The sequence below is a fragment of the Oncorhynchus tshawytscha genome, linkage group LG30 (genome assembly GCF_018296145.1).
Source record: "Oncorhynchus tshawytscha isolate Ot180627B linkage group LG30, Otsh_v2.0, whole genome shotgun sequence".
NCBI classification, from domain to species: domain Eukaryota; kingdom Metazoa; phylum Chordata; class Actinopteri; order Salmoniformes; family Salmonidae; genus Oncorhynchus; species Oncorhynchus tshawytscha.
The window spans coordinates 6,416,134-6,488,222 of record NC_056458.1 but is presented as its reverse complement, the minus strand read 5'-3'; the positions used below and the strand labels follow the sequence as shown (position 1 = coordinate 6,488,222).

The 72,089-nt window shown below is 41.0% G+C and overlaps 3 protein-coding genes across 6 annotated transcripts; 1 reads left to right on the top strand and 2 right to left on the bottom strand.

Moving 5' to 3' along the window:
• The first annotated feature begins 1,527 nt into the window (after positions 1–1,527).
• Positions 1,528–6,262, top strand: LOC112228919 (transgelin-3-like). The gene is made up of 5 exons (XM_024394691.2): positions 1,528–1,703; positions 2,438–2,651; positions 2,900–3,074; positions 5,029–5,131; positions 5,391–6,262. Exons 2-5 carry the CDS (start codon positions 2,472–2,474, stop codon positions 5,530–5,532), a joined length of 600 nt encoding a protein of 199 aa, XP_024250459.1. The 5' UTR covers positions 1,528–1,703; positions 2,438–2,471; the 3' UTR covers positions 5,533–6,262.
• A 7,014-nt stretch (positions 6,263–13,276) lies between these two features.
• Positions 13,277–22,533, bottom strand: LOC112228920 (matrin-3). Of its 4 annotated transcripts, none has more exons than XM_024394693.2 (21): positions 22,379–22,533; positions 21,127–21,674; positions 20,764–20,825; positions 20,595–20,633; positions 20,390–20,490; positions 20,237–20,280; positions 19,803–19,919; positions 19,206–19,331; positions 18,940–19,104; positions 18,593–18,717; positions 17,998–18,496; positions 16,064–16,157; positions 15,897–15,916; positions 15,652–15,780; positions 15,301–15,423; positions 15,027–15,155; positions 14,827–14,954; positions 14,449–14,563; positions 14,039–14,186; positions 13,785–13,906; positions 13,277–13,527 (listed from the first exon to the last, which is right to left on the bottom strand). In XM_024394693.2, the coding sequence occupies exons 2-21, from the start codon at positions 21,640–21,642 to the stop codon at positions 13,501–13,503; spliced, it is 2,829 nt and encodes a 942-aa protein (XP_024250461.2). In that variant the 5' UTR covers positions 21,643–21,674; positions 22,379–22,533; the 3' UTR covers positions 13,277–13,500. The 4 variants fall into 4 exon arrangements, with proteins under 4 accessions (XP_024250461.2, XP_024250462.2, XP_024250463.2 ...); XM_024394694.2 differs by having other exon boundaries at positions 18,593–18,711; XM_024394695.2 differs by having other exon boundaries at positions 21,127–21,554; positions 22,379–22,518.
• Positions 22,534–33,726: 11,193 nt separating this feature from the next.
• On the bottom strand, positions 33,727–47,888 carry LOC112228921 (matrin-3). Its single transcript, XM_024394697.2, has 21 exons — positions 47,747–47,888; positions 46,100–46,668; positions 45,917–45,978; positions 45,754–45,792; positions 45,549–45,649; positions 45,396–45,439; positions 45,153–45,269; positions 44,568–44,693; positions 44,320–44,484; positions 43,988–44,112; positions 43,355–43,877; positions 37,829–37,922; positions 37,678–37,697; positions 37,458–37,586; positions 37,143–37,265; positions 35,507–35,635; positions 35,283–35,410; positions 34,907–35,021; positions 34,505–34,649; positions 34,256–34,377; positions 33,727–33,986 (listed from the first exon to the last, which is right to left on the bottom strand). The coding sequence occupies exons 2-21, from the start codon at positions 46,634–46,636 to the stop codon at positions 33,954–33,956; spliced, it is 2,877 nt and encodes a 958-aa protein (XP_024250465.1). The 5' UTR covers positions 46,637–46,668; positions 47,747–47,888; the 3' UTR covers positions 33,727–33,953.
• Between the last annotated feature and the right edge of the window lie 24,201 nt (positions 47,889–72,089).

The window sequence follows — 72,089 nt, the reverse complement described above, 5'->3', positions numbered from 1 at the left end:
CTGGTCTGCAGCAATCTCAAGGATACTGTATTTAATAAATTATTGAACAGGAAAGTGCAAAACTAACATTTTGAACAGGAGTTTTCGCTGCTCCATTCATGAAGGAAGAGGAAGCAAAGCGATTCATCAGACTGAAGAGACAATCGGGATACAACCACTCTAAGAACCAGTGGGGTTACACTATTGAAAAAAGGTGCCACATCTACCAGTGTATTTTATATATGGATTTAGAATTTTGTATTGCTTTTGACAGGTCCAGCCTTTCTACCTGTGTAAATGTATGCGTTTGTTTGCATGCACATGATATTATTACTCTCTCTACCCAAGGCCAATGAGTACTGGACAGCTCTCCGAACAGATGCTCAGTATTACATGGATATGGGACACCTGATGTTCGACCACTCTGTAGCTATGTGAGTCTATTAAGACAACTGTTACCATAGATAGCGGCAATGACACTAAAAGCATTTAACAAAGAGCACAGCTTACATACCGGTAATGTGTAAACTCAGCTATTGACGTGTTTTTAAATAGTCTGATTGCATGCATTTCCAGTGAAAACAACAGGCTCTATATGGAGATAATGCGGAATGCCCGTTCTCACCTTGACAGGCAGACGGTGACAGATGGTCAGTAGAGGAACTGTGGAGATGCTCAACAGCCACAGTATCATGGATAAAAATCATCAACATCTCAGTGGGGGTGGATGACTACAATCACTTAGCTAAATGTGCTTTCTCTACAGTGCTGTCCTTGATGTAAGAGTGTGATTGCATGATGTATTATCCTTATTCTGTCCAAATAAACATTTAAAAAAGGAAAATGCATATTACATTTTTGCACATGCATGATTCGTTTTTTGCATGGACATGTTTCATATAACATGGGCTACTGTAACTTTGTGAAATGCATGTAAGAATATAAACTATTGTATACAAATAATTAACAGAGTTGAGGTGTAAGTCTACTTGCTAGTGCCTTCAGGAAGTCTTCACACCCCTGGACCTTTTCCACGGTTTGTGGTACAAGGTGGGATTAACATTTCTGTAATTGTAAAAAAAAACTGTTTGTCAATGATCGACACAAAATACTGTGTCAAATTGGAAGAAAATTTTTAACATTTGTAAAAACCGTGGACAAATTTAAAATTCAGGCTGTAAACACAAAATCATGTGGAAAAAGTCTAGGGGTGTGAATACTTTCTGAAGGCACTGTATGCCTTTATTCAAATGCCTTGTGAATAAAACAACTGATCAATATTGATGAATATAGAGAAAGCACACATCACAAATATCAACCATAGGCCCTTCTTTACTCATTCATTTGACTATCTATAAATCATGTAATGCTACATTATATTAATGAAATAATTGGAATGAACTCCCAGTAAACTATTTGAAGGGTAAAGTCCTATAGTAACCATTCCTGGACATTACCACTGGATATTGACGTTTCTCCCCTTTGGCCATGAATTCATCCGGATAGTAGGCTCCATCCCCTATTGGAGGCGCAAAGGCGCAGCGGCATCAACTGACTCTCGTGGCACTGAAAAGCTGTTGGGAGTCAGAGAACGGATGCTGAGTACGGATGTTGAGGTTGGTACTGCACTCCTCAAGATGTCCAGTTTTAACAGCATGTGACTCCAGAGTGGGACTAACGACCAGGAACGGAACGAAGCCTGACCATACATAAATTGAAAATTCGTAAGTAAATTACTGAAATGGGAAAATAATGTGCAGAGACGGAACCTGACATAACGAATGGGCCTAGATGTAATTGCGAACGCTATAATAAATGCTGTCATATTGCATGCACTTGCACTAGCAGGATTTTCCCTGGAGGGAGTTAATCCAGGCCGTTTAGCCTACGTTATTTCCCTAACTCGATAGAATGAGAGGGACTTATTTTTGGCTGATCCATTTGTATTTTTTCTTTCGCCTATGCAAGCAAGTATATTATGGCGTTTCATAAATCAATCTCTGGATGCCATCCAGTGGAGAGTGACAACGCGCGCATCACAGGAGGACTACATAGACTATCTGAAATGTCGATCATATTTCCCTGGATTTTTTTTCGAGTGAAGTATCATCCACACGGTTAAAACAAATTAAATTATGAAGATTGCAATGTGAAACTAGAGGTGTCCGAATATATGAAAAAAATTGCTGAACTTTATGACTGCGTATCCTTGAAGTCAGAGGCCCGTACCTAAATATACATATGACATCAGAAATGAAAGCACAGGGCAGACGAATACAAATAATTAACAGACAGCAGTGAAATAGTGCATGTCTCCAGCGACACACATCCTCAAACTACTATAGACTGCAGTTCAAAAGTTATGGATTAATTTACCCACAATAAGACATTTTGCTTCTAATTTTACAGAAGGGTTGAAGAGATGTTATATTTGTTCAATTGCACCCTTTCCTTGCAGTCACTCTCTTGGAAGAGCTCGAACTCTGGAAGCCATGGCAAACAGAGGACCCAGTTACGGGCTGAGTAGGGAGGTTCAGGAGAAGATAGACCAGAAGTATACTCTGGACCTGGAGGCCAGACTGGTGGACTGGATCATCTTGCAGGTTGAGGGGGACATAGAACGACCAGAGTCTGGGAGACTAAACTTCCAGAGCTGGCTCAAGGATGGAACAGTGAGTCTCTGACACAAACTCTGGTTGATGTAACCTTATGCATGTTTTCATTATTCTAAACCTAACTCTTAAAACACATATACAGATCATCTCAGACTCTAATTCACCATTATCATAATAGACGATATTTGATAGCCTTTGTAATTATGGGGTTTCTTCTCCTGGTCCTCAAAGCCACCAACCTCTAATGCTAGGTGGGTGTAGGCCAGTTCTAATCTGTCACTCCATTATTTAATCTCTCGTTGCAGATTCTTTGCAGGCTCATTAACAGCCTCTATCCCCCTGGTCAAGAACCCATAAAGAAGATCCAAGAGACAAAGATGGTCTTCAAGCAGATGGAGAAGATCTCTCAGTTCCTGCAGTCAGCTGAAGCTTATGGGGTGAATTCCGGGGACCTTTTCCAGACCGTGGACCTATGGGAAGGTACAGCTCTTCCACCTTACACTCACATGCAGCAATTGGTTAGTCCTGATGATAGATAACTTCAGGTATGTGCCATGTATGTGAATATAGCCTTTCAATATAATATACCTTCCTGGAAAGGATTCATTTGTCAAATCATACATTTATTTTCTACAATTTTTAAATTTTTTATAACCAATGAGGGAACAACATGGACTACTTGAGACTGCAGAGAGAGCACACCCCCATCCACATTGACAGAGACACAGTGGAGGGGGTCAAAAACGTACATTTCCTCTGCGTGCACATCACTGATGACCTAAAATGGTCCCTTCACATAGACAGCGTGGTGAAGAAAGCTCAACAGCACCTCTTCAACCTCAGGAGAATCAATACATTTGTCTTGGCTCCTAAGACCCTCACAAACTTCTACAGATGTATCATTGAGCGCATCCTGTCGGGCTGTATCACCGCCTGGTACGGCAATTGCACTGTCCGCAAACACAGGGCTCTCCAGACGGTGATGCAGTCAGCCCAACGCATCACCGGGGGCACACTGTCTGCCCTCCAGAACATCACCCGATGTCACAGGTCGGCTATGAAGATCATTAAAGACCTCAGCCACCCTCCCCACTGCCTTTTCACCCCTCTACCATCTATCTAGAAGGCGGAGACAGCACAGGTGTATCAAAGCTGTGATGAAAGACTGAGAAAACAGCTTCTATCTCCAGGCCATCAGACTGTTAAACAGTCACCACTAGTCGGCCTCCATCCAGTACCCTGCCCTGAACCTTAGTCACTCTTAATAGCCGGCTAACACCCGGTACTCTACCCTGCACCTTAGAAACTACTGCCCTATGTCCATAGTCATTGAACACTGGTCACTTTAATAATGTTTACACTACCGTTCAAAAGTTGTGTCCTTGTTTTTGAAAGAAAAGCACATTTTTTGTCCATTAAAATAACATCATATTGATCAGAAATACAGTGTAGACATTGTTAATGTTGTAAATGACTATTGTAGCTGGAAACGGCTGATTTTTAATGGAATATCTACATAGGCGTACAGACTCCCATTATCAGCAACCATCACTCCTGTGTTCCAATGGCATGTTGTGTTAGCTAATTTAAGTTTATCATTTTAAAAGGCTAATTGATCATTATGAAACCCTTTGCAATTATGTTAGCACAGCTGAAAACTTGTCCTGATTAAAGAAGCAATAAAACTGGCCTTCTTTTAGACTAGTTGAGTATCTGGAGCATCAGCATTTGTGGATTCAATTACAGGCTCTTAACGGCCAGAAACAAATAACTTTCTTCTGATACTCGTCAGTCTATTCTTGTTCTGAGAAATGAAGGCTATTCCATGCGAGCAATAGCCAAGAAACTGAAGATCTGGTACAACGCTGTGTACTACTCCCTTCACAGAACAGCACAAACTGTCCCTAATAGCCAAGAAACTGAAGATCTGGTACAACGCTGTGTACTACTCCCTTCACAGAACAGCACAAACTGTCCCTAACCAGAATAGAAAGAGGAGTGGGAGGCCCCAGTACATAACTGAGCAAGAGGACAAGTACATTAGAGTGTCTAGTTTGAGAAACAGATGCCTCACAAGTCCTCAACTGGAAGCTTCATTAAATAGTACCCGCAAAACACCAATCTCAATGTTAAGAGGCGACTCCTGGATGCTGGCCTTCTAGGCAGAGTTGCAAAGAAAAATCCATCTCTCAGACTGGCCAATAAAAATAAAAGATCAAGATGGGCAAAAGAACACAGACTCTAGACAGAGGAACTCTGCATTGTTTTTTTATTGCTAGGTATTACTGTACTGTTACAGCTACAAATACAAGCATTTCGCTGGTACCTGTAATAACATCTGCAAATCTGTGTATGCGACCAATAAACTTTGCTTTGACCTACTAAAGGCCAAATATAGTATTGAAATGTCTGTCTGGTATTTTGTGTACTACAGGGAAGGATATGGCTGCCGTGCAAGGGACCTTGTCAGCACTTGGCAGTATGGCGCTCACAAAGGATGATGGTCAATATCGTGGTGAACCTGATTGGTTTCATAGGTGAGGAACCAATCATGATAGCTGTTTGTAATGAGTTATACAAAACAGCAATGATGTCCATTTCTTTATTACATACCACTCCAAAATGAACTATTTATAATGAGTCGCCTTAACTTGACCCCTCCTCCCTATCACCTGTTTGCTTCCGTATCATTACTGTAGGTGTAGACCTTCCTATCTGACTTGTATCAGTTTTAATCTCTCCTGTACAAACATCCATCACAGCAGGTAATTCACATTTTGTCTCCTGTGCTTTTAGGAAAGCTCAGGAAAACCGGCGGGAGTTTTCTGAGGAGCAGTTGCGTCAAGGCCGAAGTCTGATTGGCATGCAGATGGGCGGAAACACTGGGGCATCTCAGTCTGGCATGAGGGGGTACGGCATGCCACGCCAGATCATGTAAAAATGTAATTTGGCTCCTCTAAATTAATCCAAAGTTGCTCTCTCATTAGCTCAGTGGCAGCGTGAAGTTTCCCTGATGATCTCGCTATAGGGGCCCGAGATGTAACCTTATACTGAAAGTCTCAGAACACTATTACAGGGCATTATAGATGATGTCCTTCAATAAGCCTTTGTATGAGCTCACAGTGGCTCTTCTTCACTCAGTTACACGGTCTGGTGTGTCATTTCTGTCGGAGTGGATGTTTTTGCATCAGACAGGTGTTCAAGGTTTCTGTCAACACAATTGTGAAATGACAGCAACTGTGCCATTGTCTGAGAAATGGTATTTTGAAAAGTAATTGTAATGATAGTCACGATAGTATTAAGGTGCAATATTCTTTATTCAGGTAATTTACAGCACCAGTAGTCTTATTCTTTACTACACTGCGGAATGTGAATGCAATGCATTACGGCCATTTTTCTTTTTATATAACTACCTTCGTTGCATGATTTCTTTATGCACAAAGTTCATGTTCAGTATTGAATGTTAAGTTAAATATTTGTTGAAGTACTTCAATTATATGTCTTTTTTTCTTGTTTAATTTATGTTACTTAATGTATCCAGATGTATGAGTACTGTGTGAAATGTCTTATAAAAAGCATGAGTTAGCGCAAAAAGTTGGTAGAAGTGCTGCCTAATGACGAGTTCACTCTAGGCTATAAATATAAATAAAGTTGCACACTATATACAAGCTCCCAGTAAATTATTGGGTGAAGCACCAATATTTTGTCATCATTGTGCCTTCTTCAGGGTAATGTCATGAATACTTGAACTAGGTTATGTAGACAAAAAGTGCAATTAGTGCAAACAATGACAATAGTGAGGGGTGTGTCATCATTATTAGGGTGAGATTTTTTTTTAATGAATTGCTAAAAGCACTTAGAATATTAGGCTAATGCAGTGGAGGCTGCTGAGGGGAGGACGGCTCATAATAATGGCTGGAACGGCGCTAATGGAATGGCATCAAACACATAGAAACCATGTTTGATACCATTCCACCTATTCCGCTCCAGCCATTACCACCAGTCCATCCTCCCCAATTAAGGTATCTGTGCGCTATTGTTATATTGCAACGTAATTAGATAGTGTACATAGTATTAGCATCAACATATATTATTATTTCACTAAATTTCATATACATATTTCATTGTTTACATTGAATTAAATCTTTGTTACAAATAATCTTTTGGTTCAACCGCAATGCACAAAAAGCATCATCAACAAAGTGGCTCTCTAACCCAGGCAGCGCCATCTGTCCTTCAGAAGTCCGATGGTGCCCGCCACAACAGCGCGTACCTGGCAATGGCGCACATTGTAGTTCCTCTCTGCGGGTTGGCGAAAGGGGTGAGCAGCCACCGCTTGAGAGGATATCCACTGTCGCCTGTAAGGTTAGTGAATGGGTTAGGCACTGCAGCAGAGAAATTGCAATTGATTTTGAATTTCTACATTACTCATCCGTACCTAGAAGCCAGCCATCACGCACAGCTCCAGCCTCAAGTCTGCGCCCAACACTGCTGTTTCTCCATATGAATGAGTCATGGGTTGACCCAGGCCACCACCATGTCCGCATCATATATGATTTGGACATTCATGGAATGATAAAGCTTTCGATTAATGAAAGCTAATTCACTCTCACTCGTTGCCCTTATAGCAACATGAGTGCAGTCAATTACACCGATTATTTAGGAAACCGGACATTGCTGCAAATTGCACTTTGATATTTGCCTGGTCACCCACGGTGTAAAGAAACTGTGTAGAGGTGCGTCAATCCAGTTATACCTCCTAACACGTCTGGCATAACGCGGCTAAAGCTTGGCTGAGAGATCCTTGACCTGTCAACCAATTCCCTTTGAAAAGTGCCGGTTGCCAGAAATCCGAGAGTTGTCAGCACGGCTTGGTTTCTGCGGGTGCTTCTCTGTAAAGCTGGGCCTACTACAGCACAGAGATCCAAGAGAACAGCTCTTGGTAATCGGAACCGGTTTATATGCCACTCATCATCATTGGCCAGTAAATCTTGCTGGTCTTTGAAAATTCGCTCTCTCTGAATTCTTCCATTCGCCAAATCTTCCAACAGTGCCAAAGCAGCCATTGTGCGTCATTACGCATTGTAATTGCATGCCTTTTAATACCCACCCATTAGATTGTCAAAGCCACCCAATTGCTTAACACCTTCATGTGTGGTAATTACGCTGGTTGTAACTGACAATGACAGAGGGCCATTATCACATTGACAGTTCTACGCAACGAACATGTGATAACAATATATGAAACTGTGCACTCGTATCTGCCCTACTGAGGCATCGAAAACGGCATCAGTTTAAACGTAATTTGACCTACTGTTCACCTTATTATTCATTAGAATACATTTCATAACATGCAGGTATTGTTTAATAATTACAGTTCCAATTAAATATGACTCTGATTAAACAGTACAATATATTTTAGTTTTTTTGTTGCAAAACAGATATCTCCGTTTGTATTTATCCTAAATCATGTTTTTTTTGTGTGCAGTCAAAGGAACTCTTCATATATAATAGGTGAGAGGTAATATTTTGAATTATTTTACAAAAAAGGTATCAATTTCAAAGCGTTTCTCGAGTTCATCCTTCTGCCATCGGAGTCGCAGTTTCTCATTTCTCCGGTGTCCGTGGAGGACCGCACATTCTCCCATCAAGTTTGTTTTTTATAAGTCCAACGTTTGCTTATAAAGTTGCATACGCCTTATTTTGTGCCTACACAACGTTTATAAATGAGGCCTCTGATCACGACTCCATTTTGCTTCTCCCTTCCTATAGGCAGAAACTCAAACAGGAAGTGCCCGTGCTAAGGACCGGGTAGCCTCAATATACAGAATACTGATAAGTGACCGAGTTTCTCAGGAAGTCTATAGGAGATGTTGTACCCACTGTGACTATTAACATCTACCCTAACCAAAAACTGTGGATAGATGGCATTATTCGTGCAAAACTGAAAGCGTGAACCATCGCATTTAACCATGGCAAGGTGACTCTGAACATGGCAGAATACAAACAGTGTAGTTATTCCCTCCGTAATTCAATCAAACAGGCAAAATGTCAGTATAGAGACAAAGTGCAGTCGCAATTCAACGGCTCAGACATGAGACGTGTGTGGTAGAGTCTACAGACAATCATGGACAAGAAAGGGAAAACCAGCCCATCGAGGACACCGACGTGTTGCTTCCAGACAAGCTAAACACCTTTTTTGCCCACTTTGAGGATAACACAGTGCCACCGACATTGCCCGCTACCAAGGACTGTGGGCTCTCCTTCTCAATGGCCGACGTGAGTAAGACATTAAAGCATGTTAACCCTCGCAAGGCTGCCGGCCCAGACTGCATCCCTAGCTGTGTCCTGCATGCGCAGACCAGCTGGCTGGAGTGTTTATGGACATATTCAATCTCTCCCTATCCCAGTCTGCTGTCCCCACATGCTTCAAGATGTACACCATTGTTCCTGTACCCAAGAAGGCAAAGGTAACTGAACTAAATGACTATCGCCCCATAGCACTCACTTCTGTCATCATGGAGTGCTTTGAGAGACTAGTCAAGGATCATATCGCCTCGACCTTACCTGACACCCTAGACCCACTTCAATTTGCCTACCGCCCCAATAGATCCACAGACGATGCAATCGCTATCACACTGCCCTATCCCATCTGGACAAGAGGTATACCGATATAAGAATGCTGTTCATTGACTATAGCTCATCATTCAACACCATGGTACACTCCAAGCTCATCATTAAGCTCGAGGCCCTGGGTCTGAACCCCGCACTATGCAATTGGGTCTTGAACTTAAAGACAGGCCAACCCCAGGTGGTGAAGGTAGGAAACAACACCTCCACTTCGCTGATCCTCAACACTGGGGCCTCTCAAGGATGCATTCTCAGCCCCCTCCTGTACTCTCTGTTCACCCATGACTGTGTGGCCACGTAAGCCTCCAACTCAATCATCAAGTATGCAGACATCACAACAATAGTAGGCCAGATTACCAACAATGACGAGACAGCCTACAGGGAGGAGGTGGTGCCAGGGAAATAACCTCTCACCCAATGTCAACAAAACAAAGGAGCTGATCCCACCCCCCATCTACATCGACGGGACCGCAGTGGAGAAGCTTCAAGTTCCTCAGCGTACACATCACTGATAAACTGAAATGGTCCACCCACACAGACAGTGTGATAAAGAAGGCACAACAACATCTCTTCAACCTTAGGAGGCTGAAGAAATTTGGCTTGGTACCTAAAACCCTCAAACTTTTACAGATGCACAATTGAGAGCATTCTATTGCGCTGTATCATCACCTGGGATGGCAACTGCACCACCCCAACCGCAGGGCTCTCCAGAGGGTGGTGCGGTCTGCCTAACGCATCACTGGGGGAAAACTACCTGTCTTCCAGGACACCTACAGCACCCAATGTCACAGGAAGGCTAATAAGATCATCAAGGACAACAACAACCCGAGCCACTGCCTGTTCACCCTGTTATCATCCAGATGGCGAGGTCAGTACAGGTGCATCAAAACTGGGACAGAGAGACTGAAAAACAGCCTCTATGTCAAGGCCATCAGACTGTTAAATAACCATCACTAGCACATTAGAAGCTGCAACTGCCTGATCGTGGGGGAAGGGCAGAGCACACAAACTCACACGTTAGCTCAATCTTAGCTTATAGTGTGGGTCAACTGTAACTCCTGCCACGTTATAGTTTATTCTACTATACGTGGGAGTGTTGGCAGGATATAAGGAGTGTGCTTAGTCCTGCAGTGGTCTGCTAGCTACTGCATAGCTTATTCACTGTGGAACACATGAGTCTAGGCAAGATGGCTGCACCCTGTGAGAGATAAGCGTGGTGTGGCTTGTGACACTTGACTCACTCTCTGGGGAAAACTGCAAGTCTGCTGGAGTGAAACATACACAGACTCCTGAGCTTGCAGTGTTAGGCACAGTCCCTGAGACCGAATGCTAACCGGGACGGTTCTGGTGAAGAGACAAGACACAACAACTAGGACAAACCCTCAGCCCCGCAATACTGGTTAACCAATCTGAGTATTGCCCAGGTTGGTACACTGTCACAAGTAATTAAAACATGGACAAAACCCAAACAAGATGGCTGATAAGGAAATGTGTTTTAATAAATTATTAGAATGTTACAGTCCTGAAACCATAGGTCTGATACCATGTGTATGAAATTAATTTGAATCATTAGATTATTATAATACATGTGTGTAAGTGTTAGACTCATTCGATGATTAGATTATAATACTGTGTGTGGTTTTAGTCAGAATCAACGTTTGGTAACAATGTGTCTAGTGTTTTGAGAACAGACTATCTGTCTGAGCCAGATCCGGGGAGACCTTGGCTAGGACACTTCCCAGTCCCAGGTCTCTCCCTATCTTAGGGGAGGGTAGGAAGACACTATTCTCACGTACTCCCCTAGGCTCTATTGGCGGGCGGATTTGATGGTTGGTGTGGAAGTATGTGTGTCGCTATAAATTGATGGTCCTGTACTGTACACGTCAGAACATTCCCATGACTAAACATTTAACTTTGGTAGACTGGGCCTCTGTCTGTTTTCGTTTCTATCAGTATCTTACAAATCCTGATATAACAGACTGAGGGTAACATAATTTAATTGGTAAATGAACAGGAGTATAGAATTATCCTGACAATGGCACAAGCCAAACCGAGTGGGGAGACAGCAGAGCTCCCAAGTGAAGAGGCTAGCTACTTCAAGCTATTGAATAGCTGTTGGTATACTTCTGAGCTTTTACACTCTAACATAGAGCTCTAAACAAGAGAATCCTCTCTGGAATGAGCTGAGAATAGGAAGAGGTAGAGGTGGGAGTAGCAGCACTACCCAGTACACAGGACTAAATGTATCCTGCCCAGCGGAAATATACGATATTGGAGTGATCCAATATGGTTCTACATAAAGTCAGAAGCATTAGACTACTATTGTTGGCCCTAGTTTGTCTGTAACATTAAAGAAAACGGGAAATGGTTGCTGTGAAAAAGGGGTAATACTTTCTGTGTTGGTAGTAAAAACAAATGTGCTCATGTTTGGGTTCCCTGTGTTGCCAACCAGAAATGTGGGAGAATGTGAGATATGGTAGACTAATCTTTTGTCATTTGTAATCATGTATTATCAAGGGGTGTGCTTGTTTCTGCCCGCAGAGGGAGCCTTTCTCTAGTGGTTGCTTGACGTGCACAGTGGCTATCACGCTAGCCTGCCTGCTTAGTGAAGTTGAATGAGAGCCTACTGAAAACTGAAGCACCAGATAAACGAATTATGTTTAATCTTATCTTCACGGTAAGGCAGTTATAAAGCATATGACATAGAACACCAAGTTAAACTGAGTTTAATGATATTCGTTTTTCTGACGTTTTCATAGTTTAATTAATTTATAAAACTCCGTTAGCCTGTCGTAGTCATGGCGACAGAGGACTCAACGAACGTTCACAGTGTAAATAAAGGGAAACATTGTAACTTGCTGTTGTTAGGGATATGTTGAGAATGACATGATAAATGTTTGTGTGAGATGGGAGAACATACCTTTTACAAATAGTTTTTTAGTAACAATTTTGGCTATTTAGAATTGCATAAGAGTAGCCTAGTCAGGCACATGTAGCGCTTCATCTTGACTGTTGTGATTAATTAATAGAATTTCGTCACATTTTATTGTAGCCTGATGCACTACCATTGTCTTTCATTTATTTATCGTTTTCTCCCAAATGCAATATGTTGCGCAGTTGAAATTTACCAGTTTTAATTTACTTTTGTAGAACTTCCATTGCTCCTCAAAGAAGTGCAGGAGCTTAGTGGGAAAAGGAAAAACAATTTGGGTAAGCATCAGTCATCTATCTTACTCAACTTAATTTCCTCATCCTTTTTTTTGCATACAGTATTGTGAATGGCATATATAGTTCTTACATTCACAATGCACGAGACACAGTTGATTTTAGTACATCTGAGCAGATTGAAATGGATGTATTCCTGATCCTTTCCCCCCTAATTTCCATTATTTTGTATTAAACTAGCTAACTGTGAATAACAAACATGTTATAAAACATTAACAAGGCTACATATCTCCTCATTATTGGAGGTGACCACATGCCTGATCTAATGATGTATGATAGGCTTGTGTTTTCTATAGGTTGAACTGAAAACTTAGTGGCAAGGCTCAGACAAGAATCCCCCCCAAAAAAAAAAAAAGGTGTTGGACTTGATGGGGACACTCTTTAGCCAAGAGACCATGGCAAATTCTTTACTTACAGACAAATGTAACAGTATAACTTTAGACCTTCCCCTCGCCCATACCCGGGCGCGAACCAGGGACCCACTGCACACAACAATTGACACCCACAAAGCATCGTTACCCATCGCTCCACAAAAGCCGAGGGGAACTACTACTTCAAGGTCTCAGAGCAAGTGACTTCCCTCAAGCGATGTGCTGCTCCTTGCCACAGACTGGGTGAATCTTCTTAACCAGCTCTGCTGTCACAGTCAAGAACCAAATGGTTCTCTGGGTTATGGCAAATTCTAGGATGTAGTTCCAGCCAATCCTGTCCACATGTCCTTGATAAATGACAGTTGACCATTAAAACAACCATAGGCCTCCGTCAAATATGTTAAAGGTCAGTAGGTTCAGAGTAAAAGGTGAAAAAGGTGCTTTCCAGAAGTAAAATAATAAGTCAAACGTTTGTTTATTCAATAAGAGGAAACTAAATCCTATTCATAACCACAGAAGGAGACTACATTTCGTAAATAGGCTGCATTAATTAATTTCAAATGGGTAACTGTTGTCAACAGTAACAGAAGAGACTGGAATGTTAAACAAACTGGACAGAAACGTTAATACCAAAATGGCCTTCCTCTGGGAAGACCACAGGTGGACGACAATCCTCTCAATCAGCCGAGATCTATGTCCATCTTTCTCTGAAAGAAAATAAAATCAGTGTACATTTTCAATGCATTATCTAAATTAACCCATAACCAAGAACTCCAGTTAAAACCGATCCCCTAAAAAGTCCCATATCTTTCCATTTGGTTGAGATTCAACAAGCATAGGTGATACTAGCTTGAGTAAACAAGGTTTGAGAAATGTTGAATGTATTCTGGCCTCCAAGGTCAAAAACATTCTTACATATACAAATTATGATTCATAAGACTGACTTGTCATAGTTGAGAATTACCTTAAGGTTCAGATAATGTTCCTCACTGCTACAGTGGACTGATTTGGCTGTTTCCTCATTGGTGTAGAAGACGTTACACAGCTTGCAGAAGAATCCAGTCCTTGGCACCAGATAATCTAACCCTGCAAGTAAAAGGAGAGTGAAAGGGTTGTCATCACAATATGGCACTAAAAGCTCTTAAGCAGATCCCTGTCACACCTGATAATAAAAATAGGCAGCCACACAAACATAAGTCAGTTTCTCTAGCATCTTACCAACAGGGTTGTCAGGTTGATAAGGGCCCAGAGGTTCCTCCTGCTTCTTCTCCTCCTCCTCCTCTGGGATAGCTTCCACACCACTGGCTTCCTCACCCTCAGGGTCCCCACAGACCCGCTCACTGTCAGACACTGGGCTCTGGACATCCTGGCCATACAAAAACAATCATGTCTTTCACTCATTCGTTCTACTTAGCCTGAGAGACCAACACCAATAAATATCTTCACTCTTCTCGGTGTGAAGTGGATTGACTGATTACGTCTTGACTGACCGGTAACTGTAAAAGGATTGTTCACGGGCACGCAAAAATGTAATAAACGATTGCCTTGATAGCTGAATATTTACATATTAACTATCTTTCACCTTGTTCAAATGAAGGAAACAAAAACAGCAAATAACCATCTTTCACCTCTGGATAGGGGCTTTTGGTTGACTGGCCATTAGTCTTTTCATCTCCTTGATGATCTCTTGATCTTTTGTTGTTCTGACCAGCCAACCACAGCTCATATTTGACTGGTGGCTTCCTGTATCAGAAGAGCAGAATACAATGTCACGCAGTACTAGATCATGAAAGTGTACTTAGATGCATCACTCATACATTCCAGTTTAACAACATTCTTTCTCAGATTATTTAATTGGCTGTATATTCTTCCAATAGATTCCAATCAATTGAACTGGTAGTGAACATGGACTGCATACTAGCATTCTTCAAATTCCATTTAGTCTAACTAAAATTTCCATCATCTACTCTATTACATATTGTTAGGGGTCATTGAAAATTATTTACCAGTATATTAGTGAGTCTCCCTTTTTGCACAAACTGACTCTTAACAGGGTCCCGTAGAACTTGTGTGGACGTTGGAAGTACTTCACCATTTTCTGAGCGGCTTCCACGCTCTCCAACTGGATATAACACTGAAAAAAAAAACATCCAAGTGAAAGTCCTTTATTATTAGAACCCCCCTAAAAAAGGACCGGTGAAACTACCTTTCCATGATGCCAGTTCAAATTATAGCCAGTGATTTTCCCGAAAGGCTGGGCAAGTCGTAAAAGAGAGACGTCAGAGTACTTCTGGAGTGGAAGCATACAAATGTAGATGGATCTCCCACTAGGCCTCTACATTGACAGAAACAAAGTCACATTACACATAATACACATCTTTGTGTTACAAATATTGACTCTATACTAGGTGTAGTTTAGTTAATAACTAAATTCTCTCATCAGATGCATAATGTGTACAGCATAGATACACCAAACCCACCTCCAACTTTTTCTGTGAAAAGCACATGCTAACACTGACTGGTTTCCTCAACAACTGTCCTTTTCCTTTGTAGAATTTCACCATTTCACATACTTCCTCAGTAGTTTCAAGCTCTAACCATGCCTGAAAATATAGGAAATTCTCAATGTCATACAAACTAGGACATTAAATGCTTGCACAAATCAGGGGTTGAGTAAATAAATTCCTCTCTGTATGCCAAAATGCATGAATATCAAATTGTTATTCACCACTGTTGCTATGACATCTAGTTTTCTTCATGGGATGGAAATAATGTTAAGTACCATACAAAATAAATACACTGATCTGCAAGTAACATAATTATGAACATACCTCCTTTCTGAGGAAGGATATGGCATGGTCGACAACTTTCACGTTCGCTCGCTCTGCCAGTTTCAATAGGGCCACCGCCATGTTTCCATAGCCCTTTCTAATTGGGCTAATATGGACAACTTTTCCATCCTGTAGAAACAATTTTACTGCGCAACCTACTATCAATAATGTTGGATAAAACAACTTTTCTACACTTGACACATTCCAACTACACGTTTCTAAATTATGATTTGAGGAATACCAACCCATGAAGCACCCTTTGACTCTGCAAATAAAAACAAAAAGTAATTATAACTATAAATTATGAGCTGCAGATTATTTTCTTAAATGTGTTATCCACACTGGCTAAACAGGCATAATAATTATGTCTATTGCTGCCAAGTAATAACATTTTTCATCATTCATTGCTTACCCAGCGGCGTGTCCCCTCCAGTACTGTCGTCAAGTTCATCCAATGTAACAAAGTCATCCATATTCTCAGGAAAATCCATGTCATCCATATTGTCCTGTTGGAAATAAGTCCACAACATCAATAAGTTAAAGAATTTGAGTTTCAAGTTCCACAGTGCTGCACTAGAACCATATATTATCTCATGCTCAAACAATGAACATAAAAGTATGTAAAATTGTATTCAATCATCTTGAACTATGATATAGATCCATGTCTCAAAGCTAAGAAGTAAACTCTGTGGCTGCACTATTACAAATCAAATTGACATCTTAAATATGCTCAAACCTCTTGGTCGGTCCAGGTTTTTACCATGTTAGGGCTGAACAATCTACAATGCTTGGCTGACTTGAGCGATTAAGTGCCTGTTCTGGATTACTACTGTCAGTCTAGGTTTTCTGGAAACAATTGAAGCTTGTACAGAGATGGCTCTATAACCTTTGATATTAAACCATGGAACGTAAGGAGATCCTTCAAAGCTGATCTCCATCTGATTTGTAGGGCACTCATAAAACTGATGGAATGAATAGCCCCTGAGCAAATCACGTACATACAGTGCCTTCAGAAAGTATTCACACCCCTAGACTTTATCAATTGTTGTGTTAGCCTGAATTTAAAACGGATTACATTTAGAGTGTGTCACTGGCCTACACACAATACCCCATGTCAAAGTGGAATTATACTTTTAAAAGTTTTGACATTAATTAAAAATGAGAAGTTTAAGTGTCTTGAGTCCAATAAGCCTAAATAAGTTCAGGAGTAGAAATGTGCTTAACAAGTCAAAAGTTGCATGGATGCAATAGGTGATTAACATGATTTTTGAATGACTACCCATTCTCTGTACTACACACAGATAATAGTAAGGTCCCTCAGTCGAGCAGGGAATTTCAAACAAAGACCATGGAGGTCTTCCAATGCCTCGCAAATAAGGGCTCCAATTGGTAGATGGGAAGAGCCCCCCAAAAAAAAAAAATACATTGAATATGCCTTTGAGCATGGTGGTTATTAATGACACTTTGGATGGCATATCAATACAACCAGTCACTACAACGCTATAGACATCCTTCCAAACTCAGTTGCTGAAGAGGAAGGAAACCACTCAGGGATTTCACCATGAGGCCAATGGTTACTAAAACAGTTCGTGTTTAATTGCTGTGACAGGAGAAAACTGAGGACGGATCAACAACATTGTAGTTACTCCACAATACAAAACTAAATGACAGAGTAAAAAGAAAGAAGCCTGGACATAATACAAATATTCCAAAACATACATCCTGTTTGCAATAAGGCAAAGAAATTAACGTTGGGTGTGAATACTAATGCAAATTCACTATCTGTACATTTGCAAACATTTATAAAACATGTTTTCACTTTGTCATAATGCGTATTGTGTGTAGATGTGTGAGACTAAGTAATACATTTTAAATTCAGGCTGTAACAACAAAATGTGGAATAGTTCAAGGTGCATGAATACTTTCTGAAGGCACTGTAAATAGCGTGCTATGGTATCAAGCAAACTCAATATTCCAACAAGCCATGAGTCAAACCGGGCATTGCTGACATGAGTCACAGAAAACATCTTGACTGTTTGTCTAGATTGACGAGGTTCAATCTGAAGTGTCAGATACATTTTATTTGCCACTGAAACAAACTTCTGCCAGATTTCAGTGGTTCTAGGCAATAGATGGCCACATCTGTTTCAACTTATCAGTGGAGGATCTCACGCAACAAAACTACATTCTCAGGAATGCTCCCAGAAATTCAACCAAGTTGAAGAGTTTAAGAAGCCATTGCTAGGAACCCACATCTTGGTTACTTGACAAACTTATTTTCAATTCTGGGAACAATGAGCCTTTTGTTGGTTCCGATCACAAATATAAATGAAAATAATTTCTTACATCTTCATGAAAGCTCTCCTGTTCCATCATGTTCTCCATTGAAACGTCAGCATCACACAGAGCTGGATCATCGGCAGCCTTGATGTCAGAATCCTCCAAGGTATCGTCTACCAAAAGTTCTGAGATTTCGGGTTCCCCCTTATCTTTAGAATCAGCCACCAGAGAAGCACTTTTGGAAGAAGCAGGGTTTTTAGTTGCAACACCAGCACCAACCTCATCATCTGACAAGCATTGTTCAGGTTCCACCTGGATGCCCTTTCCATCTAGATCTTTGTTTTCCAAATCAAAGTCCTCCTCCTTGATGTCCTGCTTGACCTCTTCTGAGGTGCTTTGTTGACCTTCTCCTTGTTCCATCACTTTCTCAGCAGGTTGTTTGCCTGTACTGGGTTTCTCTTCGTTCGTGGAGTTTGAGGTCTTGCAAGTCTCCTCGCTCTTGTGTCTGCTGCTGCGGCCTTTACTAGAATCTGCTCTTCTGGATGTGGTGGAGTCAGGACTTTCTCTACAAGGCAAAAACCATTGAGGTAATCTTCCCTGAGACATACTTCCTGATGAGTCCCACAGAAAAATTGGTTGACATTGCCCCAGTCTTACTTACCTCAGGCGCTTCAGTGACAAGTATACTTTGACACTCTTTCCATTGATCTTGAGGGGGTTGGAGTGGTAGTACTTCACCATAATGTCAGCATCCTTCCAATCTACCATCTCAATCAGGACCTGCAGCTGAATAAGGGAGGATTCATTAGACAAAGCTAGAAAAGGTACTGCATAATGGGAGGTTTGTGATGAATTGATCTATTCTAGTCATACAATCCCATGCTATTCTGAATTTAAAATAGATACACTGCATTGTTACTGTTAAGAACTCTTGTCTATTTGAAATCACCAGAGCGATTTGCAGAATTTGATTGATCACACTTTAATTCCATATTGCTCAAACCTTACCTGATCACTTGAAAATGTTGAATGCCGCACATTCCCAAACATCTTGGCGAGATCAAGAATCTCAGATTCTCTTTCCTTCCCAGGAGGTAGGCGGGAAAAACAAACCACTGTATTGGTAACTTGTTTGGTCTGCCATTTTTCTGGTGGTTCATCCAACCTTGGCGGCTAAAGGAAAAAAACATGCTCATACTGGGATCTCTGTGATTAATACTTCTGTATTAATTCTTAACATTATCTCAAACTTTTTAACAGACAGATGCACTTACATGAATACTGCACACCATCGGTGACAGGTACAGAGTCAACTTATTTCCCTTCACGAATGCTTGCTTTTCACTGAAGTGATTCACCATATTGACTGCCTCTTTGTGAGAATCAAACTCCAGGAATCCCTGTAACAAAAATACAACACCGAATCATCCAATAGACATTCAACTACAGATGTAACTGTTTTAGAGAGAGAATGTTAAAGCTGCAACATGTAACCTTTTGGGCGACCCAACCAAATTCATATAGAAATTAGTTATAGCTATCATTCTCATTGAAAGCAAGTCTAAGAAGCAGTAGATATGTTCTATGTGCCCCATTTCTATGCTTCCCATGCTTAAGTTATCTTTCAGTTTTGTACACAAGTGTCAAACAGCTGAAAATACAATATTTAGTTATTGAAAAGATATTTCACTGCAGTTTAGATGGTACAACTATTCTCTACAGTAGAGTTGCTTGTTTTGTCAAAAACTGAAATTAGGCAAACTATTTGAATTTTTGCAACCATGAAATGGTGCAGCGATTTCTGAATAGTGGATCTTTAAGAGTTGAGTACTTATTCCTCTTTTTTATTTTTTTATCAATGTGTAATTTACCTTGCAGGGGAACACCAGATGTTTTACAACCGTGCCGAATGGCTTAGCCAAAGTCATCAAGTCTTCTACACCAACAGAGCCAAGGGGAAATTTTGTAACCACCACCTTTGTGCCAACCTAAAGCAAAATATAAAATCACACATTCAAGCATGGTGTTAATTTGCTTAAAGCTACATCATAAGAAGTTAATGATATATTTTAAAACATATTTACTAGGCAAGTCAGAACAAATTCTTATTTACAATGACAGCCTACTGGGAAACAGTGGGTTAACTGCCTTGTTCAGGGGCAGAATGACAGATTTTCACCATGCCCGCTCGGGGATTCGATCCAGCAACCTTCCAGTTACTGGCACAACGCTCTAACCACTAGGCTACCAGCCACACCAAATAATCTATTTATAAGAAAACATCACCACAAAAGGGCATCATTACCTTGGGCTTCAAATAGTGTCTTTCTGGTGCAGACCAGACTTCACCTAAAGATGAAAACATGAAAGGAGATAATATTTATTTTCAAGTGGTTTGCAATTGGGCCTTATTTGGTCTGGATCAAACTTGACTTTGGAACGGGACTGGTGTTATCACCTCCTACGTGGTCTGAGCTATGTTGTCTCTTGTACGGCATAGCAGGACGTGGCGTTCTCCTGGACGGTGAAATAGCATTTCTACTTGGGATGGAGTTGGACCTGGAAGATAACGTAAACAGTGCTAAGTAAGAAGAGGAACAGCTAATGATTTTACATCATGACATGCCTGTTTTCAACATGAAGCTTAATTTCATTCCCCTCACATTTCCTTCCGGGTATCAGGTCTTTTCCAATCTGGATATCTGTAAAAATAATAATAATAAAAAATAAACAACTAATTGGAATAAAACCAGGTAATAGGAAATATATCAATTGATTGTGACCTGTATCAGTCCATTCTCTAAATGTTTTACGTTGCATGTTAACACTTACAGACGCAGGAGTTCTCGACAGCCCTCCACGTGGCTTAATCCATTGACATGATCCTTCCATTCCTGTGAAAAAAGCAAACTCATTAAGCTAAATGAATGCCAGCACAGCCAGAAGAGGACTGGCCACCCCTCAGAGGCTGGTTCCTCTGTAGATTTATTCCAAGGTTCCAGCCTTTCTAGGGAGTTTTTTCTAGCCACCGTGCTTCTACATCTGCATTGCTTTCTGTTTGGGGTTTTAGACTGGGCTTCTGTATAGCACTTTGACATCTGATGTAAAAAGGGCTTTATAAGTATAAGAGTGTTGATTTAAATTACATAGATACACAGTACAAAAGCAAGAGTATTGGAATATAACAAAGCTTACCTTAGTAGAATTCAACATGCATAAGCATAGAGAGCATGTGTGTGGGTAAACCTTGGGCACAACTCCATGAAAATCATCCACTTGATAGGAGAAAGGTAACCTTTGCTGGGTCTCGGATGGTTTTTCCCTTGAGGACCAATTGTGACGGGAATCTCTCATCTCAGTCCGCCGCTCTGGTCGACTGTGAATCTCCACTCTCCTATAGTCAGTGTCACAATGGCTGTTTGACTGGCGAGGTACTGCAGGGGGACGGTCCCGTTTGCTAAGGACTCCATCATCTGTATCCTCCTGCCGGCTGTCTCTCTCTGGGGAGGCCTCTCCCTGCTCCTCTTGCTTGGCTCGATTGGCCTTCAGTTGCATTATTAGATAAGGCAACGTCTCCACACTGATCTCGTTCTCTGGAATCTGGGCCAGAGCATCCACGTCTTCTGGAGAGAGCCCCAGAGTGGCATATAAATTCACAGCTCCATCACCCGATCCTTGGTGTGCAGAGCTGTTTCCCTCACTGCCCTCCATCCTCAAACATCCAGGGCACAGAGAAGTTTATTCTGAAATTGAGGGGGGTTCTAAAGGAGTTTCCCAAACTTGGTCCTCAGGACCCAAGGGGTGTACATTTTGGTTTTTGCCCTAACACTAGACAGCAGATTCAAATGATCAAAACGTTATGCTTAGTTGATTAATTGAATCATCTGTGTAGGAATACAGCAACAAACAAAAAAGCGTGCACCGAGTTTGGGAAACCCTGAACATGTCTAGCTACATCAATGTGGTTGGGTAAAACGTGTAGGCCCTACAGATGAGCCTTAGGAAGAAAGTATTCTTAGCACGACTGTGAAGCTGAAAAGGTATCATCTTCAATGGCTCTCTAGTTGGTCTTCATTTGCTGTGGGTGGCTAGTCATTTGCTACAGTAGCTAGTTAAATTGGAGGGGGCTTCAGCACAACAGCCAGTTGTTGTTAACTAGCTAGCTACACATATTTAGCTCTGCTAAATTAAGCCAAATATCATCTCAACCCGATGAAAAAAATATTAGCAAGCAAGTACCATGTAGCTCTAACGTTACTGCATTATTGTTGGCTAGCCGCACGCACCGTTGGAGAATGAGGCCTTGCTGACCACAGCCAGGAAGCTAGCTAGCAAGAAGCTAACCATAGCTTTCTAGTAAACACAGACAGATAGTTTCGGGTTGAATGTTTACGCATACAGTTCCACTACTACATGGAATGCACATTGTGAATGCTGTAAAACATACCTTTCAAGAAGCCTCCTTTCTGGGTATTTCGTTAAATTTAGTGGCTACAGTCTGACCAACGATATTTATAATTTATCCATCTACCAGCGACATAAAAACAATAGCTTATTCCCTTAACGGAATTTCAGAATAAAAGTCCCCCACGTAATTACATTACTTCTTCTTTTGTGAGGTTTAACGGCGGTTGGCATCCAATTTGTTGCATTACCGCCACCCACTAGACTGGAGTACAACTCCCTTATACTTTGCTTGAAAAATAAAAATGTACTAAATAAATACCCTACCATCTAACACTACACTCACTAATTTCTAAATTATATACAATAAAATTAACACCACCCTACTAATTAAATGTATTTATTCCTACCTCATGCCTGGAAGGATGGGACACCACTTAACACACCCTGTAACTCTTCTGCTGTCAAGTCTCGCCCACCCAATATCTCTCTGCAGCTGCCACCACAACCTCAATTTTCTGTGAATTCCGTTCCATCCCTGCAGTACAGTTGATAACCATTGCTATAAATCCAATCTTTCTGAAACATATAACTTTTTGGCCTATCCCTCTGTACGGGTATATCTCTACTATTCTCACCACTCCTCCACCTTAACCCATCTTCCTCTACTTTCTTCACTGCCTCAGCATATGACAACTTCTACTCTACTCTAACCCTGGAAACCTCAACCTGCGTCTCTCGCACGGGACATTTCTGATCCTCAGCTCCATGGGCACCCCTACAATTAACACATTCCAATACTTTCCCCAATACTACACATTCCTTTGTCTCATGCCCTTCTGCACATTTCTCACACCTTGAACCCTCCCTCCTGCCACATGCCCATAAGCTTGACACCTGTAACATTGTAATGTATTCGGCTCATACAGGATAACTTATATATCCTAACTTCACTTTGTCGGGCAAAGACTCAACTTCAAAACTCAAAAGAACAGACAATGACTCTTCTGTTTCCTCACTCTCGCCACCCTGTCTGCGAGCATCACATACACCGGGAATCTTTCCCCTCAGCTGGTCAACTTTTATATTTACTGCTACCCCAGTTATCATTCTTTTCATTGGTGCCCTTTTCTTGAGAGCGAAACAATATACTTTTCTTGCCGCCATTCGTTTTACTCCGAGCGCATTCTCCCTCTGACCAACAGAAACAATTATCACTAGACCACTTCTGGTTACCCTTACCCTTACCTCCCTTTCTCTAGGGACTCCATTTCCACCGAGGCGTCCGTCCAAACACAAATCCACGTAAATAATACATTAACATGCATTTATTCATGATACATGAAAAATATTTGTCTAAACATGAACTATGATTCATATTTAAGTGACATTTGTATTAAATGTGGATTGTATTGTTTTTTTTCCAAAGTTAAATAAATGCCCCCAATGCAATACACTGTATATGAAATACATATTGCCTTATAGAGAAAAATGTATACTATGTGTCAATGTAAAAGTGGGGTTGGGAATACTCGGTGGCATCAGTAGAATCTGCCTATGGTGTTATTTCAATTGGGATTCTGGTCTAAATACACAGCAACACTTCCTACTCCACCCATTCCATAGCTACCAATGCAATACACCGTAGGCTATAAATTACATATGGGCTTATAGAGAAAAATGTAATCTATGTGCCGATGTAAAAGTGGGATTGGAAATACTCAGTAGTGTTTGTAGACTCTATATGGAAGGGACAATCAACAAGGGGCTATGCGTTCTATGGAAAATAATGAATGATGTGGAAGGTGTGTTCCATGACGCCTAGCAGAGGGGAATTTAGCTTCCACGTAGTTGCATTATTTTCCAGAGAACACAGTCCCGAGGTGACTATCCCTTTTTTAATTTAACACATTTACAGAAAAAAAAGTTAATTTACAGGTAGAAATGTGTTCAACATCCACTAAAGTAGGTAGCAAGTTTACTACTCGATAGCTACAGTAGTTGACTTGATAACTAAACAAACAGATTTGCTAGTATAAGAATATTTTGACGATAAATGCAACGCAGAGGACGAGATAACTAGTTAACGATCAATAAGAGGTGGTTTTCAGTTTAACATCTGTTTAGAATCTGTGAAATGTCACTCCTGAACTCAGAGCTGTGTGTGCCATGTTTTCATTGGTCTGTACATTGAGTCGGGAGCAGGATACTTGTCATTTGGCCATTGGCCAAGTTGTACTGCAAGGACTTCTAATTGGTCAACCCCAGGCTAGGGTGGGGGGTTATAAATGGCATCCTGTTCCTTTGTTCAGGGGAGAAAACCTGAGGACTGGGGAGACTGAACATCTCCCAGCATAACATCTTGATTTGTCCTCTCTGAATAAACCTATTTTTCTCCCCCTGATTTGCTTAGGAGTTTGTGCTATTGAATAATAACATCAATTGCTGACACTAGTTTAGCTAACCAAACCATCAGTCCTGGCTTGCTATTATGAAAATGGAATTCAACAATGCAAGCATGTTTTCAATTCGATTTTGCTTTCAAAAGCAACTCACACATAGAACATGTAAGAATGAACTATAGCCAGTGAATTTGACCGTGCTGATATACTGTGCTTTATACGGAAATCATGCACGCTCTAGAATGCTCTTTATGCCAGTCAGAAACGAGTATTCAACGATGCCATGGTATCCACCTAATTTTCTAACGCTTTTAAAACATGTAAGCTAAACACCACTCTTGGTGGCAGTAAGAAAGCCATTGCCATCTGCACACATTCAACAGCCTAGATTGATGTTTTCTAAACAAAATCACTTCTCATACGCTTACAATGATGTTTTGATTCTTGCTTGAACAATCGCTGAGATTATTTTGTGATCTTTGCAAAATAACTATTTTGGAAACAGCAGTTGTTAGCTAGAATGCTACCTCTTATATATAGGCTTTAGCAAAAGCTTGCCAAAGAGCCATTTTACTGGTTGAAGTTGAAGTGTTTTTTTAAGTATCCAAATACTTGCCCAATCAGGAAACTTTGCACTTATTTCAAATTGAATATGAATTTAAAACACCAGGCTTTTGAGCGGTTCTTCAAATGGCATAGGCTATTCACTGCAGTGTACAGCCTAGACTACAGTTTTGTATTCACTTTAAAATAAAGTTAGCCTAGGTAGGGTACATTTCTTGTCCCTAAAAAACTGAAACAATATGGGAGCTTTTCTGCATACCGGGGACTGGGAGGGAGCTCACATAGGCTACCTATGATTTAGTTTTCGGATCAACTTTTTTCTTATTTTGCTGTGTAAATTGACTGGATATATCAACTGTAGTATTAAGCCTAACATTGAGTTTATGGACTAATATGTTAAGCTTACACTTACGCCTCAATCACACCGATAGCCTTTTGGTACACCAGAAGTACATTCACTTCCATTGGAATGCTGCGTTTGCCTTACATTGCAGAGGCAGTTGCAGTGCATACATTGGCAACATATGCATCAAACTGTACGCGGACACGACTTGACAGAAACGGTGGCAGAAGTTGAATGTTGAACTTTTGTTGCACACAATACCAGATGATGCTGTGTACCATTTTGGCAAGGATGCCATCAGTGTGATTGAGGAAATACATCTCAAGCCTACAATATTTTTATTTATTTAATTAGGGAAGTCAGTTAAGAACAAATTTTTATTTACAATGTCGGCCTACCCCGGCCAAACCCGGACAAAGCTGGGCAAATTGTGCGCTGCCCTATGGGACTCCCAATCACATCTGCATGTGATACAGCATAGATTCGAACCAGGGACTGCAGTGATGCCTCTTGCACGGAGATGCAGACCGCTGCGCCACTCGGGAGCCTATTGGAGGAGAGATGCACGCTTGCTCTTGCTTGCTGAATGTAAAATAGGCTCAGGGGCGCCGCCAGGGATTTTGGTCCCCATGAAAAGATATCACATTGGGCCCCACGACCTCCGGCCACACCAACCCTGCACAATTGCTGTAACCACACACCTCCAGAACCCAATCGACCCATTCAAAGCTTTAAATAACTACAGTCTAAATGTAATTTTAATTGGAAAATGGAAAATGATCTTAACATTAATGAATAACTTAAAATAAATATAACTTACATATACAGTAACCTCTTCAATTAAAATAAAGTAACATCTATAGAACGATATAAACTAAATCAGCAGCAGATTTTTTAAAACTAAGTACACATACCAACTAGCAAATAAGCAGCTGTAAAAGTGGAAAATGGAACACAAAATGGAAATACAAAGGCCTGATGGTGGCGCTAGAGGAAAGGTCAAGTGGATCACTTCACTTGAAGAGGGTCCTGGCTCTGTATAGTCTACATGACGCATATGATAATATATCCTAGAATATAATACCATTTGTAATATCATAACCAAAATGTCAGTTACTATCATTTTGTTGACTTAACTAATTAAATTAATACCACGGAAAAACTTAATCCTGCATAATATTGGACCAAATTACCTGCAGTTGCGTATCACCACAACTAGATGTCAGTAAACAACCATATTTCAGTCTGCATCACAGCCATGGAGACATCCCTTGGCCACAATGATTAACACATGGGACGAGACCCGTAATCATCTGCGCAATCCACAATGGCACAAAAGCCAAAACACACAGCACAGGTACTCCCACTTACCAACGGACATTGGAACAATAATCGACCGCCCAATGGAAACCAAAGGGCACACTTATACAAGTACTAATCAGTGGGAATAGGGGACAGGTGTGCATAATGAAAGTTCCGAAGGGATCCGTAACACTTAAAGGATTTCCTATAGGCTCTCCTATAGGATGTTTCCTGTTATAATACTCAATACTTGTATAGTATTATCATTAATCAAAATCTCTATAGTATTCCTATAATGAGTTTTGATAGTATTCTATAGTTTTTAGTAGTTCTTCCAACTGCTTAAGCTGTCGTGCTTACCTGTCATTAATGTACTTTTTTCAGTGAAAAACAGATGCTCTGTATGTTTTTTAAATATTTCCCTAATTAAATCAATTTAAAAAAATAACCAATATCTCAAAACTGTGTCTGTCTAATGTCTCAACTCCAATTGAATGGATTGAAGAGGTACTCCACACTTTTTATATGACTTATGTCGAATTTAAGTTACACAAATGAAATATTTACTCAGATAAGGAGCATGGCTAATGGTAGGGAGCTAATGGTGTAGACAGATTCAATGTAGATTACACCAATAGAAGCCTTTGAGTAACTATTCAAGTAGGCTACATCACAGTCAACATGTCAGAGGATAGTCATGAATAGAAATGTACACAAACATGTACTTGGAGGTATATTTTATGAATAGCACCAGATAGCACCAATCATTCTTATTTTCAACATGTATTACATCTATTTACAAATCTCAGATAGATAGGCGCTATGCAATTTGCACAACTCAAATATTACCATGGTATTGCATCATTTATTCCATGGTATTGATCTGAATCATGGAAATGTACCATGGTTTACGCTTTGAAGTATGATGGTACTGCCATGCACCTAAATAGTACCCTGGTATTCCATAATTTATACCATGGTAAGGATGTGGATCGTGGAAATAACATGGTTTTAGTCTGCACTATACATTCTACCATGGTAACGCACAATTACGACAAATGGTACCCCAAAATAAAATATGGTACAATTTTTATTAATTGTGCATTAACATGGTACACTGGCAGTATAATGCATTAAATAAATAGATCCACCAAGGTCAAAATAGGTTGGTTGGTATTATGTTGATGCATTTATTGAGTACCACAGTATGAGTCATAATACCCATAAAACCTAGCGGTAAAACCCGGAAATTGTTCCAATCGTTTTTCCACCATTCATTCTTCCATAGGGAATTTTAGAACTACTACATTAGGTCTGTGTTTTGTGTTGGCGTGATGTTTTGATAACCACACAAATCTCTCTCGGACAAGGTAACTTTTATCAATATATTCACCTTGTAAATGCTAATTAGACGCTAATGTGGGTATCATACAGAACTACACATCCTTTCGCAAGCTTTGACGTAATCACTCAAGTCCCAGGGTGGGACAAAACAAAATATTTCTCCATGCAAACTGTCATCGACAAGTAGTAAGTAACCTAGCGAGTAGATATTATAGCCTTTTTAGTTCCTCGTGTAAATTATTGATATTGTGTATTTCTCGTGTGTATTCTTGTTTAGCATTTTCTAATTACCTAGCTAGCTACCTTTAGCATTTTTTTGATTTACTATAATGTTTTGAATTACCCTGGCTAGGTAATTCAAACCTACGTCTGCCATGCCCTAATTTGGACTTTAGGGCTGTTTTTAGAGCATGATCTCGTTCTTTCATCAGTTTCCAAATTTCTCCATTTAGCCAAGGAAGAGTACTATTTTGGCCAAGTTTGGATTTCATTTTTTTTTAGGAATCCATTAATTATAGTCTGGATTGTGGATAGAAAAACCTGACTATCAGCTTCCACATCAGTATAGGACAATAGATAATTCCAGTTAATTCCCTTAATTGTGTTTTCGAAATAATTTAATTCACTCGTAGGTATTCTGAGCTGATCAGGCTTTCTAACAGTTAAACCTGTTCTTGGAAAGCTTTCTGGCTATAAGTGTCAGATTATGATCAGATAGCCCAGTAACCATATTGAATTATTTAGTCACTCTCTCTGGTTTATTACTGAACACCACATTAATCTGTGTTTTAGAACAAGAAGTCACCCTGGTTGGCCCTTTAACTAGCTGTGTATGGTCAAAGGTATTAGAGATCCGTTTGAGGGTTTTCCTACAAGAGTTGTCTTCATAATTAATGTTTAAATCTCCCATTAAGATGACCTCTTTCCCAAAATCACATTCCCTAAGCATTTTATTAAACTGATCAAAAAACACACTTTTGGTGGAAGGTGGTTTATACATTCCAATAAGGGTCAAATACATTTTGGGAGACAGTGTAACGTTTAGGCCAATACATTCTAATTCATTATCACATGACCACTCAATTTGTTTACATAAGATATGTTCTTTAATGTAAATCATCAGACCCCCTCTTCTTCCTTCAATCCTTTCTCTCCTGAAAACATTGTAGCCAGGCACAATCAAAGTGGCAGATGGAGAGTTTTTACATAGCCATGTCTCTGAAAGGCAGAGGAAGTCAAGGTTGGAGTCTGTGAGAAGATGTTGAATTTGATCACTTTTTTTGGAATGACACTGGAAATGTTGAAGTAGTCCCCTGGGTTTAGCCCGTGGGTCCCAGATGACTGGAGAGTGATTGACACATTGAAAAGTGACATTTTCTGTGTTTTCTGACAGCTCGGTTTAGGCCGTTTTGATTAGGGGGAGTTCGGTAGTGCAATGAACTATCCCTTCAGCTTGCACTGGATGCGGGGGGAACTAATTAAAACAGCTTGCGTGGCAGAGTCGGGGATCGTGTATAACGACTTGGATATGTTTGGAGAGTCAAATTTCATCTTGGAACCGGGTGACTCGAGAGAAATCATGGGACCATAGCACTCACCCACTTCCATGGCGGCGATGATTATCGGACGGGACCATCCATTGCTTTCCACTCCGGTGAGTAGCGCTGGCTCAGTAATGTTTATAACTTTACATCCAATTGGCGAGAGAATTCCAAGCAAATTGTCATGTTTCCACCTGTCACCAGAGCGCGGCAGAGACCGTCCTAGAGACATTGATGACACTCTGGTGTGTCCTAGTACTAATTATGATTTCCCTGTTAAGAGAGGTGTGTTTTCTGTTTGCCTTTGCAGAAAGCTTGATTTGGTTGCCGTGTGTGTTTGTCTCCCGTGTGTGTTTGTCTCCCGTGTGAGTTTTTGAGACTTTGTGTTTGTTGTTTTCCCAGTGTTACTGTGATCCTTCTGTTACTGTTTCTCAGTAAAGTATTTACGTTTATCCTTAACAACTGATTCCTCGTCTGGTATCTTCTCTGCACCTGGGTCCAACCTCACCCCATCACAGCAAGCTTCTGCCTCCAACATGGACCCAGCAGAGATCACCCAGATCAAGAATGTTATAACCCACCAAGGAGCACCGCTGGCGTGGCAGCAAGAACAACTCTCCCAAATATCAGAGACCCTCCAGGCACTTACCGATTCCCTCCAACCACAGTCCAACCCCAACCCACGAGGAGTCAATGCCCAGTCTCATCGCCCAGTACTACAGGCGTTGCCGTAGTTCCTCCAGGGAACCTGCACCGGGAACCCAAGATTCCAGCCCCCGAGCGGTATGACGAGCTACAGTCCTCCTCGTTCCACACCGATCAGGCCATGATGGCCTACATCATCTCTCTACTCTCAGGCAAGGCCCTGGCGTGGGCAACAGAAGTTCAGGAACAGCAGCCACCATTCTGCAGCTCCATATTAGCCTTCACTGCCTTCACTGCGACGAGTCTTTGACCAGTAACAGACTTTATGTTCCGCGATCAGCCCGTTATTGAGTACTACAATGGCGACACTCATCTAAATGAACTGGGCATCCAGGGGTTAATCGGACACTGGAGTTCCTGAGGCGAAAATTCTAGTGGCCCAAAATGATTAAGGATGTGTGCCCAAAGCAATTCCTCAAGACAGCGACCTGCTGGGTTGCTCCAACCTCTGCCCATCCCCAACCGGCCCTGGTCCCACGTGTCTGTAGACTTTATCACACGGTTACCTCCATCCCAAGGGCATCCCACTATCCTGCTGGTTGTTGATCGGTTCTCCAATACAGCCTATTTCATCGCCTTACCCAAGTAGCACTCTTCAAAGGAGACCACTGATCTCATGATCACCAATGTCTTTCGACTACATGGACTTCCCCAGGACATTGTCTTGGACCGTGGGCCCTAGTTCATCACTCGGTATTGGAAAGCCTTCTGCTCCCTGTTGGGGGCGTCGTTGAGTCTCTACTCACTGTTCCACCCACAGCCTAATGGGCAAACTGAGTGGGCCAACCAGGAACTGGAGAAGTTCCTCTGCAGTTTTGTCTCAGGCCATCAACTGGAGCAAGTTCCTCGTCTGGGCTGAATATGCTCATAAAACACTGCCGAACTCGTCCACTGGATTGTCGCCGTTTGAGTGTCAATCCGGGTTCATAGTACTTTTGTGGTTAAATTTCCATGTACCAAATAAAAAAATATAAGTAAATGGGTTGGAATCACATTTTTAACTCTAGGCTACTGATTGTTTTGTCACCAAAATAAATAGCATTTTAATAGCGAATGTGCCCACTCTGGTCTTTGAACGTGTGCTCTAGCCAACAACTCCGATATCAGGCTTTAATGGCAGGCTGTCTGACAAAATGTGTACGTTTTAATAATTAATAAAACACAATTTCCACCACCATTTCCGTTTTTTCTGACAATTTAGAATGTTTCACATCCTTGACTTAACTCCCTTGTCCAAAAATGGGGTTGGGTTAATGGTGTTATATTAAGAATTTTTTCCCCCGTTTTTTTTTTCTGACTGCCCACCATTAAAGGAGGGAAATTATGCCTTTGCAGACCGAATGGAAGATGCTTTACGTACGAGCCGGTCCACATCCCATGTATGTAACTTTAGTCTTTCACTTTTCAATGATTACTGGCTGGACATAACAATCCCAGATTTCTATAGTAATTACTAGAGTATTACTATAATATTCTTTAAATAAATGTGTGTTAGTCTTATAGGACTGAACCAAAATATTACATGTGACAAAGATTAAATAATTTATGTTGATGTTAATACTATGTACAATATCTAGTTGTTGCAATACGATAGCCTAATGTATTCAACATGCTGTAAACTGTCTTAATTAAAATTAAAATAAAAAAATTCCCTAATAAAGATGACACACCCCTCACTATTGTCATTGTTTACACTAATTCCACTGTCTACATAACCTGGTTCAAGCATTCATGACATTACCCTGAATAAGGCACAGTGGTGCGGAAATGTTGGTTTACCCAATGTGGCGCAATAATCAGAATTAGCTCGGTAACATAGATAATTAAATTGTCTTATCTGCTTGAAACTGTTGAACTCTTATTAGAATGTATCCCGTCGGACCCTGGTGATGGCAGATGCACTTCCTCCCTCATATGGGCCTCAGTCACCTGTGGTTCAGAGAGGGGAGAAGTCAGGCTTGTCTATCACCTGTAGAATATGAGAATGAGAAGACAAGAGGGAACGTTGTCTTCATATGTGGATATGTGTCTTTTCCTATTACAAACAGTGTGAAGGAATGGTGTGATTAATGAGGAACCAATTACTTGTCTCCACAATTTCTGTGCCCAGCCACTCCCTCCTTCGGCCTTGGGAGAGGTCGGAGACTGGATGTGTGGGGTAGTGTCTGGAACCATTGTACGTCATATCTGATGTTGCACCTATCCTGGGATAGTGCATGACCCAGAGGCTTACTTCTCTCAGTGAGCTCGTCTAGGCGTGTGGTCAAGGACATGGATTTTTTCTTCAGATAGGGATATCTGTAGTTCACAATTTATGCCATAGAATGAGCTGGTGTTTCCGTATTAGGAAGCACCAGGCATGAGTTCAGAGCCTCATTTTAGGGGCCAAACTCTGTACAATAAGAACAAGTCTTCATAGCAAATGCTATCTGGTGGGTAGATACTCCTTTCTCATTTATCAAGTCTCACCTTGTGACCCATTCCACACATGTTGTTTGTCATGTAGACTAAGTGGGTGTATCTTTGCATCCTTTGTGTTGGGGCCTCAACAAATCATCTAAGGGGGGTTCGTTGACCAGCAATCAGTATTGCAGAGTTCTCACATCATTCAATTGTTTGTGTGACCCACTCTCCTTATAAGTGAAAAGATTTAGTTTAAGTATAACTCTGACATATGTGATAAGTTTTGTCTCTCCTCATTTGATAATACAGAAATTAACCACCACACCAATAAATTACTGGGAGCTTGTATATAAAGTGTGCAACTTTTATAGCCTCGCGTTTACTATGCGAAATGTAAAATGTTACAGAAAACATTTGCTTAACTCTCCCCCTATTGGTTTATCATTCAAAAGCATCTAGGCCTATATGGCTTAAATCATTCATGTTTTAAACCAAACAATCTCCCCCATTTGTCCTTTCCTCAAGTGATGTGCGGCTCCTTGCCACAGACTGGGTGAATCTTCTTAGCCAGCTCTGCTCTCTGTCAAGCATTAAATGGTTCTCTGGGTTATGGCAAATTCTGGGATGTAGTTCCAGCTGATCCTGTCCACATATCCTTGTCATTGATAAATGACAGTTGACCATTATAACAACCATATGCCTCTGTCAAATATGTTAAAGGTCTGTAGGTTCTGTAGGAGTAAATGTTTGCCATAAGGTGTCAAAAGTATTTCCAGAAGTCAAAGAATAAGTCAAACGTTTGTTTATTCAATAAGAGGAAACTAAATCCAGGTACTATTCATAACCACAGAAGGGGACTACATTTCGTAAATAGGCTGTATTAATTTATTTTAAATGGGTAACTGTTGTCAACAGTAACAGAAAAGCCTGGAATGTTAAACAAACTGGACAGAAACATTTATACTAAAACGGCCTTCCTTTGGGAAGACCACAGGTTGACGACAATCCTCTCAATCAGCCGAGGTCTGTTTCTTTATCCATCTTTCTCTGAAAAAAAATCAAGAAAAATCAGTGTACATTGTCAATCCATTATCTATGTTAAACCATAACTCCAGCTGAAAACAGATCCCCTAAAAAGTCCCATATCATTCTATTTGGTTGAGATTCCAAAGGCATAGGTGATACAGTGATGAGTTATTTACAATTAACATTTGACAGTTGAATGTATTCTGGTCTCCAAGGTCAAAAACATTTTCTTACAAATACACCACAAAGAATGATTAATAAGACTGACTCTTGTCATAGTTGAGAATTACCTTAAGGTTCAGATAATGTTCCTCACTGCTACAGTGGACTGATTTGGCTGTTTTCTCATTGGTGTAGAAGACGTTGCACAGCTTGCAGAAGAATCCAGTCCTTGGCACCAGATAATCTAACCCTGCAAGTAAAATGAGAGAAGAAAAAAAAACATGTTTGTGTTCTCACTGATCTGGCACTAAAAGTTATTTACCAGATCCCCGTCACCCGTTAATAAAATAAAACATCAGTTTTCTCTAGCCTCTTACCAACAGGGTTGTCAGGTTGATAAGGACCCAGAGGTTCCTCCTGCTTTTTCTCCTCTCCCTCTGGGATAGCTTCCACACCACTGACTTCTTCACCTTTAGGGTCCCCACAGACCCTCTCACTGTCAGACACAGGGCTCTGGACATCCTGGCCATACAAAAACAATCACGTCTTTCACTCATTCATTCTACTTAGCCTGAGAGACCAACACCAAGAAATATCCCTCTTCTCTGTGTGAAGTGCATTAACTGATTACTTCTTGAATAACCAGTAACTGTAAAAGGATTGTTCACGGACATGCCAAAATTAAATACATAAATATTCAGAAAGCATTTAACTAACAAGGCAATATTTCACCTTGTTTAAATTAAGGGAACAAAAACATAGCAATAACCATCTTTCACCTCTGGATAGGGGCTTTTGGTTGACTGGCCATTAGTCTTTTCATCTCCATGATGATCTCTTGATCTTCTGTCTTTCTGACTGGCCAACCACAGCTCATATTTGACTGGAGGCTTCCTGTATATCAGGAGGGCAGAATATGTCATGGAGTACTATATCATGAAATTGTACTTAGACACAGCCCTCATACAGTCCAGTTAAACCATAGATCACGCCATTCTTTATCAGATTATTTCATTAGCTGTATATTCTTCCAATAGATTCCAATCAATTAAACTGGCGTTGACAGACTGGATACTAGCATTCTTAAAATTCCATTTAGTCTAACTATCATTAGCATCTACTGCATATTCTTAGGGGTCATTGAAAATTATTTACCAGTATATTAGTGAGTCTCCCTTTTTGCACAAACTGACTCTTAACAGGGTCCCGTAGAACTTGTGTGGACGTTGGAAGTACTTTACCATTTTCTGAGCGGCTTCCACGCTCTCCAATTGGATATAACACTGAAAGGAGAAAGAAAAACATGCATGGGTGAGTCCTATATTAACAGAAAAACAAACGACATTCACCTTTAAAAAAATGGGCCGGTGATACTTTACCTTTCCATGAGGCCAGTTCAAATTATAGCCAGTGATTTTCCCAAAAGGCTGGGCAAGTCGTAAAAGGGAGACGTCAGAGTACTTCTGGAGTGGAAGCATACAAATGTAGATGGATCTCCCACTAGGACTCTGCATTGACAGAAACAAAGTCAAATTACACAGTCAATATTTGTCACAATAAGATATGTATTATGTGAGGTGTGTAGTTATGTTTATAATACAGTGCATTCGGAAAGTATTCAGACCCCTTGACTTTTTCCACATTGTTACGTTACAGCCTTATTCTAAAATTGATTAAATTATTTTTCCTCAATCTACACACAATACCCCATAATGACAAAGCAAAAACAGGTTTCTAGAAATGTTTGCAATTTGACTAAATATAAAAAAACACTCAGGTGCATCCTGTTTCCATTCATCATCCTTGAGATGTAGAAACATGATTGGACATGATTTGGAAAGGCACACACCTGTCTATGTAAGGTCCCAGAGTTGACAGTGCATGTCAGAGCAAAAACCAAGCAACGAGGTCGAAGGAATTGTCTGTAGAGCTCAGAAAGGATTGTGTCGACGCACAGATCTGGACAAGTGTACCAAAACATTTCTAAAGCATTGAATGTCCAAGGACACAGTGGCCTCCATCATTCTTAAATGGAATAAGTTTGGAACCACCAAGACTCTTCCTAGAGCTGGCCGCATAGCCAAACTGAGCAATGGGGGAGAAAGGCCTTGCAAGAACCCAATGGCCACTGACAGAGCTCAAGAGTTCCTCTGTGGAGATGGGAGAACCTCCCAGAAGGACAACCATCTATGCAGCACTCGACCAATCAGGCCTTTATGGTAGAGTGGCCAGACAGAAGCCACTTCTCGGCAAAAGGCGCTTGACAGCCCACTTGGTTTGCAAAAAGCACCTAAATGATTCTCAGACCATGAGAAACAAGATTCTCTGGTCTGATGAAACCAAGATGGAACTCTTTGGCCTGAATGCCAAGCCTCACCTCTGAAGCAAACCTGGCATAATCCCTACGGTGAAGCATGGTGGTGGCAGCATCATGCTGTGGGGATGTTCTTCAGCGGCAGGCACTGGGTGACTAGTCAGGTTCAAGGCAAAGATGAACAGAGCAAAGTACAGAGATCCTTGATGAAAACCTGCTCCAAAGAGCTCAGGACCTCAGACTGGGGTGAAGGTTCAACTTCCAACAGGACAACGACCCTAAGCACACAGCCAAGACAATGCAGGAGTGGCTTCGGGACAAGTCTCTGAATATTTTTGAGTGGCCCAGCCAAAGTATGGACTTCAGCATGGACTAACATCTCTGGAGACCTGAAATAGCTGTGCAGCGACGCTCCCCATCCAACATGGCAAAGCTTGAGAGGATCTGCAGAGAAGAATGGGAGAAACTCCCCAAAAACTTGTAGCTGAAATAGCAGCCAAAAGTGCTTCAACAAAAGTACTGAGTAAAATACTTATGTAAAATGTGATATTTCAGTGTTTTATTTTTAATAAATTAGCAAAAATATTTATAAAATAAAAACGTTTTTTTCTTTGTCATTATGGGGTATTGTGTGTAGATTGATGAGGGAAAACAAACAATTTAAAGCATAGATACTACACCATTTAAGACACCAAACCCACCTCCAACTTTTTCTGTGAAAAGCACATGCTAACATTGACATGTTTCCTCAACAACTGTCCTTTTCCTTTGTAGAATTTCACCATTTCACGTACTTCCTCGGTAGTATCAAGCTCTAACCATGCCTGAAAATATAGGAAATTCTCAATGTCATACAAACTACGACAGCAAATGCTTGCACAAATCAGGTGTTGAGTAAATAAACTCCTTCTTGTATGCCGAACTACATGAATGTCAAATTATTCACCACTGTCGCCATACAAAATACACTTGATCCCCAAATAACATATCTGCAAGTAACATAATTATGAACTTACCTCCTGTGTGAGGAAGGATATGGCATGGTTGACAACTTTCACGTTTGCTCGCTCTGCCAGTTTCAATAGGGCCACCGCCATGTTTCCATAGCCCTTTCTAATTGGGCTAATATGGACAACTTTTCCATCCTGTAGAAAACAATTTTAACCGACTGTCAATAAAAAATACTTTTCTACACGTTTGACACATTCCAACTACTCGATATGGAGGAATACCAACCCATGAAGCATCCTTTGACTCTGCAAATAAAAACAAAAAGTAATTATTACTATAAATTATCTGGAGATTATCCACACAGGCTAGACAACTGTAATAACTGTTTTTGTCCATTGCTGCCCAGTAAGAATGTTTTGCATCATTCATTGCTTACCCAGCGGCGTGTCCCCTCCAGTACTGTCGTCAAGTTCATCCAATGTAACGAAGTCATCCATATTCTCAGGGAAATCCATGTCATCCATATTGTCCTGTTGGAAATAAGTCCACAACATCAATAAGTTAAAGAATTTGAGTTTCAAGTTCCACAGTGCCGCACCAGAATCATAATCTCATGAAAAATACTTGTGAAGTTGCAATGGGAAACTGTCAAAAGATGCTCAAACACTGAACATAAAAGTATGCAAAACTGTATTCAATAGTACTGAAGTATGATAAAGATCCATGTCACAAAGCTAGGAAGTGAACTCTGTGGCTGCACTTTTACAAATTACATTGACAGCTTAAATATCCAAAGTCATTCAAACCTCTTGGTCTGTCCTGGTTTTAAACATGTTAGGGCTGAACAGATAAGCATATCAACTGATTCATACATCTACAATGCTTGGCTGACTTGAGCGATTAAGTGCCTGTTCTGGATTACTGTCAGTCTAGGTTTTCTGGAAACAATTGGAGCTTGTACAGAGATGGCTCTATAACCTTTGATATTAAACCATGGAACGTAAGGAGATCCTTCAAAGCTGATCTCCATCTGATTTGTAGGGCACTCATAAAACTGATGGAATTAATAGCCCCTGAGCAAATCATATAGCCTACATACAGTGCCTTCAGAAAGTATTCACACCCCTAGACTTTATCCATTGTTGTGTTAGCCTGAATTTAAAATGGATTACATTTAGATTGTGTGTCACTGGCCTACACACAATACCCCATGTCAAAATGATATTATGGTTTTAGAATTTATTTTACTAATTAAAAACGGAAATGTCGTGTCCAATAAGGATTCAACCTTTTTGTTTTGGCAAGCCTAAATATACGTTCAGGAGTAACAATGTGCTTTACAAGTCACATAAGTTGCATGGACTTTACTCGGTGCAATAATAGTGCTGAACATACAATTATCTGTAAGGTCCTCAGTCGAGCAGTGAATTTCAAACAAAGGCCAGGAAGGTTATCCAATGCCTCGCAAATAAGGGCACCAAATGGTCGTTTAAAAAAAAAAAACACATTGAATATCCCTTTGAGCATTGTGAAGTTATTAAATACACTTTGGATGGCGTATCAATACACCTAGTCACTACAAATATACTGCCGTCCTTCCTAACTCAGAGAGCAAGGAAATCACTCAGGGATTTCACCATGAGGCCAATGGTGACTATAAAACAGTTAAGAGTTTAATGGCTGTGATAGGAGAAAACTGAGGATGGATCAACATTGTAGTTACTCCACAATACTAACCTAAACGACGAGTGAAAAGGAGGAAGCCAGAGTAAAAATATTCCAAAACATGCATCCTGTTTGCAATAAGGCAAAGAAATGAACTTTATATCCTGAATACAAAGCGACATGTTTGGGTCAACAACACATCACTGAGTCCCACTTCCCATTTTCAAGCAAGGTACTGGATGCTTCATGTTATGGGTATGCTTGCCATCGGTATGCTTGTCATCGGTAAGTTCTAGGGAGTTTAAGGATGAAGGGAGACTGATTAGAGCTAAGCACAGGCAAAATCCTATAGGAAAACCTGGTTCAGTCTGCTTTACAAGACACTGGGAGAAATTCACCTTTCAGCAGGACAATAGCCTATAACACAAGGCCGACTTGACAACAACCGACTTGAGAGTTTAAAGAATTGTGCGCAAATATTGTACAATCCAGTTGTGAAAATCTCTTAGAATTACCCAGAAATACTCACTGCTGTAATCACTGCCAAATGTGATTCTAACATGTATTGACCTCAGGGGTGTGAATACTTACATAAATTAGATATCTGTATTACATTTTTCAATACATTTGCAAACATTTCTAAAAACATGTTTTCACTTTGTCATAATGCACATTATGTGTAGATGGGTGAGGAAATCAATGCAATTCATTTTTTATTCAGGCTCTAAAAACAAAATGTGGAATAAGTCAAGGGGTGTGAATATTTTTTAGAAGGCCCTGTACATAGCGTGCTATGGTACAAGGAAAACTCAATATTCCAACAATCCATGACTCAACCAAACTACATTCTCAGGATTGCTCTCAGAACTTCAACCAAATTGAAGAGTTAAAGCACACATGCTTTAAGATCCCATTGCTAGGAACTAGAGGACGGAATGGCCGATTAATTAGGGCCGATTTCAAGTTTATAACAATTGTAAATCGGTATTTTTGGACACCGATATTATTATTTTTTTTACACCTTTATTTAACTAGGCAAGTCAGTTAAGAACACATTCATATTTTCAATGACGGCCTAGGAATGGTGGGTTAACTGCCTTGTTCAGGGGCAGAACGACAGATTTCTTTACCTTGTCAGCTCGGGGATTCAATCTTGCAACCTTACAGTTAACTAGTCCAACACTCTAACCACCTGCTTTACATTGCACTCCACGAGGAGCCTGCCTGTTACGTGAATGCAGTAAGAAGCCAAGGTAAGTTGCTAGCTAGCATTAAACTTATCTTATAAAAAACAATCAATCATAATCACTAGTTAACTTCACATGGTTGATGATATTACTAGTTTATCTAGCGTGTCTTGTGTTGCATATAATCGATGCAGTGCGTATTCGCAAAAAAAGGACTGTCTTGCTCCAATGTGTACCTAACCATAAACATCCATGCCTTTTTAAAAAGCAACACACAAGTATATATTTTTTAAACCTGCATATTTAGTTAATATTGCCTGCTAACCTGGCTCGTTGAGAACTCTGTGGAGACTATTTCTTCCCTAACAAAGACAGCCAACTTCGCCAAACGGGGGATGATTTAACAAAAGCGCATTTGCGAAAAAAGCACAATCGTTGCACGACTGTACTTAACCATAAACATCAACGCCTTTCTTAATCAATACACAGAAGTATATATTTTTAAACCTGCATATTTTGCTAAAATAAATCCAGGTTAGCAGGCAATATTAACCAGGTGAAATTGTGTCACTTCTCTTGCGTTCATTGCATGCAGAGTCAGGGTATATGAAACAGTTTGAGCTGCCTAATTTGCCAGAATTTACATAATTATGACATAACATTGAAGGTTGTGCAATGTAACAGGAATATTTAGACTTATGGATGCCACCCATTAGATAAAATACAAAACGGTTCCGTATTTCACTGAAAGAATAAACGTCTTGTTTTCGAGATGATAGTTTCTGGATTTGACCATGTTAAATGACCTAAGGCTCGTATTTCTGTGTGTTATGATGTTATAATTAATTCTATGATTTGATAGAGCAGTCTGACTGAGCGATGGTAGGCACCAGCAGGCTCGTAAGCATTCATTTAAACAGCACTTTCAAGCGTTTTGCCAGCAGCTCGTCGCTGTGCTTCAAGCATTGAGCTGTTTATGACTTCAAGCCTATCATCTCCCAAGACTAGGCTGGTGTAACCGATGTGAAATGGCTAGCTAGTTAGCGGGCTGCGCGCTAATAGCGTTTCAAACGGCACTTGCTCTGAGACTTAGAGTGGTTGTTCCCCTTGCTCTACAATTGCCACGGGTTTTGTGGAGCGATGGGTAACGCTGCTTCGAGGATTGCTGTTGTCGATGTGTTCCTGGTTCGAGCCCAGGTAGGGGCGAGGAGAGGGACGGAAGCTATACTGTTACACTGGCAATACTAAAGTGCCTATAAAAACATCCAATAGTCAAAGGTATATGAAATACAAATCAGAGAAATTGTCCTATAATAACTACAACCTAAAACTTTTTACCTGGGAATATTGAAGACTCCTGTTAAAAGGAACCACAAGCTTTCATATGTTCTCATGTTCTGAGCAAGGAACTTATGTTAGCTTTTTTACATGGCACATATTGCACTTTTACTTTCTTCTCCAACACTTTGTTTTTGCATTATTTAAACATGTTTAATTTTACTTGAGGCTAAATTGATTTTTATTGATGTATTAAATTAAGTTAAAATACGTGTTCATTCAGTATTTTTGAAATTGTCATTATTACAAATAGCAGTTTATTTTAAAATCGTCCGATTAAATCGGCAGCTGTTTTTTTTTTGGCCCTTCAATAATCGGTATCGGCGTTGAAAAATCATAATCGGTCGACCTCTACTGGGAATCCACATCTTGGTTACTTAACATGAATTTATTTTCAATTCTGGGAACAATAATTAGGGATGCACAATATAAAAATCGGTAAGCATATTGGAATCGGCCGATATTAGCTAAAAACAAAAGTTGGCCCAATGTCTAGTTAAACACCGATGTGCAAAACCGATGTCAAAGCTGACGTGCATACCTATATAACATAGGTAGATGAGATAATGACACCACAACAAATATTGCGCTACATGTGCAACACAGCATTCCTAATCTAGTCTATAATGTCTGCTGTGTGGATCAAGCAGTCAACAACTCCAGCAGTCATTTGAAAGAGTAAGAACATTTCAGCGAGACAACTCAAAGGCGAAATCTATTAATACCAAGATCATGGAATTCATTGCCCTTGACAATCAACTGTTCGCTGTCCTGGATGTTGGCTTTCGCCGACTGGTCGAGCACCAGTACGCACTTCCAAGTAGGCGCTATTTTTCCAGATGTTGTCCTACCGGAGTTACACAGTATTCTCGAAACTAACTCAGTCATGAGCTACTTGCTACAGGTGTCACTGGTATTTGCTTCACAACTGACATTTGGACCAGCGATGTCAGCCCCATGAGCATTAGGAGTCTGACATCACAGTGGGTCGATGAGGATTTCGTATTGAGGAAAGCCGTATTGCATGCTCAAGAATGTGCTGGTTCTGATACCATCACTGCTGCCATTTCAATGGCATTTGAGAACATGTTTGAAACATGAACACTCCTAGCTCCATTCGAACAACTGACTCGAGAAATAAGCTCAACTGCATCTACAGCAGACGTGAAACCTTGTCACGGCATTGAAACGGTTAACTTAGAAAAGTACTCTACTAGAGGCTGTGAACAAGCGATTCGGTGGCATTCTCTATGAGCCTCTACTGTGTCGCCACCATGCTCGATGCTAAGTACAAGGACCGCTACTTCGATGCAGACAAGAAACAGGGTTTACATGAAATCTTATAGACACAGCTGGACAAGATGGAAACGGACTCAGTGACAGTGCGCACCGAGGAAGAGAGGCCACGGACAGACAGCTGAAACTTCACTGCTTGACATGTATGATGAGATCCTGGTTGAGACTGAACAAATGAACAACGAAACAGCAAAGTAAGTGAAAGAAATAGATTTTGATTATGTTTTGCTGGTAATGGGGACATACGTAAATGCCCCCAAAAAACTTTTTGGTCAGTGTGTGTGTGTTTAAACTACTTAACTGTACTAGAATGCTTAAAAGGACGCTATTTTTATTTTTTATACCGGTCTAGTTTTCTTTGGCAAGGAAAATATCCGATATTGGTATCGGCCAAAAATGTCATATTGGTGCATCCCTAACAATAAGCCTTTCTTTGTTGGTTCCAGTCACAAATATGAATGACAATAATTTCTTACATCTTCTTGAAAGCTCTCCTGTTCCATCTTGTTCTCCATTGAGACGTCAGCATCACACAGAGCTGGATCATCGGCAGCCTTTACGTCAGAATCCTTCAAGGTATCGTCTGCCAAAGGTTCTGAGATTTCGGGTTCCCCCTTATCTTTAGAATCAGCCACCATAGAGACACTTTTGGAAGGAGCAGGGTCTTTAGTATCAACACCAGCACCAACCTCGTCATCTAACAAGCTTTGTTTAGCTTCCACCTGGATAATCTCTTCGTCCAGATCTTTGTTTTCCAAATCAACGTCCTCCTCCTTGACCACCTCCTCGATGTCCTGCTGGACCACTTCCTTGACCTCCTCTGAGGTGCTTTGTTGACCTTCTCCTTGTTCCAACACTTTCTCAGCAGGTTGTTTGCCTGTACTGGGTTTCTCTTTGTTCGTGGCGTTTGAGGTCTTGCTAGTCTCCTCACTCTTGTGTCTGCTGCTGCGGCCTTTACTAGAATCTGCTCTTCTGGATGTGGAGGAGTCAGGACTATCTCTACAAGGAAAAAACATTGAGGTAAACTTCCCTGACACAAACATCCTGATGAGTCCTACAGGAAAATTGGGTATGGCTGCCATGGCCCCAGGTGAAGAACTCTTACTTACCTCAGGCGCTTCATTGACGATGACAAGATTACTTTGACACTCTTTCCACTGATCTTTAGGGGGTTGGAGTGGTAGTACTTCACCATAATGTCAGCATCCTTCCAATCTACCATCTCAATCAGGGCCTGCAGATGAATAAGGGAGAATTCTTTAGACAAAGCTAGAGAAAGTGCTGCATAATGTAGGTTTTGGTGATGAATTTACCTAGCCATACAAAATAAATAGATACTGCATCATTAAATTGTTTTAATAATTGTTGTCTATTTGAAAATCACCAGAGATTTGCAGAATTTGATTGATCACACATCAATTCCATATTGCTCAAACCTTACCTGGTCACTTGAAAATGTTGAATGCCGCACATCCCCAAACATCTTGGCGAGATCAAGAATCTCTGATTCTCTTTCCTTCCCAGGAGGTAGGTGGGAAAAACAAACCACTGTATTGGTAACTTGTTTGGTCTGCCGTTTTTCTGGTGGTTCATCCAACCTTGGCGGCTAAAGGAAAAAACAAGCTCATACTGGGATCTCTGTGATTAAGAACACAGAATCTCACATTTTTAAGAGGCAGATGCACTTACATGAATACTGCACACCATAGGTGACAAGTACAGATTCAACTTAATTTCCTTCACGAAAGCTTGGTTTACACTGAAGTGATTCACCATATTGACAGCCTCTTTGTGAGAATCAAACTCCAGGAAGCCCTGTAACAAAAATACAACACCGAATCATCCAATAGACATTCAACTACAGATGTAACTGTTTTAGAGAGAGAATGTTAAAGCTGCAACATGTAACCTTTTGGGCGACCCAACCAAATTCACATAGAAATGAGATATAGCTCTGTCATTCTCATTGAAAGCAAGTCTAAAAAGCGATAGATCTGCTCTGTGTGTGCTATTTCTATGCTTCTATGCGTCCTGTCGTCTACTTTTGTTCTCCAGCTTCAAACAACTAAAAATACTATTTTTGGTTATTGAAAATATGTTTCACAGAGGTTTAGATGGCACAATGATTCTCTACACTATACTTACTTGTTCAGTCGCATACACTGAAATTAGGTGAACTATTACAAATTTTAGCAACCAGGAAATGGCAGAGCGATTTCTGCATAGTGTATGTTTAAGAGTTTAGAGTGTTTGTTACCAATTTGTGTAACTTACCTTGCAGGGGAACACCAGATGTTTTACAACCGTGCCGAATGGCTTGGCCAAAGTCATCAAGTCTTCAACACCAACAGAGCCAAGGGGAAATTTTGTGACCACCACCTTTGTGCCAGCCTGAAGCAAAATATATCACACATTCAAGCATGCAGCTTTAAGCAAATAAACAACATCATAACAAGTGAATTAAGTCTATCTAGCTCTATTTATAAGAAAACAATGCCACAAAAGGGGCATCGTTACCTTGGGCTTCAAATGGTGTCTTTCTGGTGCAGACCATACTTCACCTAAAGATGAAAACATGAAAGGAGATAATATTTATTTTCAAGTGGTTTGCAATTGGGCCTTATTTGGTCTGGATCAAACTTGACTTTGGAACAGGACTGGGGTTATCACCTCCTACACGGTCTGAGCTATGTTGTCTCTTGTAAGGCATAGCAGGACGTGGCGTTCTCCTGGGCGGTGAAATAGCATCTCTACTTGGGATGGAGTTGGACCTGGAAGATAACGTAAACAGTGCTAAGTAAGAAGAGGAACAGTTAATGATTTTACATCATGACATGCCTGTTTTCAACGTAAAGCTTAATTTCATGCCCCTCACATTTCCTTCCGGGTATCATGTTTATTCCAATCTGGATATCTGTAGAAAACAGAAAATAAAAAACGAATTTGAATTAAACCTTGTTATAGAAAATATCTCAATTGATTTTGTGAACTGTATCAGTCCAGTTTCTAAATGTTTTACTTTGCATGAAAACACTTACAGATGCGAGAGTTCTAGACAGCCATCCGCATGGCGTAATCCATTGAGATGTTCCTTCCATGTCTGTGAAAAAAGCAAACTCATATTAAGCTAAATTAATGCCATCATGGAAGGTTGAGTGTTCTGATTAAAATGATATATAAACAGTCCAACAGCAAGAGTTTTGAAATATAACAAAGCTTACCTTATTCGAATTCAACATGCATAAGCATAGAGAGCATGTGTGTGGGTAAACCTTGGGCACAACTCCATGAAAATCATCCACTTGATAGGAGAAAGGAATCTTTTGCTGGCTGTCGGATGGTTTTTCAATTGGGGGCCTATTGTGACGGGAACCTCTCCTTGCTTCAGTCCGCTGTGGTCGCCGCCCCGGTCGACTGTAGTCAGTGTCTCTCCTATAGTCAGTGTCAATATGGCTGTTTGACCGACGAGGGACTGCAGGGGGACTGTCCCGTTTGCTAAGGTCTCCATCATCTGTATCCTCCTGACAGCTGTCTCCCTTTGGGGAGGCCTGTCCCTGCTCCTCTTGCTTGGCTCGACTGGCCTTCAGTTTCATTATCAGATAAGGCAACGTCTCCACACTGATCTCATTCTCTGGAATCTGGGACAGAGCATCCACGTCTTCTGGAGAGAGCCCCAGAGTGGCATATAAGTTCATAGTGCTCATCGCGCCATCACCTGATCCTTGGTGTGCAGAGCTGTGACCCTCACTGTCCTCCATCCTCAAACCGTCAGGGCACAGAGAAGTTTATTCTGAAATTGGGGTAAAATGGTGTTCAGTAATTTCAACTGATTTTGTAACCTATGAACATGTCTAAGTCAACCTATATACTAGGCAGTGTCAGAGGAAGGGCCCAAAAAAGTGTCAAAGACTCCAGTCACCCAAGTCATCGACTGTTCTCTCTGCTACCGCACGGCAAGAAGGTACAGGAGCGCCAAGTCGAGGTCCAAAAGGCTCCTTATCAGCTTCAACCCCGAAGCTATACGACTACTGAACAATTAATCAAATGGCCACCCGGACTATTTACATTGACCCCGCCACCATTTGTTTTTACACTGTTGCTACTCGCTTTTTATTATCTATGCATAGTCACTTTACCCCAACCTACATGTACAAAATACCTTGACCAACCTGTAACCCCGCAAATTGACTCGGTACCGGTAGCCCCGGTATATAACCTCTTTATTGTTGTCATTTTATTATGTTATAAATTTTTTACTTTAGTTTATTTAGTCAATATTTTCTTAACTATTTATTGAGCGGCATTGTTGGTTAAGGGCTTGTAAGTAAGCATTTCACGGTGGTATTCGGCATAAAGTGTAGGCCCTAATGAAGGGGCTTGGGAAGAAAGTATCCTTCGCATTTGTATCTGAAATTCTACCATCTTTAATCATTCAATAGTTAACTAGATGTCAATTGATGTCCCTCATAGAAAGAATAATATGTTTACCAGCCCAGAACAACGTAGATGCTAACGTTAGCTACTGTAGCTAGTTACATCGAACGGGCCGAAGGCCTCGGCATAATAACAGCCAGTTAACTAGCTACCTACGCATCTTTAGCTCTGAATAACGAAGCCCAATATCTCCTCACCCTTGATGAATAAAGATTAGCTATCAAGTATACCCCATGTAGCTATAAAGTAAGTGCATTATTGTTAGCTAGCTGCACGCAGCGCTGGAGAATGCTGCCTAGCCGCCCACAGCCAGGAAACTAGCTAGCAAGAAGAAGCTAACCATAGCTTTCTAGCAAGATAGTTTCGGGGTGAAAGTTTATGCATCCAGTTCAACTACCACATGAAATACAAATGGGGAATGCTGCAAAACATACCTTTTAAGTACCCTTTCGGGTATTTCGTAAAATTAGGTGGCTAACGTTACAGTCTGGACAAAGATATGTGTAACTAATCCTTCTACCAGCGTCTCGTCAGTGACATAAAAAAAAACTACTTCCCATCGCGGAATTTACAAAATGTTCATAATAAAAGTCCCCCGCGTAATTACATTAATGTATTTATTCATGATATTTGAAAAATAATTGTCTAAACTTCAACTATGATTCATATTTAAGTGCAATTTGCATTAAATGTATTTTTTTCTTCTTTTTTTCCAAAGTTAAATAAATGCCCCCATTGCAATACACTGGCTTATAGAGAAAAACGTATACTATGTGTCAATGTAAAAGTGGGTTTGGGAATACTCGGTGGCGTCAGTAGAATCTATATATGGTGTAATTTCATGGAGGACTCGTCTAAATACATAGCAACACTATACTTCACCCACTCCATAGCCCTGAAAGCAATAAACTGTAGGCCTATAAATTACATATTGGCTTATAGAGAAACATTTGTGATGTAAACGCAAAGGCACTGTAAATCAGGCACTGTAAATTCCTCCTGTAAATCGCTCTGGATAAGAGTGCCTGCTAAAATGACTAAAATGTTGTTGTTTTTTAAAATCAAACAGACTTCCTAGTTTAGCAAACCGTCAGTCCTGGCTTGCTATTATGAAAATCTAATTGAACAATGCCAATAATGTTTTCAATTTGACTTTTGCCTTCAAAATCGTCTCAAACATAGAACAGGAAATAATGAACTATAGCCATTGAATTCTACCATGCTGATATACCATGCGTTCTAAAATGCCCTTCAAGCCAAACAGAAACAACTATTCAACACATGCCATACCTGGTATTCTAAACTGGGTGGTTTGAGCCCTGGATGCTGATTGGCTGAAAGCAGTAAAAATAAATGACATAACATACATTTTTACTGCTGTAATTTCTTTGGTAACCAGTTTATAATAGCAATAAGGCACCTTGGTGGTTTGTGGTATATTGCCAATATACCACGGATAAGGGCTGTACCCAGGCACTCTGTGTTACGTCGTGCCTAAGAACAGCCTTTAGCGATGGTATACTGGCCATATACCACACCCTCTCAGGCTTTATTGGTTCATTGTAAACCGGGTGGTTTGAGCCATGAATGCTAATTGACTGAAAGCCGTGGCATATCAGACGGTATTCCATGGGTGTGAAAAACAAAACAATTTACTGGTCTAATTACCTTGGTAACCAGTTTATAATAGCAATAAGGTACCTCGGGGGTTTGTGGCATATGCCCAATATACCACGGTTAAGGGCTGTATCCAAGCACTCCGCGTTGTGTCGTCCCCAGCTGTGAACTGGAGCTGTGGACCAACAGGCTCCTAAACAGCTTCTTTCCCCAAGCACGGAGACATTTCAACAGCTAGGCGATGGCTGGCCATCCTCACCCACAGTGTATCTGCACTGATTATCTGCACTGACTAAATGCCACTCACAGGTCTCTACAGAAACTCACACACACCTACACTGACAGTCCTGCACACACACATACATGTACACACACATGCACATACTATCAGGTGTGAAGGTAAGACCCAGATGCAGACAACGTCAAATTAACAATGGTTTAATAATCCAACAGGGGTAGGCAATAGACAGGTCAAGGCAGGCAGGGGTCAGTAAACCAGAGGTGGGGCAAACATATTGGACGGCAGGCAGGCTCAGGGTAGGCAGAGATCAATAATCCAGAGTTGGGGCAAAGGTACAAGTCGGCAGGCAGGCTTAGGGTCAGAGTGTCAGGGGCAAGCAGAGTGATCAGGCAGACGGGCTCGGTGTCAGGACAGGCAAGGGTCAAAACCAGGAGGGTGAGAAAAAGAGACCCTGGGAAAAGCAGGAGCTGAGATACAAAAACGCTGGTTGACTTGACAAACAAGACAAACTGGCAACAGACAAGCAAAGAACACAGGTATAAACACACATGGGATAATGGGGAAGATGGGCGACACCTGGAGGGGGGTGGAGACAATCACAAAAACAAGTTAAACAGATCAGGGTGTGACAGTATCCTCCCCTTTAGGGTCACCACCTCCTATCTGAGCGCATACGGGTGATGAGCCATACCCTCTGCCCGAGCCGATAGCATGGAGCAGGGGTCAGGTGGCGATCTGCTTGTCACATATACTTGGAAGTGGTCTTCAACAGAGCGGCCTGGGCTCTCTTCCAGGTACGGCAACAGAGGCGGATGAACATCTGGGCAGAGGGATTGCTGACTTCCTCCTCTTGCTCGGGGAAGAGCAGAGGCTGATTTCCCAAGGAACACTCGAAGGGCGAGAAACCCGTGGCAGGGCAAGGAAGTGATTTTGCGAGCGTACTCAACCCATACAAGTTGCTGACTTCAGGTGGTAGGGTTGGAGACCATGTCCACTGGGAGTCTGTGGATCCGGAAGACGTGCTGCACCATAAGCTGGGCCGTCTCCTTGGCTGAGGATAGTTTGGGGAGAGCAATGACATGGGCGGTTTTGGAAAACTGGTCGACCACAGTCAGGATGGCATTGTTGCCCTCAGACGGGGGGAGACCCGTGACGAAATACAGGGAGGTATGGGACCAGGGATGGTGAGGGACAGGCAGTGGTTGGAGAAGACCAGCCGGAGCTTGACAAGGAGTCTTGTTCTGTGCACAGACCGTGCTGGCGGCGACAAACACGGCAACATCCGGAACCATTGTCGGCCACCAAAAGCATTGTCACACGAAGGCCAGGGTGCGACGAAAGCCCGGGTGACAGGCAAGCCTAGAGCAATGGGCCCACTCCAGGAACGCGGTATGGACAGTGTCAGGCACAAACATCCGGTTATCAGTGGTTGGAGAAGACCAGCCGGAGCATGCCAAGGAGTCTTGTTCTGTGCGCAGACCGTGCTGGCGGCGACAAACGCGGCAACATCCAGACCCCCAGAGTTCGGCTGGGACCGCTGCGCCTCCCGGACATGTTTCCCTATATTCCCTATACCCCAGCTGAGTGCCGTCACCAGGCATGAGGTGGAAAGGATGGTCTCAGGCTCCAAGGTGGTAACCGTGGGGTTATAGCGGCGAGACAGGGCATCCGTCTTGACGTTCTTGGACCCCGGTTGGTAGGAGAGGGAAAAGTTGAACCGGGTAAACAGCAGAGCCCATCTCGCTTGCCTGGAATTTAGATGCCTGGTGGTGCAGAGATACTCCAGGTTTTTGTGGTCGGTCCACACAATGAACGGATGTTCCGCCCCTTCTAGCCAGTGCATCCATTCCTCCATCACCTCCATTCCTTCCCCGCGAGAAGCTCCCGATTCCCCACATCGTAGTTCCTCTCCGTGGCATTGAGGCGGTGGGAAGGTGCAGGGATGCAGCTTAACGTCCAGAGCAGAAAGTTGGGACAGAACAGCCCCTATTCCGACATCTGAAGCATCGGCCTCCACCACGAACTGACGGGAAGGATCCGGGTGAACCAGGATAGGAGCAGTGGGGAAGTGGTGTTTAAGGTCCCAGAACGCCCGGTCAGCAGCAGAGGACCACGTGAACGGAACCTTGGTAGAGGTAATTGCAGACAGGGGGGAGGCCAGGGTGGTGTAACCCCAGATATTGCGGCAATAAAAGTTGGCGAACCCCAGGAAGCATTGCAGCTGCACCCTGGACGTAGGCTGAGGCCAATCTTCCACTGCTCTCACCTTCTCGGGATCCATCTGGACACTCCTAGCAGAGAAGGTGTAGCCTGAAAGCGAATGGTGGAGCGATGGAACTCACACTTTTCCACTTTAACAAACAACTGGTTCTCCAGAAGGCGCTGGAGAACCTGTCGGACATGGAGCACGTGTTCTTGGGAGGAGCGGAAGAAGACAAGGATGTCATCAATGTAGACGAAGACGAACCGGTTAAGCATCACACGGAGAGCATCATTCACCAGAGCCTGGAAAATGGCTGGGGTGTTGGTTAGGCCAAAGGGCATGACCAGATATTCGTAGTGGCCACTGGCCATGTTGAAGGCGGTCTTCCACTCGTCCCCCTCTCGTATCCACACCAGGTGGTAGGCGTTTCGTAGATCCAGCTTGGAGAAAACAGTGGCCCCCTGGAGCGGCTCGAAGGCAGAGGAAATGACTGGTAGCGGATAACGGTAACAGTAATGTCATTGAGTCCCCAGTAGTCAATGCACAGGCGCAGGGTCCTGTCCTTTTTCTCCACAAGGAAGAAACCTGCGCCAGCGGGAGAGGAAGAGAGACAGATAAACCCTGTAGCTAGGGAGTCCCCAATGTAGGTCTCCATAACCTTGGTCTCTGGTTCCGACAGAGAGTACAGATGCTAGGGAAAAGGTCAATCCCGCAGTCATATCCCGTCGCTTCCGCAATCGGGCGGTGGGGCAGAAGGTAAGTGGCCCGGGACTTGCTGAACACCTCCTAGAGGGTCCTGGTACTCCGCGGGAATGGCGGAGAGGTCCGGAGCAACTTCCGAGCCCCCCAGGAAGATGTCCCGGGGCAGGTTGCACCGACTTCAGACAATGGCCGTGTCAAAATGGACTCCAGCCCATGATAGACTAGTTGATGAGGGGATTGTGTCGCTGGAGCCAGGAGAATCCCAAAACCATGGGAGTCTGGGGGGACTTGATGAGCAGGAATTGAATGGTCTCGCTTTGATTCCCTGACATACTGTACGTAGGTTGATGGGTGGTGGGATGTTATGGGTGACCCGACCTATAGAGCACCCGTCCAGTGCTCTAACATCTATGGGAATGGAGAGGGGCTGAATGGGGATGTTCAGCTCGGAAGCTTGTGTGGCGTCCAAAAAGCACTCATCGGACCCAGAGTCAATGAGGACCCAGAGACATTTGGACTGGTTTCCCCACAGCAGAATGACAAAAAAAGGGGTGTGAGTAAGGGAAGCAGAAACGTTCTCCATATGGCCCACCAGAGTACTTGCTCCTACCGGTGAGCCTGGTCTTTTACCGGGCAAGAGGACACAAAATCACCAAAAGTCCTGCAATACAGGACAGCTCCTTGTCTTGATCCTGTGTTGCCGTTCTGCTGGCGTCAGCCCAGCTCTGCCTAGTTGCATGGGCTCGGGAAACAGTGCCTCGGCCGTCTTTGGTGTCTCTCGCGGAAGGTCGGGAAGTGTCGGGTGCTCTCGGCAACAGGACTGTTGGGGACCCCCGGAGGTGTGGTTGAATCCCTGGACGTGTGAGCGAAATCGAATTTCCTCTCCATCCGTCGTTTCCGCAATCGGCCATTGATGCAGATGGTCAAGGCGAGGAGGGAGTCAAGATCCGTGGGTATTTTCCGAGCAGCAAGCTCGTCCTTAACCTCCTCAGAGACACCGTGCAGGAACATGTCGAATAGTGCTTCCTGGTTCCATGCACTCTCCGTGTAAACTGCACATAGAGTTGAAGTCAGAAGTTTACATACAAACACAGCCAAATACATTTAAACTCAGTTTTAAACAATTCCTGACATTTAATCAGAGTAAAAAAAACATGTTTTAGGTCAGTTAGGATCAAATCAAATCAAATGTATTTATATAGCCCTTCGTACATCAGCTGATATCTCAAAGTGCTGTACAGAAACCCAGCCTAAAACCCCAAACAGCAAGCAATGCAGGTGTAGAAGCACGGTGGCTAGGAAAAACTTTACCACTTTATTTTAAGAATGTGAAATGTCAGAATAATTGTAGAGAGAAGGATTTATTTCAGATTTTATTTCTTTCATCACATTCCCAGTGGGTCAGAATTTTACATACACTCAATTAGTATCACTTCCTATGACTTAGCTTTTCCACCGCACTTTAGCTGAGACAGGTAGCAGACAGTCCAATAGAGTGTATTGCATTTGGGACTGTGGAGGGGAAGGAGTAAAAAGCCAGCGACAATCCTTACAACACAGTCCCCCTCCAAAACTAAACATGTTTGGTTAGTAGACACCCTAGGTAGTAGCCTAAAAATGTTCATTGACAGTTCAATATTTATTCCATATACAGTGAATTGCATTGGCAATTGCAATGTTCTGTTGTGTGGGTAAATAGTCACAAACTCTGAATGATCTTGCTGGATCGAATCCCCGAGCTGACAAGTTAAAAATCTGTCGTTCTGCCCCTGAGCAAGGCAGTTAACCCACTGTTCCCCGGGCAATAAAGACGTGGATGTTGATTAAGGCAGACCCCTGCACCGCTCTGATTCAGAGGGGTTGGGTTAAATGCGGAAGACACATTTCAGTTGAAGGCATTCAGTTGTACAACTGACTAGGTATCCCCTTTTCCCTTTCCCAAATAATTATACTAATTTATTTGCAAAAAATAGTAGTTGTGTAAAGTACTTCTGTAAAAATACTTGAAAGTACTACTTAAGTCGTTTTTTGGGTATCTGTACTTTACTATTTATATTTTTTGACAACTTTTACTTTAACTTCACTACATTCCTAAACAAAATAATGTACTTTTTACTCCATACATTTTCCCTGACACCCAAAAGTACTCATTACATTTTGAATGGCTAGCAGGACAAGAAGATTGTCAAATTCTGGCGCTTATCAAGAGAACATCAATGATTATCGCGATTGCCTCTGACTCACTAAACACAAATGCTTAATTTGTAAATTATGTCTGAGTGTTGGAGTGGCTATCCATAAATTTAAAAAATACAATAAAATGGTGCCGTCTGGTTCGCTTAATATAAAGGAATTTTAAATTATTCATACTTTCACTTTTACTTTAGTAATTTTTTATGAAGGTATCTTTACTTTACTGACAATTTGGTACTTTTTCCACCACTGAATGATAGTGAGACAACTGCTGGACACAGCACATAGCATTATGGTTTCACAGAACTAGAACAAGACACATGAGGCTTTCAGCGACTAGAGGGTGCTACTAGGACAAGACGTACACTGAGTGTACAAAACATTAGGAACACTTGGTCTTCCATGACATAGACTGACCAGGTGAAAGCTACAATCCCTTATTGATGTCACTTGTTAAATCCAATGCAATTCCTGGAGATAAAGGGGAGGGGACAGGTTAAATAAGGATTTTAAGCCTTGAGACAATTGAGATATGGATTGCGTATGTGTGCCATTTAAAGCATGAAGGGGAAAAACTAAGTGCATTTGAAAGGGTAGTAGTACGGGTATGGTAGTAGGTGCCAGGACCACCAGTTTGTGTCAAGAACTGCAACGTGCTGGGGTTTTCACACTCACAGTGTATCACACTCACACCAGTTTCCCATGTGTATCAAGAATGGTCCACCACCCAAAGGACATCCAGCTAACTTGACACAACCGTGGGAAGCATTGGAGTCAACCTAGGCCAGCATCCCTTTGGAACGCTTTCAACACCTTGTAGAGTCCATGCATGGAAGAATTGAGGCTGTTCTGAGGACAAAAGAGGGGTTGCAACTCCACATTAGGATGGTGTCCTAAATGTTTTGTATACTCAGTGTATAAGCCACTAGTCCATATAATCATCTAGGAATACATCTCAACCAAACTTGAAATAAATTAAAATGTGATAGAATCTGTAAGAACCAAGAAACACTTTTAAGCATAGCACCAGTCATAACATACAATGACAACATTAAAAACAGACATTTCGCAATGTGCTCCACCTTATAATATTATTTTTCTTATATAAAGTAGTCATTCTCTTTAGTTTAGATTTTTCCGTGATGTAGCTATAATTTTGTAACATCATTTTAACATTGGCCCTATCCAAAGCTGAAAAAAAACACGTTTATTTTGAAGGCAAAATCGGAAAACCGGAAGTCTTAATATTGCTGGCGGGTTGCTAATGCTGCTGCTGTGATACTAATGCCTTGTTCTATCTGCGTCTGGCTCATGGGGTTTTCCGCGCTCCCTGGAGGTATATGGAGGTACTACAAGGGGTCGCGTATTTTTTGGGGAGTGTGGAATATTTTGGGGGATTTTCTAATATGACAAAAAAATATATGAATATCGCTAACTACAAGAGAATAACATTGTGAATACCATTTATATGTCTCTGTGTCCAGTATGAAGGAAGATAGAGGTAGTTTAACGAGCCAATGCTAACTAGCACAAGCACAATGACTTGAAGTCTACAGGAACATTTAGCATGCTAGCTGTTCCAGTTAAATAATTATTAAGCAAGTCAATTTAGACATGGATTGTGTATGTGTGCCATTCAAATGGTGAAAGGGCAAGACAATAGATTTAGGTGCCTTTCAACGGGGTATGGTAGTAGGTGCCAGACACATAGGTTTATGTCAAGAACTGCAACACTGCTGGGGTTTTCACGCTAAACAGTTGCCCGTGTGTCTCAAGAATGGTCCACCGCCCAAAGGACATCCAGCCAACGGAAGGCCAGTGGTCAAAAATGGATCATTGGTGAAAGAGGACAAAGGCTGACACGAATTGTGCAGAGCAACAGACGGGCTACAGTTAGTCATCTGACAGTTCAGTACAACATTTGCACCCAAAGACCCATAAAAGAATGCACAACTCGTCGTACTTGACACAAATGGGATATGGCAGCCGATGACCTTACAGACTTCCACTCCTTTCAGCAAAAAACAAACTGTGGTTGCAGTTTCTTGTGGGCTAAGTAACAAAAACACTGAAGAATTGGAAAAACATTGCATGAGTAAGGAAGCTGTCTGTCGGCCCTGTATTAAAGACCAACATTTGTTAAAGAAAATTGTGATAAATTTTAAAAAACATACCAATTTAATTTAAGAACTAAAACATTGACAGCTCTACCATATAAATTGCAAAATAGTTGGGAAGAGATTTTCGATGTACCGATTCCATGGCACAAGATTTATGAACTGATACGCTAAACGACGCAGGATTCAAAACATATAATTTTTATATTTCAATTATACAAAATTCTTGCATCCAATAGAATGTTATATCGCTCGTGTACTGCAATCGATATGCTGATTAGAATATAGCTCGCCTTGTTTTCTAATTAGCTTTGTTAAAATCTGCAGCTACAATAAATGCATCTTCAGGACATATGGTTTCCAGTTTTCCTAAAGTCCAGTGAAGTTCCTTGATGGCCGTCTTGGTATCCGCTTGCGGGGGATATACACGGGTGTGACAATAACCGAGGAGAGTTCTCTTGGGAGATAATATGGTCAGAATTTGATTGTGAGGAATTCTAGGTCAGGTGAACAAAAGGACTTTAGTACCTGAATGTTGTTACAATTACACCATGAGTCGTTAATCATTAAACATACACCCCCGCCCTTCTTGTAACCGGAGAGAAGTTTATTCCTGTTGGCGCGATGCACTGAAAATCCCGTTGGTTGTACTGACTCCGACAGCATGTCCCAAGCTGGCCATGTTTCTGTGAAGCAGACTATGTTACAATCCCAGATATCGCTTTGGCAAGTAACTCTTGCCCTGATTTTGTTGACCCCGGGATGCTGGCCTTCTAGGCAGAGTTCCTCTGTCCAGTGTCTGTGTTCTTTTCCCAATCTTAATATTTTATTTTTATTGTCCTGTCTGAGATATGGCTTTTTCTTTGCAACTCTGCCTAGAAGGCCAGCATCCCGGAGTCGCCTCTTCACTGTTGACGTAGAGAATGGTGTTTTGGGGGGTGCTATTTAATGAAGCTGCCAGTTGAGGACTTGTGAGGGATCTGTTTCTCAAACTAGACACTCTAATGTACTTGTCCTCTTGCTCAGTTGTGCACCAGGGCCTCCCATTCCTCTTTCTATTCTGGTTAGAGACAGTTCACACTGTTCTGTGAAGGGAGTAGTACACAGCGTTGTATGAGATTTTCAGTTTATTGGCAATTTTTCGCATGGAATAGCCTCCATTTCTCAGAACAAGAATAGACTGACGAGTTTCAGAAGAAAGCACTTTGTTTCTGGCAAATTTGAACCTGTAATCGAACCCACAAATGCTGATGCTCCAGATACTCAACTAGTCTAAAGAAGGCCAGTTGTATTGCTTCTTTAATCAAAACAACAGTTTTCATCTGTGCTAACATAATTGCAAAAGGGTTATCTAATGATCAATTAGCCTTTTAAAGTCCTAAACTTGGATTAGTTAACACAACGTGCCATTGGAACACACGAGTGATGGTTGCTGATAATGGGCCTCTGTACGCCTATATAGATATTCCATAACAAATCTGCCGTTTCCAGCTACAATAGTCAATTACATGTCATTTACATGTCTACACTGTATTTCTGATCAATTTGATGTTATTTTAATGGACAAAAGATGAGCTTTTCTTTCAAAAACAAGGACATTTCTAAGTGACCCCAAACTTTTGAACGGTTGTGTATACACTGTATATTGTATCCTACACTATCTATTGCATCTTAGCTGCTCTGTCACTGCTCATCCATATATCTTTTATTTATATATTCTTATCCCATTCCTTTACTAGATTGTGTGTATTAGGTTTTGTTGTGGAATTTGTTAGATATTAGGTTTTGTTGTGGAATTGTTAGATATTACCTGTTAGATGCTGCTGCACTGTCGGATCGAGAAGCACAAGCATTTCACTACACTCACAATAACATCTGCTAACTGTGTGTATGTGACCAATAAAAATTTATTTGGATTTGATTTGAAATAGCCCTTACACAGCCTGGAGGTGTGTTGGGTCATTGTCCTGTTGAAAAACAAGTGGCAGTGGTTTCTTTGCAGCAATTCGACCATGAAGGCCTGACTCACGCAGTCTCCTCTTTACAGTTGATGTTGAGATGTGTCTGTTACTTGAACTCTGATGGCAATTTTAGAGGCTGGTAAATCTAATGAACGTGTCCTCTGCAGCAGAGGTAACTCTGGGTCTTCCTTTCCTGTGGTGGTCCTCATGAGCGCAAAATTCATCATAGCGCTTGATGGTTTTTGCGACTGGACTTTAAGAAACGTTCAAAGTTCTTGAAATGTTCCTCATTGCCTGACCTTCATGTCTTAAAGTAATGATGGACTGTTGTTTCTCTTTGCTTATTTGAGCTGTTTTTGCTATAATATGGACTTGGCCTTTACCAAATAGTGCTATCTTTTGTAACTTCCCTACCTTGTCACAACACAACCGATTGGCTCATATGAATTAAGGAAAGAAATTACACAAATTCACTTTAAATAAGGCACACCTGTTAATTGAAATGCATTCCAGGTGACTACCTCATGAAGCTGGTTGAGAGAATGGGAAGAGTGTGTGCAAAGCTGTCATCAAGGCAAAGGGTGGCTACTTTGAAAAATCTCAAATATAAAATATATTTAGATTTGTTAAACACTTTTTTTGGTTACGACATGACATACGACATATGTGCTATTATATGTGCTATTTCATAGTTTTGATGTCTTCACTATTATTACACTAGCTTCATGAGGTGGTCACCTGGAATGCAATTCCCTTAAATTAGTAGGTGTCCAAACTTTTGACCTGTACTGTATATATAAAATATACAATCTACCAGCAGTGAAGCCCCTCAACATTTACATTACATTCACTCATCAATCGCCACCCCGACCCACCGTCCCAACCCAACCAAAATCAACACCCACCCGATGAACCAACAACCAACAAATATTTTAAAAAAAACATGAAAAACAAAACCGTCATTCTTTTACCAAACTTTGCATCTGCACTGTTCTTCAAGTAAATGTGTTTTTGTAAAGAGTTCAGTGGAAATTGTTAAAGTAGTCCTTGTGCATAGAGTTGTATGGTTTGTTTAACTTCGCAATCATTGGTTTTTGTTTGACATATTAAAGTGAAAGATCTGAGTCTCTCTCAGCCTCATTATGTTATCGTGGAATTGCCCTTAGAGAGACAGGAAAGGTAGAGGGGTGTTTCAGATGGATGGTGAGTTAGATTTCAACCCTTTCTGACAGTGGTATACTGTAAATGGACATTACTGTATTGTACATAGGCTGGGCATCTAGGTTTGTACCTGCAGACTTTCTATCACCATGAAGAAAAACAATGACCAATACAGTAACTGAGTACATTGAGACATCAAGTGGTTTGTGATGATGTGATGTGGCTCAGTTGGTAGAGCATGGGGGGGGGCAGTATGAGAAAGTATGAACTCACTACTGTAAGTTGCTCTGGATAAGAGCATCTACTGAACAGGAATGAATAGACCATTTCAGTTTTCACATAGAAATACATTTCATTTCAGGAAACTGCAAATTGAATAGGTGGCTCAGCATGGCAGAGCAAACATCATACTTGAGTGTTGGGAACTTAGGAAGCAATAGATTGGAAAGGGCACGATTCTCTGAATCTACATCTGATCTAGTTTTAGGGTTATAAGGAAATCGGTCCCAATATGATCTATGACATCCAAATATGACATCCAAATCTGATTTAGGACATCAAAATATGACATCCACATCTGATTTAAGACATCCAAATACGACATCCACATCTGATTTAAGACATCCAAATACGACATCCACATCTGATTTAGGACACCAAAATATGACATACACATCTGATCTGGGGCTAGCGTTATAAAGGAAATTCATCCAAATGTGATCAAGATCTATGAAATCAAATCCAAATCTCATCTAGGGGTAGGATTATTAGGGAATTTATCCAAAATATGATTGAGATCTAGACATCCTCATTGAATAAGCTTAACACCCATTGAGTGGGCAGGACATTTCAAAGGAGGGAATTTCTCACTTTTTTCTTCGCATACTTGTCTGCACAGATGAAAATAGGAATATATGTTGAAACCAGGTGTTTCTGAGCGTTTTTTAGCACTTTTTTGGGAATCCTTCACAATTCCATCTAGGTAGGGTTATATATCCTTATTTAGTCTAAGAAGCCCCCTCAAACCTTTAGGGTTGCCAGTATGTCGTTGGTGTGCAACACGTGAAGATCCGATGTCTCTGACGTTGTCGGGGCAAGATTTTGACTGTCATTAAAATAACAACTTGCAATGGGTTGATTGACTACTTAGAGGGATGGAGGGTAAACTGAGAGTTGATTTTTACCTCAGGGGATCTAAAGGGACATGTCTTTCACCCCAGGTGATGCCAGAACAACAACCTCTCCCTCAACGTAACCAAGACTAAGGAGATTATTGTGGACTACAGAAAAAGAAGGACCGAGCAGGCCCCAATTCTCATCAACGGGACTGTAGGGGAGCAGGTTGAGAGCTTCAAGTTCCTTGGTGTTCACATCAACAACAAACTAGAATGGTCCAAACACACTAAGACAGTCGTGAAGAGGGTACAACAAAGCCTATTCCCCCTCAGGAAACGAAAAAGATTTGGCATGGGTCCTGAGATCCTCAAAAGGTTCTACAGCTGCAACATCGAGAGCATCCTGACCGCAAGGCACTACAGAGGGTAGTGCGTACGGCCCAGTACATCACTGGGGCTAAGCTGCCTGCCATCCAGGACCTCTACACCAGGCGGTGTCAGAGGAAGGCCCTAAGAATTGTCAAAGACCCCAGCCACCCCAGTCATAGACTGTTCTCCTTAGTACCGCATGGCAAGCAGTACCGGAGTGCCAAGTCTAGGACAAAAAGGCTTCTCAACAGTTTTTACCCCCAAGCCATAAGACTCCTGAACAGGTAATCAAATGGCTACCCGGACTATTTGCATTGTGTGCCCCCCCCAACCCCTCTTTTTACGCTGCTGCTACTCTCTGTTTATCATATATGCAGTCACTTTAACTATACATTCATGTACATACAACCTCAATTGGGCAGACCAACCAGTGCTCCTGCACAGTGGCTAACCCGGGCTATCTGCATTGTGTCCCACTCACCACCTGCCAACCCCTCTTTTACACTACTGCTACTCTCTGTTCATCATACATGCTTAGTCACTTTAACCATATCTACATGTACATACTACCTCAATCAGCCTGACTAACCGGTGTCTGTATGTAGCCTTGCTACTTTTATAACCTCGCTACTGTATATAGCCTGTCTTTTTACTGTTGTTTTATTTCTTTACCTACCTATTGTTCACCTAATGCCTTTTTTGCACTATTGGTTAGAGCCTGTTAAGTAAGCATTTCACTGTTGTATTCACCGCACGTGACAAATAAACTTTGATTTGAGAAGAGTATTTAACAAAACATTGCAATTTGCTCATCAACTCTCCCCTGGTTTTCAGTTGACACAAAGGTACTTGATGTGTATAAGCCTAGCACCCATTGAGTGAGTTTTCAAGAAATTTCAAAGGGTGGAATTTCCCCCTTTTTCTTCAGATACTTGTCTGCTCATATGAAAATAGACACCTGTTGAAACCAGGAGTTTCTGAGGGTTTTTTATGCCCTGTTTTGGAAGACTTCCAAATGTAATCTAAGTAAGGTATTCATCCATTTGTAGTCTTTCAAACTATTAAGGGGATTTCTCTGGGGGTCATAGCTTTAGCTTTATCGTGACTATGTTGATGAGGGGATATGCATATGTGAGTCTCAAGTCAATCTGACCATGTATATAAGACTGCTTGCCCTTAGACACTTGTAACTTCAGTGGGTGGCTCAACGAGGCACTCCAGACATCATACTTGAGTATTGAGCCAATATTAGCATATATATTAGAGTTGGGCTTAGGCACTTTCGAAAGTCCATAATTGTATAGGACAACCCCCCCCACACACACACACAACATGCCCCATGACTCCTCGCCAAATCAGAGCAATCAAATAATATATTTGGCTCTAGGCCCTTACTATGTCCAGAATAGATTAGACTTGTCACTGGACACTTACTATATCCATCTATACACCTACTAGATTAGATTTCGCACTAGACACTTAACGTGTCCATCCATATGCCTACTATAGGCTGGAAGACTGAATTTAGCCCCCTCTGGTGGCCAAAACACCATGCCATTTTTGAAATTGGATTTCCATATTCGTGATCCAATAGAAGATTTATGATAAGCACAGGCCTGGATGTGACATCCAAAAGCCCCGTTCGCCCTCCATTTTCACATCTATTTCAATGTTAACTGAGGCCAAAATGGAATCCTGGCCACCTCTCCTGAAAGCATATACATGCCAGCCCCCAGTGTGCTGCCAACTCTCAGAGCCACCAGGTCAAGGGTAGTCAGACGTCGTTTGAAACTGGACACCTCCCCCTCTGGCTCCAGGGGCTTCCTAAGAGATAAGGGCTGTATGAACAGTAACAGTATGGCACCAGACATTCTGTAAGAGCAGAGGATCTGTTCATCAACATATCATTTATCACGTCATTTGGACAATCAACTTATTTAGAACGCTGCAAGTAATGGTAGGCCTATTTTCAATCAAAATAGAACAACAATTATTGGACCCACTCTATGTATTAACCGAAGACAAGCAGTCTTGGTTTTAATTAGATAACCTGAACACTGCTGTCTATACTTCTGATAAGACACTAAAGACAAAACTACTATGACTGTTAACTTTCGCAAGCAGTTAATTTAGTCACTAGAATTTAGGATCATGCTCTATATTGGATTACAAATTTGATCACCAGATCAGTGTCAAATATAATATTTAATGTCAAAATCAAACAGACCTATGACCAGCCACAACCAATATTGAACTTAATCAAGCACTCAATTAGCAGTTTCATTTTAAAATTATATTTGTGTAAGACTAGGAGTGGATTGTCTTCTCCCTGTCTGAATGTTGATATTAGATGCAGTTCTTACATTGAAGAGATACTGCCTGTATGTAAAGAGCAGTAGATGAGACCAGTCAGATCCATCCCGTTGGGACAAAGGCTGCAGTACATAAGGCTAGTTTCAGTTCATATAACGAAAGTTATAGTTCATATAACGAAAAAACTATTCGATTTTTCACACAAAAGTGCTTTATTACAGACAGAATCACTCCTCTGTTTCATCAGCTATCCGGTCTGCTGGTCTAAGACGATCCCGAGGTGAAGAAGACGGGTGTGGAGGTCCTGGGCTGGGTTGAATGATTATGCATACAGTTCAACTGCTACATGCAAAACAAATAGTTAATGCTGTAAAACATACCTTTCAAGAAGTCCCTTTTCAGGTATTTCGTATAATTTGGCGGCTACAGTCTGGCCAACGATATTTATAACTAATCTATCTACCAGCGTCTCGTCAGCGACATTAAAACAGTAGCTTCTTCCCTTAACAGAATTTCAAAATAAAAGTCCCCCACGTAAACACATTAACATGAAACATAATTGTCTAAACATGAACTATGATTCATATTTAAGTGACATTTGTATTACATGTGGATTTTAAAACATTCTACAAAGTTAAATAAATGGCCCCAATACACTACATGAAATACATATGGGCATACAGAGAATTCTGTGTCGATGTAAAAGTGGGGTTGGGAATAATCAGTGGCGTCTGTAGAATGTACATATTGTGTTAGAGGGGCGGCAGGTAGCCTAGTGGTTAGCGCGTTGGCCCAGTAGATGAAAGGCAACATTGAATCCCCGAGCTGACAAGGTAATAATCTGTCGTTCTGCCGCTGAAAAAGGCGGCTAACCCACTGTTCCTAGGCCGTCATCGTAAATAAGAATTTGTTCTTAACTGAATTGCCTAGTTAAATAAATAATAAAATAGAGAGAGCGCGTCTGGTCCAAGTACAGAGCAACACTTCCTACTCCACCCATTCCATAGCTGCCAATGCAGCCCTATAAATTACATTTTGGTTTATAGAGAAAAATGTGCCGATGTAAAAGTGGGATTGGAAATACACAGTAGTGTCTGTAGACTCTATATGGAAGGGATAATCAACAAGGGGCTATGCGTTCTATTGAAAATAATGAACGACGTGGAAGGTGTGTTCCATGACGCCTATAGCAGAGTGGAATTTACCTTCCACGTGGTTGCATTATTTTCCAGAGAACACAGTCCCGAGGTGACTATCCCTTTTATACAATGGCTATAATGTAACACATTTGTAGCAAAAAAAATCGGTTCATTTGTAGGTAGAAATGTGTTCATCAACAACTAAAGTAGGTAGCAAGTTTACTGTTAGATAACTACAGTGGTTGCCTTGGTAACTAAACATACAGATTTGCTAGTTTAGCTAACCAAAACCATCAGTCCGAGCGTGCTATTAAGAAAATGGAAATGAACAATGACAAAAGTGTTTTCATTTCGACTTTTGTTTTCAAAAGCAGCTCAAACATAGAACATGTAAGAATGAACTATAGCCAGTGTATTTTACCGTGCTGATATACTGTGCTTTATAGAGAAAATATGCACGCTCTAGAGTGCCCTTCAATGCAATTACAAAGTATTCAACAACGCCATCCATCTAATTTTCGTACGCTTCTAATACATGGAAGCCAAACCCGGAAAGTGTTGTAATGAAACAGGCAGGAAGCAGGCCTCGAACCCTCGACCTTCTAGTCCGAAGTCCAGCGCTGTGCCCCAAAAGCATGCTCAGACGGAAGTTTCGATATCCGCGCTATATAAAAACCCAGGGTCGATACACTATGATACAACTTCTTCCAAGCTGGTTTATATACTTTAAAAGAAAAGAAAAAAGAAAAAAAGATTCATAATACAAAAATCAGCTTACATTGCTACATCAAACATGTCTAACAAAACAAAACACAGGTATTAACAAGAAAATACTCAAACATACAAAAAATATCAATAAAATAATCCCAAAAATATATTTTTTTGTGCAATTGTATTCACTCTGAAAAAATCTTATCATAATGATTCAGGAAGATGCTATTCTTGTTGTTATTCACTAGGGTTAATGTTGTAATAAGATAATTAAATTCAATCAGAAAAATGTGTAATTTTGGTATAGAATTTTGGAATTTGTGTTTGTGTATGAAGTATTTGGCAACAAGAATAAAAAAATTAACAATCATTTCAGTGGTCTTGTTATCATTGCAATAGTAACATATTATATCTTTCATGTCAAAAACATAAGCAGTGTTCATAATGGTAAATAAGTACTGTGCAAGGTTTTCCCAAAATTCTGACACAAATTTACATTCAAAGAACAAGTGAGACAGAATCTCACCTTCTTTTATACAGAAAACGCAGATATCATCAATAGCCACAAATGTGTATATCATAGAATTACATGGATATATCTTATGTAAAATGTTGAAGTGCACTTCCTTAACTTTGTTTGGTATAGAGTATTTGTAAGGTCTTAACCATGCGTGTTAAGTGTTCCAGAAAAACTTTCCTCTCGGTGTAAGTTGGTTTTGTGAATGAAGAATTTGTCTTATATATTTATTACAACTAGATCTCTCAAGTAAGCCCACGCCTTCCAATCTGCGTTCTGGATCAACTTTGTGATAATTCCCAAAATTAAGATGAGTTGTGTAGTTAGACCACTGGGAACGGCTTTGATTACAGAAATAAACTCTCTGAAAGGTATTGGAAACTCTTTCAATGTTATAAATTGTTATTTTGTGAGAATATTACCCTTGTTGTTGAAAATATGAAGAACAAAGTCAATATTCCTCTCATGCCAGCCGGGATAGAACAATGATCTATTCCTTACAGTTATGTCTGAATTATTCCACAAAAGAGCTTTATGTGGGGAAAAATTGTGCAAGGAAACATATTCTCCAGGCCATTTAAGCTTGTTGGTGAAATCTAGCCAATTTAGCAGGTAATCTTTCAGGAATATAATTACATTTCAGTAAAAATTGAAGACCTCCCAATTTATTAAACACATTATTTGGAATGAAATACGATATTGAATCAGTATTGATCAAACATTTTTTCAACCAGTTTATCTTGAAAGTGTTATTTATGTCAACAAAGTCCAACACTTCTAGACCGCCTTCAGCTCTTTTGTTAGAAAGGACATATTTTTTTAGTTTGTGAGACTTATTTTTCCAGATGAAGTCAAGAAAGGTCTTATTGATCTCTTTACAAGTAGCTGGATTTACACATAACGATAATGAGGGGGTACACAAAACGAGACAGTCCCTCTGCCTTGGACAGAAGTACTCTCCCAAGTATAGAAAGATCTCTTTGTAGCCAATTATTAAATATATTTTTAGTTCACTTAACTTTAGGTAAGAAATTCAAATGTTGTATGACTAAGTGTTTTTTTGACAGATGTATTCCTATATATTTAACACAGTCCTTTACAGGAATATTTTATATTTCTTTATCAGAGTCAAATAAACATAAGATTTCACATTTAGAAACATTCAGCATTAATCCTGATGCAATAGAAAATGCAGTTATAGCATTAAGGGCATGGGCGACCTGGTCTTTGTCTCTTAAGAAAAGAGTAGGCCTATATACCTTTTTCTAGTACAGGACACATTGACGTCAGGCACAGATACGCGGGACTCTAGGCCGCAGTAAGAAAGCCATCTCCATCTACGACCATTCAACATAGCTTAGATTTATGTTTTCTAAACAAAATCACTTTTTTGAGTTCTCATACGCTTACAATTATGTTTTGATTCTTGCTTGAACAGTCGCTAAGGTTATATTTGGTTGTGATCTTTGCAAAATAACACTTTTGGAAACAACAGTTGTTAGCTATAATGCTAACTCTAATTGATATAAAGGCTTTAGCAAAAGCTAGCCAAAGAGCCATTTTATTGGTTGAAGTTGAAGTGTTTTTTAACTGTAATGCAGTTGATTTGTGATGACACAATCATTATAGAAGCTTTTTTTGCTGCCGTTCTATAAGAACTCCCCGCCACCAACTTGTGCATATTTCCTTAGTGCAGCAATGTTCGCAAACACAGATAGGGGTCTAATTGTTATAATTCATATGCGCCCCACTAGAAATCCCTGCATTAGCATGTTTTTGTTAGCTGATACATCATGACAAAATTCACCATATTACTGTCCTGCTAACGTGCTTGGACCTTGTGTATGTAAACTTTTGACCCACTGGGAATGTGATGAAAGAATGAATAAATAATAAATAATTCTCTCTGTTATGACATTTCACATTTTTAAAATAAAGTGGTGATCCTAACTGACCTAAGACAGGGAAGTTTTACTATGATTAAGTGTCAGGAATTGTGATAAACTGAGTTTAAATGTATTTGGCTAAGGTGTATTTAAACTTCCGACTTCAACTGTAGATGGATGTCATGTTCCCATCAAGTGTCTATCAACTCCTGATGCTGAGGAGTACAGGAACAGTAAGAACTGGTTTTCCATTCATGTTCAGGGTGTATGCACTCCTAATTTAGTTTTCAAACAATGTTGCCTTTTGTAAAGTGTTGTGGAAATTCAGTACTGAGAGAGACTTGGTCATTTCTTCTTCAAACAATCATCTTTATTTCAAATGGATTAATTAATGCAATAATGAAGTGGTCAGCCCAGCAGTCTTGACTGTCGGACCGAGTGCTTGAATCATGCAGAAAATACCGTGTATTTATATACCAAACCTAAAAATGCTTCCAACCATGGCTGGCTCCACCGTTCCCATATGGATTAGGGGGCACCATGAGCCACATCCTGTCTTTATCTGCCCCCGGCGTTATCTTACCCCCGACCCTGGCCTAATTTCCCAGATGCCAGGATGTCTAAGAACCAGAGGCCTTTGTTCTACTCCTCTCTATCCCAGTTACAACCACCCCACATCCTGTCACGAATGCCGGCTGTAGGTTTTAAATCACCAGGTCAATCAAGTGTCAGTTCCAGCTCTCTCTAGTAAAACCCATGTCCACAACACCCAGACTAGCTGCAGGAAGCTAGAGTGGACACCATAAAACTCAGCATTAGCAGGAGAGAAATATTTAAGTAAATAAATGGTTCCATATCCAACAAATAAGATGAATACATCATTTTTCCCCTCACAATTCAAGGATTTTTCCTCAACTCTTCATTGTATGCTTAGTTTCAAAGAGGACAACATAGTGGACTACTACTTGGTGACAGTGGATATGGTCAGTAACTTTTTATTCACCCCATACATAAATCCCACAACGTCTGAGCAGCAAAGATACAACTGAGCTCATATGCGGACAAGAGGGATGGTCGAGCGTATGTTTGGAGTATGGAAAAATCGATTCCAGTGTTTACACAATACACTTTGTTTCAAGACAAGATGCTGCAAAGTGATCGTTGCTACGGCTTTGCTGCACAACTACCTGAAGCAGCATTGCTGTCCTGATCCTCCAATGGAAGATCAGGATCAAGCAGATGTGCCCATGGATGAGGCAGGCAAGGACCAACGAGGACTTGCACACAGTTGCTTTCAAATTGCAACGCCTCAACTACATGAGATGCATCTAAATATGGAATTATTCATTATGGCTTATCTTTGCTTTGATAAATGTATGTTCTGTACAAAATTAAAATAGTGTGCAGCAAAACGAAATGAGTGACTAAACCAAGACTAGTTTAAAACGTAGTTTGTGGTGATTAAAATACTCACTCATGAATATCCAAATGACAAAACATTTTTTACATACAGTGCCTTGCGAAAGTATTCGGCCCCCTTGAACTTTGCGACCTTTTGCCACATTTCAGGCTTCAAACATAAAGATATAAAACTGTATTTTTTTGTGAAGAATCAACAACAAGTGGGACACAATCATGAAGTGGAACGACATTTATTGGATATTTCAAACTTTTTTAACAAATCAAAAACTGAAAAATTGGGCGTGCAAAATTATTCAATTATTCATTCATTTCATCTTTCCCTCGATCCTGACGAGTCTCAGTCCCTGCTGCTGAAAAAACATCCCCCCCAGCGAATCTTCTGGAATGAGCCGAAAATAGGAAAAGGTGGGAGTAGTAGCGCGGCAGCTATTTAAGGGGGTCAGTCGCAGCACTACCCGGGACACAGGACTAAATGTATCCCGTCGAGCGGAAGGATACCATATTGGAGTGAGCCAATATTGTGCTACATAAAGTCAGAGGCTACTATTGTTGGCCCCTAGTTTGTCTGTAACATCAAATAAAAACGTAAATAGTTGCTGTGAAAAAGGGGTAATACTTTCTGTTAATAGTTTTTATTTTTTTATGTGCTCATGTTTGAGTTCCCTGTGTTGCCAACCAGAAATGTTGGAGAATGTGAGATATATGGTAGCCTAATCTGCTATTTATAATCATGTAGTCAAGGGGTGTGCTTGTTTCTTGGGAAGTGGGTACTTCACGTGCTCTCACTCTACAGTGGCTATAACGCTAGCCTGCCTGCCTAGTGAAGTTGAACGAGAGCCAACTGAAACACCAGATAAAATAATTATTTTTAATCTTCACGGTGAGCGAGTTATAAAGCATATGATGTGAAATACCAAGTTAAGCGAAGTTTTAATGATATTATTGTCATGTTTTTATGATGTTCCCATAGTTTAATTAATCTGTTAAACTCTGTTAGCATAGAAGTTCACATCGTCCAACGTTAGCTCCAGCCAAACTAGCCTACGAGTCGTGTCCTCTGAGGACTCCAACGAACGTTCACGCGGAAAGTGTAAATAAAGGGAAACATTGTAATTTGCTGTTGTTAGGGATATGTTGAGAATTACATGAACATTTGTATTTGTGAGATAAGATGATAATTAATACATTTTTACAAATAGTTTTTAGTAGCTATTTTGGCTATTTAGAATTGTTGAACATTACTATTAATACTGAAACTAACAATTATGTTTCTTAGAACTTCCCCCGCTCCTCAATGAATAAGCATCAGTCATCTATCTTCCTCAACTTAATTTCCTCAGCCCCGTTGTGCATACAGTATTGTGAATGACAGATGTAATTCTTACATTCACAATGCATGAGACACAGTTGATTTTAGTACATCTGAACAGATTGACCTATTCCTAATCCTTTCCCCCCTCATTTCCATTATTTTGTATTAACTAGCCAACTGTGAACGGGTGCATTGTGAATAACGTAAACACGTTTACAAACATTAACAAGGCTACATATCTCATTATTGGAAAAGTGACCACATGCCTAAACTAATGATGTATGATAAGCTTATGTGTTTTCTATAGGTTGAACTGGATGAGGGCTCCAAAATCCGAAAACCAAAACCCCCCCCCCCCACCAAAAGGTGTTGGAATTGATGGGGACCCTCTTTAGCCTCACTTACCAGCAAGAAGGCCAATGCTTTTAAGGACCATGAAACAAAACGTCAACAATGTCCCACAGGAGTCTCTGCCATCTGCTGTAGGACCAAGTTCAAAACCTTCGTTTTAATTTAAAGATACAGTGCCTTGCGAAAGTATTCGGCCCCCTTGAACTTTGCGACATTTTGCCACATTTCAGGCTTCAAACATAAAGATATAAAACTGTATTTTTTTGTGAAGAATCAACAACAAGTGGGACACAATCATGAAGTGGAACGACATTTATTGGATATTTCAAACTTTTTTAACAAATCAAAAACTGAAAAATTGGGCGTGCAAAATTATTAAACTTTCAGCTCATACAAGGAGAAGACTGATCAGAGATGCAGCCAAGAGGCCCATGATCACTCTGGATGAACTGCAGAGATCTACAGCTGAGGTGGGAGACTCTGTCCATAGGACAACAATCAGTCGTATATTGCACAAATCTGGCCTTTATGGAAGAGTGGCAAGAAGAAAGCCATTTCTTAAAGATATCCATAACAAGTGTTGTTTAAAGTTTGCCACAAGCCACCTGGGAGACACACCAAACATGTGGAAGAAGGTGCTCTGGTCAGATGAAACCAAAATTGAACTTTTTGGCAACAATGCAAAACGTTATGTTTGGCGTAAAAGCAACACAGCTCATCACCCTGAACACACCATCCCCACTGTCAAACATGGTGGTGGCAGCATCATGGTTTGGGCCTGCTTTTATTCAGCAGGGACAGGGAAGATGGTTAAAATTGATGGGAAGATGGATGGAGCCAAATACAGGACCATTCTGGAAGAAAACCTGATGGAGTCTGCAAAAGACCTGAGACTAGGACGGAGATTTGTCTTCCAACAAGACAATGATCCAAAACATAAAGCAAAATCTACAATGGAATGGTTCAAAAATAAACATATCCAGGTGTTAGAATGGCCAAGTCAAAGTCCAGACCTGAATCCAATCGAGAATCTGTGGAAAGAACTGAAAACTGCTGTTCACAAATGCTCTCCATCCAACCTCACTGAGCTCGAGCTGTTTTGCAAGGAGGAATGGGAAAAAATTTCAGTCTCTCGATGTGCAAAACTGATAGAGACATACCCCAAGCGACTTACAGCTGTAATCGCAGCAAAAGGTGGCGCTACATTGTATTAACTTAAGGGGGCTGAATAATTTTGCACGCCCAATTTTTCAGTTTTTGATTTGTTAAAAAAGTTTGAAATATCCAATGTCATTCCACTTCATGATTGTGTCCCACTTGTTGATTCTTCACAAAAAAATACAGTTTTATATCTTTATGTTTGAAGCCTGAAATGTGGCAAAAGGTTGCAAAGTTCAATGGGGCCGAATACTTTCGCAAGGCACTGTCTGTGCTTTCTGTATGCAGG

Coding starts and splice junctions, on each gene's coding strand:
- LOC112228919 (XM_024394691.2), top strand. CDS start 2,472: ATGGCAAACAGAGGACCCAGTTACGGGCTGAGTAGGGAGGTTCAGGAG. Junction 3,075..5,028: donor GACCGTGGACCTATGGGAAG/GTACAGCTCTTC, acceptor TGTGTACTACAG/GGAAGGATATGGCTGCCGTG. Junction 5,132..5,390: donor GAACCTGATTGGTTTCATAG/GTGAGGAACCAA, acceptor CTGTGCTTTTAG/GAAAGCTCAGGAAAACCGGC.
- LOC112228920 (XM_024394693.2), bottom strand. CDS start 21,642: ATGGAGGGCAGTGAGGGAAACAGCTCTGCACACCAAGGATCGGGTGAT. Junction 18,718..18,939: donor CAACATTTTCAAGTGATCAG/GTAAGGTTTGAG, acceptor TCCCTTATTCAG/CTGCAGGTCCTGATTGAGAT. Junction 13,907..14,038: donor TCAACCTGACAACCCTGTTG/GTAAGATGCTAG, acceptor TTTTACTTGCAG/GGTTAGATTATCTGGTGCCA.
- LOC112228921 (XM_024394697.2), bottom strand. CDS start 46,636: ATGGAGGACAGTGAGGGTCACAGCTCTGCACACCAAGGATCAGGTGAT. Junction 44,485..44,567: donor CTATGGTGTGCAGTATTCAT/GTAAGTGCATCT, acceptor TTTTTCCTTTAG/CCGCCAAGGTTGGATGAACC. Junction 37,698..37,828: donor TGGAGGGGACACGCCGCTGG/GTAAGCAATGAA, acceptor TTTTATTTGCAG/AGTCAAAGGATGCTTCATGG.